Raw genomic sequence first — 64537 nt, forward strand, 5'->3', positions numbered from 1 at the left:
ATTAATGAACTGGTATTTTTTAACTGATTTGATGGTAAAGTTAACTGAGTGATGAGTGTGATATGCTTGGATAGGGGCACAATTTCAGTGCTTGTCATATTTGCTATTTTTCCTAGAAATGCCGCTAATGTGTAATCATACTGACTAAGCAAAACTATACAATATAGTATACATGTTTTGAGGGGGAGGCAGGGTGGGGGGGTTTAAGATGTGTAATGAAATAAAGGTTATTAAATAGTTATTGCAAGGTAGTATTTAAGAAGGATGTAATTCTGCTTCTTGAAAATGAATCTTCCTTCATTTTGATGAATTACTTGAGCAACTTTCCACTTTATACAGTAGTTTTGAGTATATCATTGCTGTGAGAGAATGGTGATCTCTCAGCTGGACTTGTATCCCATGGCTGTGCAATCCTGTGCACTGACCATTGCTATATTGCCTTGTCTCAAGACTCAAGACCTTGTGTCAGTTGTCTACGGATCAGTGTTTGCATTAGCAGTGCAGATATCGTGTGTGGTGACATAAAACGTTTGGTTATTCTAGCAGATGGTAGTTTATACATCTTGCCAGTATAATCGTGGGTGGATTCTGCCACTACAACTAGCTGTCTTGTGTGGCAGATAGTGGAAAAGGTCATGGCTAGATATGACCTTGCTAAAGGGAGCCGGTCGGCCGAGCGGACAGCACGCTGGACTTGTGATCCTGTGGTCCCGGGTTTGATCCCCGGCGCCGGCGAGAAACAATGGGCAGCGTTTCTTTCACCCTATGCCCCTGTTACCTAGCAGTAAAATAGGTACCTGGGTGTTAGTCAGCTGTCACGGGCTGCTTCCTGGGGGGTGGAGGCCTGGTCGAGGACCGGGCCGCGGGGACACTAAAGCCCCGAAATCATCTCAAGATAACCTCAAGAAGAAGATGGTTTTGATAACCCATTCCTCCACCACTACCAGTGATGTCAGAGGAACCTATAGGTTACCTGAGCATATGCTAATGATGGTAGACAGATTTGCATTTCATGGGGAAATGTTCTCCGTGACAAGATATGAGGGTGAATTCAGCCATATTGCTTGAGCTCCATCTCCTAATTCTTGGTGAAACTGTAAAGTGAAAAGCCCCAGGCAACTTCTCATAGAGCTCTGGAGTCCCATTATCCCTCAGAGGTACAAGTAGGGACTCCAGTTCTATGCATCTTGTGAGATGACAACTCTTATTAATCAACAGCTAGCAAGAAGAAGCACACGTATTGAATGTGTGGTGTGTGGCTGTGTCGAGTAAGTACTCTGTAATTAATTGCTTACACTATTGACTGGTGTAAGTGCAACCTACTGCACTTACTAAGTGCCAGCTGTTGTGTATATTTAGAGGGGTGGCATTATTTTCTCAAGTTGGATTTAATAGTTAAAAAACACCATGTATTCTTTTTATTTTTAAATTGCAGTACATAAATATATGCTATTTTTATGACATTTGTATGAATAGTAAATATTACAATAATATCTTTACCAAAAACAAATTACAGTACAGGTGTAGAAGAGAGCTGTACACAGTATATATATACACACACACACACACATGCATATGTGCTTGCATATGCATGCACACACTGAAATGTAGTTTTATCAATTAAGTACTTAATCTAGTATTTTCATATATTTAAAGAAAACAGAACCTTAAAGCAAGAATTCAAAATTTATTTTGGAGTAGAGGGGAAATGACTGATGTCATTAAAGTTGCATTTGCTTGCAGACTGTGGCAGCTTAATGAGATCTGAACAAATTTAATGGAGTGCAGTTCTCTACTATGGATTACATTTGAATGTTGTGACAGATTAGGCTTTATAGTTTTCTAGGTATGATGTGCATTTGTTGATAATTACAGCTCAGTGTTTCTAATACACTTTTTTGATTGCTTCAGCAGAAAATAAATTAGTCATTTGTAATAAGTTGTAAGTCAGGTTTGTATACTGTATCAGGATCACTTATATATTAAGATACAAATTATAAATTTTGAAAATAGATTACCGAGTAGTTTCACTTGACGGCATTAATGTAGCACAAAATATGAATATCAAGTAGTCATTCAACATATTCTGGATATTTAGTGTTTCAGGTTGATTCCCTTTTGTTATACATATACTGTATAAGGTAAATTATTTTACAGTATCGCTGTAAAAGTATTTTGACTTGCTGCTGACTAAACCACTAGTGGTTACATGTTGCATCTGGTATACATGAGAACTATTTGTTAAGGAACTTGATCAGAGCTTCAGCTTACAAATATAGATTTGCAGATTGTCTTGCAAATTTCCAGGTATAAAAACTGATTTAATTCATTTATAACAAGAGATAAATGAGCATGTAATTCTGTTGTATCTTGAATCACCACACTTAACCCTTCCAGGTCTTTGGAAGTGTTAAGTAACTATTTAGTAACTATTGTTACTAAATAGTTAAGTAACTATTTAGTAACTTAACCAGCAGTTACTAAATTTTATTTTATCTAGTAAGAATAAATTTAGTAACCTGCAGGGCCATACAGGGCGCTTCAACTACTGTATATCACAGCAAGTAAAATATTTAATATTGATTATTACTTATGACTGACTATAACAACCTTTGCTCTATTTTTTACAAGTTTTTGTTCTCGTTTTGTAATTAACTCCAACAACATGAGCACACTTAAGCCAGCATATGAGCATTGAATATGTCCACAACACCGCAGTCCCCACAAAATAGAGATATTTGACATCCCACAAGGGTTTGGAAGACTTTTTTTTTTTTTTAACCATGTCTAGGTTTTACTCTCTCAGGCATGGTATACAGTACAGTACTGTGATTTATTACCCCTTATGTAAAACTATCAAATGTTAGTTCATAATCTTGTAAACTATATCAGAATACAAAAACATTAGTATTTTGTTTGATAGTGTGGCCTAGTATTTTCATATTTAAAGATTTAAATCTAACTATAATATTTATGGTAGGTTGTGTTGTGATAATCCAGTTGTGTGTATTTTTGGAAATGAAACATGGGGGGGGGGAGGGGAGGAAAGTTCCACTGAGCCATAAAAATGATTAAGAAAGACTTATAAGGATTAAGTAAAAATTAAGTAAGGCTTAATTAAAACAAATGTTTTTAAGAACTTAAGAAGTTCCCTTAAGTGTCTGTTTTGCTCATGCTAGATCCATACAATCTGAATTCTCGTTCATACTGTAAATATTTCGCCTCATTCCTTGCCTTTACATTTTTACATGACTTCTCTGTTTCTGCACTTGTGATCCTCCAGTTAAAATAAATTAAATTATACTCTTACACATAATAATAATAATGTAAATGAAAGCAATTTACTCCAATAGCAAGCCACAAACATCAACAAATGTAGTAGGTTAATCAGTTGTAGTGGAGTAATCTAGTGTTTTATGAAAACTTTTTAAAGTTTTTTTTTACATTAAAGACAAAAGTGGCTTATTTGCCAATTGGATTATTGTTAACTTTTCGTCTTTAGTATTGGAAGTGAAAGAGTTGCTTTGCAATATACTGTACAAGGAACAACTACTGTATAAGTTTATTTTCAATGCAGCATTATGAATAATTTGTTAAGATAACTTTGTATAAGCAATCCACTTTGGCTTCATGGTTAAATTGTTAATAAGAGATCTGTACTTTGTTTAAGAGATTTAAAGGAAGGAGATAATACTGACTGTCCAGACATGACTAGATTTGGGTAAAATCAGGCATAACCCTTAATATATACACACAAGTGAAATATTGTAAACATCTCTGGCTTATCAGTTAACGTTGTCTTTAAATTCTAAAATAATCATGTACGTTATATTTTTAATAAAAATATTTGCTACAGGCACACTGGTCATGTTGACAATTCACATTCTGAATTCTCATATTGCTTGAAGCAACATGTTTGGTAATTTACACATTATAATAACACTTTCTGGTTTAGATATAGATTGATTAACTATTGTCATGGTTCTGTAGTCATCGGAAGTATTCTTTGATACTATTATATTATCTCTTAACTATTGTCATTTAAGGAAATATTAATTTGCTGATCAAATTAATTTACCTGAACACTAAGTATTGCCTCAGACTACAATGTGACTAGGAAATAAACAACATTAACTGTGGCACTAGATCCCAGCATTCAGTACAAGCTTATATAAATATAAGTATAAGGCACTGAAAACTTGCATATTCGTATTTTTATACATTTATATACAAGCACACACTTCAGATAGATTGCCAAGAAAATTCCTTAATAAATAAGGTAGTGTCCATCTTATGAAATATTGTACATGGTACAAACTAGCATAAATCATTGGTAACTGTTAATTAATGACTAGCACAGTACTTGTTACTGTAGACAGTAGCGTGACGACCTAACTACTTGCAGTTCAGCATTCAATCTTCGAAAGTCCAGGTGGTTGGCCACCATTCCTTTTCTCTGCCCTATCCCAAATCCTTATCTATATATCCCTTCCAGTATAGACGTAATGGCTTAGCGCTTTCTTCTGATGCTTACCTTAATGCAGAGTACTTGTATAACACCAACTGGCAATGCAAATTATTTCTTTTCTTTTTGCAAATTAATATTTAATCTAATGTTACCAGATTCTAAATATTCAGGCATTAAGTTCCTATGTACCTCCAGATGGTTCAATACTATTAATACACATCTACCAGGGGAGCCAAGCCCTGGTGCCTTATAAAAGTATTTGGGGTTCAGTACTGGTATTCAGAAAGAGTTTCAGACGGCCAGAAGGAGTCCCTCAGGTAGTCATGGGAGAGAGTGGGGCCAAGTGCTTGTGGCATGTAGGGATACTCCAGTCCTTCCAGACCGTGCCCTGAGGAGTAGATGGCCAGTGTGGAGGAGTGGCTGCTAGTGGCAACAGACTGCGGGGAGTATATGCGGTGCTGGAGGCGGAGATTTGGCGGCACAGAAGTCACATTGTAGGGCGGAGGGTCAAAATTTGGGTAGATTGTGTCAATTGGCACGGAGAGTGTGTTAACTAGATGTCGGATGTAACGGATGGCCAACCTGAAATTCAAAACTTGGGGTTATGGGTACATATGATTAGATTTGTAATTGTAAGTGCACACTTACACAAAACTAGATGTACTATATCTGTACTGTGCAATGTGTGGATCTTAACTGCCTTATTTATTGCTATATTGGGGTGATAGTAAAATTTTTGGAAAGGATGTATATATATTGATGGAGAGTTATAAATGTTATAAAAATAAATGTATTTTGCAAAATGATACAGTACATGAATTGAAAACAGTAAGTAACCTGACCACAACATTTATATGCTACAATGGAAGCAACAAAGGTTTTTCGTTGATAGCTTTTGCCAGCTTTAGCTAACATCATTACTCCTGAAAGTGCCACCATAAGCAGCTGAAAGTCTTCAAAAATAAACTCTTAACAGGCGGTATATGCACTTGAAGCATGTCTTCTAACACTCCTATATTTTCAGAATGAGGTTTTCATATCGATCTGAGGTATGGGGAGTGGGGGGGGGGGGGGGTAAATGGAGGGGGACATTGGTATAGTTCAAATTGGCGGTGGTTTACCTGGGCAGGTGGGATGACCAGGTGACTCCTGGAGAGGGGTGAGAGGAGAGGAAGGGGGAGGGGAGACAAGGACAAAGACAGATTGAGAGAGAGTAAGTGATGGACATGGACAAAGATAGACACACAGATAAAGATAACCAGATATTGTACCAATATAAATCTACAAAGAACACTAAAAGTCCCCGTGGTTTACCAAACAAGATCCTGATCATAACTATAACTAGGCGTGTAAAAATTAAATCAAATGAGAATCTCTTTCCCGTGAGAACCAATCGGCGGCCGCCCGGCCAGCTCCCGCCCCGCGCTGGCCACGTGTCGCCTCGCCTGCAATTCTCACCCTTGCGGATGTTACAACAAGGAAGATTAATACTTGCTTTAATATGAATACAAAGTTCTTACATTTAATTTGCATGACGACCCGACTTTGGAAATGTATTATATAAGGAATTTATTAAAGTATGAATATCAACGAGGAGAACTAATTAGGTATAATGCAGAACAGAAAATATTAGAAATATTGTAAATATGTATTTAAATGTTACTTAAATAATGAATCTTTTTGCTATTCTATAAAAAGAAAATGATAAAATTATTATAATAAAATATTTTGGGCGACAAGACTGAGAAGCCTATGGCCGCAATGTTGACATATATAGTATCTTCGATCATTGATCACAACCAAAGACCAAAGATCACATTCACGCCACAAAATCTACCACTAACGGGCTACTTATGCCCGTGAAACCTCTTGAGTGGCTTAATCTTCATCAATCACTGATCACTGACAATACCGTGTGCGAGACAGAGACGGTCGCCCCTCAGTCAACACCAGCAACAACACACACAGACAAGGATGACGAAACAATCGAATGCTTGGCTTCAGAAGCCTCAATATAATGAGAGCGTATAGATATTGCAATCCTGAAGTACAGAGCGAGGAGAGCCAAACTAAATTGGATGTAAGACGTAAAACGGCGCTGAAAATATGAAATCAAAACAGAACTCGTAACTGGATCCGAGGACTAAGAGCTCGATCCTGCAAATGCAAATAAGTGAATACACACACACACATGCATTGCTTCCATCGGATATGGAGTACCCATTCTCCACTGGATAAGGGAGTACCTAAGCAACAGAAGACAGCGAGTCACTGTGAGGGGCGAGGTCTCGGAGTGGCGGGGCGTCACCAGTGGAGTCCCACAGGGATCAGTCCTTGGACCTATACTGTTTGTGATATATGTAAATGATCTCCCAGAGGGAATAGACTCGTTCCTCTCAATGTTTACTGATGATGAAAAAATCATGAGGATTATGACAGGAAGATAGTATGAGGCTACTGGATTACCTAGACAAACTGAAGGAATGGTCCAACAAATGGCTACTAAAGTTCAACCCAAGTAAATGTAAGGTAATAAAACTAGGCGGAGGAAATAGAAAGCCAGACACATGATACCGAATGGGAAATAAGTCCTTCATGAAACAGATATAGAGGAAGATCTAGGAGTTGATATCACGCCAAACCTGTCTCCCAAAGCACACATCAAAAGAATAACATCAGCGACATATGCAAGGTTGGCTAACGGAACTGTCTTCAGAAACCTGTGTAAGGAATCCTTCAGAATCTTGTATACCACATATACAAGACCAATCCTGGAGTATGCGGCCCCAACATGGAGCCTGTACCTTGTCACGCACAAGACGAAGCTGGAAAAAGTTCAGTGGTATGCCACTAAGCTAGTTCCAAAACTAAGAGGCATGAGTTACGAGGAAAGGCTGCGTGAACTGCACCTCACGTCGCTAGAAGACAGGAGAGCTCGGGGAGACAAGATCACCACATACAAAATTCTCAGGGAAATTGAACAGGGTAGACCAGGATGGATTATTTAACACGGAAGGTACATGCACAAGGGAACATATTAGGAAAGTGAATACCCATATGAGCCACAGAGACATTAGAAATAACTTTTTCAGTGTCAGGGCAGTTAGTAAATGGAATGCACTAGGAAGTAATGTGGTGGAGGCTGACTCCATACACAGTTTTAAATGTACATGTGATGGGGCTCGAGAAGCTCAGGATTCTGTACACCAATAGATTGACTGTTGAGAGGCGGAGCCAAAGAGTCGAAGTTCAACCTCGCAAGCACAACTATCTTGAGATGATTTCGGGGCTTAGCGTCTCCGCGGCCCGGTCCTCGACCAGGCCTCCTTTTTTGTTACACCCCCCCCCCCAGGAAGCAACCCGACACAGCAGTCTAACTCCCAGGTACCTATTTACTGCTAGGTAACAGGGGCATCAGAGTGAAAGAAACATTTTGCCCATTTGTCTCCGCCTCCACCGGGGATCGAACGCGGAACCTCAGGACTACGAATCCCAAGCGCCTGACAGCTGGGTGGACAGGTGAGTATACACACACACACACACACACACACACACACACACACACACACACACACACACACACACACGCTGGTACAACTAGGTGAGTACACAAACACAAAAGGCACTGTGGCGTAGTGAACCAAGTCGTTGGCTCATACCGAGGTTTGCGGATTAGATCCTTGTGGCAGTACAGAAGCGTTTGGGCAACATGTTCTTTCACCTAATGTCTCTGTTCACCTAGCAGTAAATGTGTACCTGGAATTTAGACAGTTGTCGAGGGCTGCATCCTGGGGATAGTAAGTAGTTAGCCTAGTCGGTACGATAGAGAAAATGGGTCGGGAATCATTACAATAGACAAGACGGTTGGGAAAGCGGGGCCCAAGAGCTAAAAACTCTATCCTGCAGACAGAAATAGGGAAATACAAATAGATGAATATATGCACACACGAATCATATGTAGGCTACTACTGTTTATCATTCACTTCAGTAGTTACTTTAATTCATCCCTTTTATGGGTGGCGTCACCTGCTCCCTAGTCTTGTGCCTCCCCCCACACACGTCAAGCACATGTGTACTTCACATGTATGTATTATCCGCCCTCCAATAAATTCATCTAATTTTTATTTTAGTATACACTAAGTCTTTTAAAAGAGCAGTAAATAAATGAATCGATGTTGACTGTACTGAAAGGCAAGAAAACTCGACGTTTGGAAAAAAAATGTCAATAGCTCTGAAACGTTTTCGTCAACAAGTGCGCGAAACTTTGTCCAATCAATGGCCAATCTTCCAAAAAGGATATTTCTAGATTATTTGTTTGCCTTTCCCTTAACGCATGTATACGACGCTGCGCACTGAGGCTGCGCTTCATAACACAAGTTATAGTAAATGTAAAAAACATATCTTCACCAGTGTGGGCGAAAAGGCGCAATATACTAAAAAAAAAAAATCATATAGGTCCTGACGAGCGTTATGGGGCATGAGCGCGGAAGACGCTACTCTGATCCTTGTGACCGTGGGAACAGGGATCAGATTCACCTGGCGGGCAGACACGTGCCTCACATAAATCCCAAGTCTTGAAAAAGAGTTACCACTTATGTGTATACTGACTGCTAGTTTACCCTTACAGACCTTCTTGTAGGTAAACTATGGGAATATTATTATGGCGATTCAAATATATAAGTATTTAACATTAAAATTGCTATATTTTTTTTTACAATGAATGGGAGAGCGGTGGGAAAAAAATATCGTAATATTCGCACAGGGTAACTGACCACAGGTGTGTGAGGAACACCTGTGGCGGGTGTGACGTGATCAGCTGGTCGCAGCGTTGCCACTCCCGCTACACCCCTGGAGACGCAGGGTTGCCACCGCTGCCCCACTACCGTAATGACAGAAAATTCCGCTAATTATACAAGTTCTTGCCGGACACGTCGTTTTATTGACTTTTTTCACACTATCTACTTTTTAAGCTGGCGTCTGTTAAATATTTTACTTATTTTAAACAACCTTATATTGTGCTAGACCAGAGAACAATCTGGAAATATTTAAGATGCTTTCCCAATCTCATGAGAATGAGAGGAGGTATGATTGGAGAATGAGGAGAGGTATGACTGGAGAATGAAGGGATATATGACTGAGGTGTACAAATTGATGAAGACATCAACAAATGCTATATAAATAGGGAATCGATGACATCAATCAAGACTGAAACGCCTAACAATAGACTGAAATGTACAAATTTGGATTTAATATGGATTTAGAAGTAGAAATCTGGCACGGTTAAAAATACGGCTAAACAGTTAAACAGATAAAACAGTTATGAGATAAAATATAAATTTTGTGTAAATATGGTGGGGGTTTGGGAAAGGCCTAGTGGGGACTTGGGACAGCCCTGAAGGGACTTGAAACATTCCTGGTAGGGCTAGGATATCTATGGGACGGGAACATCTCTGGTGGGACTAACACATTCATCGTGGGGCTGGGACATCCCTGGTAGGGCTGGGGCATCCCTGGTGGGACTGGTACATCCCTGGTGGGGCTGGGACATCCCTAGTGGGGCTGGGACATCCCTAATAGGGCTGGGACATCCCCTGGAGGCAAGCGAGGTGTTTGGTAGGCAGAGCGGAAAACGGCTCCTAGCAAATAAAATAAAAATGGCGCCATGCCGTATATTTTAAAATAATTTAAATTTCCCCTTTAATTTACGAGCCCTAATTAGACGGTATACCGTACTTGGCCACAAAACCAAGCAGTCCTTCCACACAGCAAAATGAGTAATGAGAGTAATAAATTGGTTCACTCAAGCAAGGCAAACAGCCGCAAGCCGCTAGCTGCCTCATATCAATCCCTTGCTTCTAAAAGGAAAGGGGGAGAGGAAAGCAGCTGTTGTGAGGGTAGGGGTAGAAGGTTATGGGGTGGGGGGGGGATGAGGAATGAGGTTGGGAGGAGGGATGGGGGTGGAAGACAAGTTTGAAATGAGGGAAGAGAGGGTGGGGGAGAGTTTAGTAGGAAGGAAGTAAAGAAAGAGAAAGACAGGTGGACGAGCGAATTGATAAAAAACCCAGTAGGAGAAGGTCAGAGAGTGTGTCTACCTAGCCCAACCTCAGCTGTCTCTACCTCGTCCAACCTCAGCTGTCTCTACCTCGCCCAACCTCAGCTGTCTCTACCTCACCCAACCCCAGCTGTCTCTACCTCGTCCAACCTCAGCTGTCTCTACCTCGTCCAACCTCAGTTGTCTCTACCTCGTCCAACCCCAGCTGTCTCTACCTCGCCCAACCTCAGCTGTCTCTACCTCGTCCAACCTCAGCTGTCTCTACCTCACCCAACCCCAGCTGTCTCTACCTCGCCCAACCTCAGCTGTCGTTACCTCGCCCAACCTCAGCTGTCTCTACCTCGCCCAACCTCAGCTGTCGTTACCTCGCCCAACCTCAGCTGTCGTTACCTCGTCCAACCCCAACTGTCTCTACCTCGCCCAACCTCAGCTGTCTCTACCTCGCCCAACCTCAGCTGTCTCTACCTCGTCCAACCTCAGCTGTCTCTACCTCGTCCAACCTAAGCTGTCTCTACCTCGTCCAACCTCAGCTGTCTCTACCTCGCCCAACCTCAGCTGTCTATACCTCGCCCAACCTCAGCTGTCTCTACCTCGCCCAACCCCAGCTGTCTCTACCTCGCCCAACCCAGCTGTCTTTTCCTTGCCCCACCCCAGCTGTCTCTACCTCGCCCAACCTCAGCTGTCTCTACCTCGCCCAACCTCAGCTGTCTCTACCTCGCCCAACCTCAGCTGTCTCTACCTCGCCCAACCCCAGCTGTCTTTTCCTTGCCCCACCCCAGCTGTCTCTACCTCGTCCCACCCCAGCTGTCTCTACCTCGCCCAACCCCAGCTGTCTCTACCTCGCCCAACCCCAGCTGTCTCTACCTCGCCCAACCCCAGCTGTCTCTACCTCGCCCAACCCCAGCTGTCTCTACCTCGCCTAACCCCAGCTGTCTCTACCTCGCCCAACCCCAGCTGTCTCTACCTCGCCCAACCCCAGCTGTCTCTACCTCGCCCAACCCCAGCTGTCTCTTCCCCGCCCAACCCCAGCTGTCTCTACCTAGCCCAACCTCAGCTGTCTCTACCTAGCACAACCTCAGCTGTCTCTACCTCGCCTAACCCCAGCTGTCTCTATCTCGCCCAACCCCAGCTGTCTCTACCTCGCCCAACCCCAGCTGTCTCTACCTAGCCCAACCTTAGCTGTCTCTACCTCGCCCAACCCCAGCTGTCTCTACCTCGCCCAACCCCAGCTGTCTCTACCTCGCCCAACCCCAGCTGTCTCTACCTCACCCAACCTCAGCTGTCTCTACCTAGCACAACCTCAGCTGTCTCTACCTCGCCCAACCCCAGCTGTCTCTACCTCGCCCAACCCCAGCTGTCTCTACCTCGCCCAACCCCAGCTGTCTCTATCTCACCCAACCTCAGCTGTCTCTACCTCGCCCAACCTCAGCTGTCTCTTCCTCGCCCAACCCCAGCTGTCTCTCCCTCGCCCCACCCCAGCTGTCTCTTCCTCGCCCAACCCCAGCTGTCTCTCCCTCGCCCAACCCCAGCTGTCTCTTCCTCGCCTAACCTCAGCTGTCTCTCCCTCGCCCAACCCCAGCTGTCTCTTCCTCGCCTAACCTCAGCTGTCTCTACCTCGCCCATCCCCAGCTGTCTCTTCCTCGCCCAACCTCAGCTGTCACTACCTCGCTCAACCCCAGCTGTCTCTTCCTCGCCTAACCTCAGCTGTCTCTACCTCGCCTAACCCCAGCTGTCTCTACCTCGCCCAACCCCAGCTGTCTCTAACTCGCCCAACCTCAGCTGTCTCTACCTCGCCTAACCTCAGCTGTCTCTATCTCGCCCAACCCCAGCTGTCTCTATCTCGCCCAACCCCAGCTGTCTCTATCTCGCCCAACCCCAGCTCTCTACCTCGCCCAACCCCAGCTGTGTCTGGACACTAGCCAGCTAGTTGTAATCTTGGCACCAGAAAAAAGTACTTTTCAAGGGATTATGTTTTGTTTACCTACGTTTTAAATTGACAACGTTTAACTCGCTTTAACATTTTGATCAAGAACATTACCTCCCGGCGCCTCGTAACGTTTTCTCACCGTCTAAACCCTCCTTTCGGCCAATTGTTACCTTAAAACCAAAACACAAAAGATCTTATATAATTATAAAATACTCTGGTGGTAAAATTAATATATTAACTCACCTCAGCGTCTCCAGCTTGGAGGGAAAGCGGTCTCGTCCGCTGGAAGCAAGAAATACACGATAAATACATTACAAAGGAAACATACGATATTTATCAGCCTTTTACGCCATTTACTCTATAACAAATTTTGGATATTGAAATATAATCTTTATTTTATATGCTGTTACACCTCCACGCTCGTTATTCTCAAGCTTGGAATATGGTAGAGTTCGGTCAAAATCAAGACTATTAAAGGGCGTATTCCAAGTCAATAACACGACGTGATTTCTTACGATGGTGTTAATATTGACAGTAATAATAATAAAAACATATATAACTAATAAAAACATATATAACTAATAAAAACCCAGTAATAATAATAATAATAATAATAATAATAATAATAATAATAATAATAATAATAATAATAATAATAATAATAATAATAACAGTAATAATACTAATAATGTAACACAAGCCTACTGCTCGGCTACAGCTACTACTCCTATTTATAGTTATATATAAATAAACAGTTTTAATATTTATTACTATTTATGTATATATCGAAAAGTTCTCAATATATTTCCTTAACAACGCAAACAGCCTTATAATGGCGTGAAGCACTAAATAAATTCTTAACACGAAAATAAATGTTCACAAACTATGAACATCGCATCATAACTGACGAACAAAAATATATCTTGCACTAAATACACTATGAGCGAAAAGCTATCACGTATTCAAAGCACTATATCCTTAACCCACTAATTAAATTGGTGATTGTACTGTGCTAATTACTGCACAATTGATTCGATTTTGTAAATAGTACAAGTATGATAGAGTAACTAGGCCCAGTGGAGTGATGAGGATCTTACCTCAGACTGTCCATCTTGGAACACTTCTTGCCCGGAGGCTTGCAGAAGGGCAGCCGCTCTCTCAGCAGGTCGAAGGCATTGTTCATGTCCCTCATCCTGGTCCTCTCTCGGTCACACGCTGACTTCTTGTAATCTGCGGAAGACACACCTATGTACGTTTTCAAGAGAATTCCTTAGCGACACAGAGCCCTTGAAGACACCTCACGATACAGTTATGTTAATTAATAAACCAAGGACTAGGCTTTCAAAGATAGGTCATCTGTGGAGGAATATTTTTTTTACCAATAATCATGTTAACTGATAAATTAAAGTATCAATTTAAGTATAAATATAAATTAATTTAAGTACAAATATAAATTAATATTATAATATATTAGCATATTGTGCATATATAGGCATAGGTTAGGAATATCAAATTGCCAACGGAACCTAACCACGTAACCTAATCCAAGTTAAGCCTAACTACTCAACATTAATAATATTCATTTTGAGAAAATATAAATTTTTAATAGGCAGTTCGACGAGGGACAAGTTAATGACTCACAACTGATTACTTTCCATCTTCAACAGTGCGTCGCTCTCATTCTGTGTCACCTCTAAATGTACTGAAAATACAAATAATTGCAAACTGAGCGTAAACACATAACCTAGCCTAGGCCTAATTATACACAGCATTCAAATATATAATATTTGAGAAACTAATGAATTGATGAATGCGTCGCTGGGACGGCCACAACTTGGACGAGGCTAATCTGAGGAAGGGTTGCAGGAGCAGAGGTGTGAACAAGCACTGCGGGGATATTCTTTAACACGTGTAAATACATATGAAGGTACTTGTCAGTGTATGTATTATATAATTAAAATATATAGTAGTACAGTCTGGTTCGTTCTCGACAAACAATCGAGAATTCCGGGCAGGACAGAAATGATTGGGCACATTTCTTTCACCTAATGCTTCTGTTTACCTAGCAGTGAATAGGTACTCAGGAGTTAGTCAGCGTGTTGTGGGGTTACATCCTGGGCGGGGTCATTAATTCGGCCTTGGGTGGGGGGGGGGGGAGACATCGATAAAAGTAAAACGTGTATGAGTACAATCTGGCGTCATGTCCTCCGACTCAGTGAATTATTGTTATTAATTATACACATAGTTAATGATTCAACTAGTACTACTACTACTAGTTGAATCATTAACTCTGCAAGCATGGCTCGTTTGGATGATTATGATTTTTGTTGTATCATGAGGCTGGAGGGGAAAGAGGAGGGAGTAAAGAGGCTACTAAAATATATTGCTGGAATACTATGTTCAAAAAGTAGGACGTACGTACCATACCGTCTAAACGGTATGGTACAAACCATACCGTTTAGACGGTATGGTTTGTTCGTCAGCTATATGCCCACTGGGTTCGCGTTTGTCCAGTTATCCATCAGGCTCCGGAGTGGGGTGTACAGGGACGAGTGAGAAGGCAGAAGCAAGAGAAGGGCATATCGCAAAAGCGAGAACGAGACTGAGAGATAGAGAGGAGATAAAGTCAAGGCGAGAAGGGGAGGGGGGGGGGGGGGTAGAACAATAGATGGAAGAACGAAAATGTAAAACAACTCACGAGTGATATTTAAAAGTGGGAGAGTATGTGAAAATAAGAGCCAGGAGAGGAGAATATGAATGAGAATACGTCAGTCGAGAGAATGTAAGGGGAAAATGAGGAGAGCCGGGGGAACTGGATGAAGGAAAGTCAGGAGAGTCGGATAAACAAGCATGCACATCTGTGTCGCCTTTGACCATCTTTTGGCTCACTCCATTATCTGAGAAAGGAAGGAGACGCACGTCTTCAACCAACTCTTGACACATCCACCAAATACTTAAAAATCCGTTTATTTACCAGAGGTCAAGTGGATGTGACGTCATTGTCTCAAGTTTAGCTGTTTGTCGATTCAGCAGATGTGACGCCGAAACTTTACAATTATACTTGGTTGATCAGATATGATCAGATATGATCAATCAATCATAATTGGTTTATTAGTTATAGGGCGGATTTAGGTTTTACGAATATGGTTTTGTTTACATGATTATAAACAAATACGACATCCCAACCCTATACAATGCAGATCGTTTGATATGTATACATATACCTATAAACAAAGTGATATGAACTGACAAAGAAACATAGCTGCCGGGATACTTGCATTCCAAAAATTCCTCTGATACACAAATATTCAATCATCATGCCTGATGTATAGACAAACGGAGACTCAAGTCAAACGTGCAATAAATAATTTAAGGGTTGGAAGTATCTGCCAAAATGTTTATATTGTATACCTTCTCTGGAGAGCTTCTCGTGGACCCGCTGCGAACGTCCCCTGCCGCCCCTCGACCCTGGGCCTGAACGAGGCTGCAGATCCTCTCCAAGAAGAGTGTTCATACCTGATAAGACAAACACATTCACATCACCGTTTCAGCAACTTATAATTACCAAACTTCAATGCCAATGTGAAGAAATTATTTATATTTACAATTATACTTCGTTTCCTGCTCTCTGGCACTGAAGCGCGCGTCCATTGATAGCAATTACACAATTATAATCCACCGTTATCCGGACGACTTGTGTGAGTGTAGGACTGCTTGTGACTAGCCCGTACAAGGGCAGGACTTTGTGAGCAAAGGAAAGATTGACTTATATAAGGAGGAAATCGACTTGTACAAAGGAAAGGTCGACTTATAAGGGGGAGGTCGACTTGTACAACAAGAAAACTACTTGTGTACAAGGGAAGGGCGACCCGAATCAATTTAGAATAACATGTGATTGGCTTAAAAAATAAGTATAACGACTTATAGCTGATCAATACCTGTGCAGAACAACCTATGTAAAAGGAAGACGTGTAAAATACTTTGAGAATAGGATGCTTGTAAATTACCTGCATATATAGAAAATAACTAGATAGATCTGTGTGAAGAACAATCTGAACAAGTGGAATAACACTGTACGCGTGGAGAATAAAACTGCGCAAGTTATTAACAACCTGTTACTAACATTTATAAGTAAAGAACAATTTATAACACTTGAACAAGTGAATAGCGACCTTGCAGCTATAACCTGATAACGTGAGCAACGAGCTTCAACTGACCTGTACAAGCCGTGGTGACCACAGGGAGGTGAGGCCTGGGAAGAGCGCGCCCCAAGGAGCAGCCCGCCATGCTGGTGTGGGGGTAGCCTAGTGATAGAGCCCCGCTGCCCCCGCCCACACTCACGCCCACACTACTCTGCTCCGCGTACCTGTGGGTGGTAATCACATGCTGATTATTATTATTTTATTATTATGTTCTTAATAATAATATCTGATCGAGTCGGCATCATCTATCATAATTAAATTTTATGTAACTTTAGATCCGCTGTCCTTCAGTGACTTTCGTTTACATTTACGACAGGTATTCAAGCTTTACAGGGTTTCGAGTTAATCTATTGTTTCAATATCTTGAATTTTTTGTCAACAAAAATTAGTTGTGCAATAAGTAGAACCCAAGGATTTTCAATACCATCATTTCCATTAGGCTTGATGGGCACCTATCCCGTCAGAATATAATTGTTGCAATTCCTGTTGCTCACATTCTAGTTGAATATCGGAAATTTTGGTTCCCCCAGTGTTTCAATTTTCCACACATCACTAAAACACTCGACGAACCTGACTTACACATCGCTCAACTTACGCATTTCAGTTCTCATGTCGCCCGCCTGAATGGTATCAAAGAATTATAGAATTGACTGCATAATGATATGCAGTCATTAAGTCTTTTGTGATAATTACTTATTTGGCCAGAACCTAAGCGACTGTGTCAGTGATTCCCAGAACCACTTCTGGATAATGAGCTAAAGGTAATATAGTGCGCACCTGAGGCCGTACTCGGGTGAGTAATTATGTAAGGCCGGCATGATGTGGCTGTGGGCGGAGTCTGTGGATGACATGAGTGACGTAGGCGGGCTGATTGGCTGGTAGGGCCCCAGTCCGCTGACGCTGTCCACGTAGAGCGACTCGTGGGTGTAGGGTATGCTGTTGGGTGGCGAAGGTTGGGTGGTGGGTGGCGGCCCGGGGTACGACGGGGTGTACACTGATGACGTCACCGTTCTGTGGGTGACCAGGGAATAGTGTACGTGAGAGAGAGAGAGAGAGAGAGAGAGAGAGAGAGAGAGAGAGAGAGAGAGAGAGAGAGAGAGAGAGAGAGAGAGAGAGAGAGAGAGAGAGAGAGAGAGAGAGAGAGAGAGAGAGAGAGAGAGAGAGAGAAAGAGAAAGAAAGAGAGAGAGAGAGAGAGAGAGAGAGAGAGAGAGAGAGAGAGAGAGAGAGAGAGAGAGAGAGAGAGAGAGAGAGAGAGAGAGAGAGAGAGAGAGAGAGAGAGAGAGAGAAGCGTAAGGTGAAGTGGGAAGAAGGACAAGTATACTGCAAAGTTGTCAACCACAATATCGTGGAAATAAACATTTAATTCACTTGTGAATGAAATTAATTAAATGTTTATTTCCTCGATAGTGTGGTTGGCCATTTATATGACGTGACAATTCACTAATTCCTATGAATTAGTGCTCCACAATTAGTAGCAGCCAGGGAGACTATAAAATTTCAGTTATTGCCTCTGAAATCTTTCCTATTGCAGCTGTCTCATAGTACAATGATTGAACTTCTGCCTCACGCTCGTGGGGTCGGCGGTTCGAGTTTCCTAGTGCCCAAGTGAATGAAATATACTGCAAAACATATCAAATAATACCAGCAGTGCAGGAGCCGAGTGTTACTGACCTGAGTGTGGTGTAGGAAGGCGGGGGGTCGAAGGAGTGCGCTGCAGGAGGATCAGAGGGGAGCGAAGTGAGGGGATCGGGTCCTCGGAATGCCTCCCCAACTCTACTGAAGGCGCTCTCGATGCTGGGCAACTTGGCAGCGGTGATGGGGCCCATGTCGCTACTGCCAATGGTGTCGTCGCTGCGGAAGAGTTCAGAAGGCGGCAGGCCCAGACTCTCACTACTGCTGCCACCAGAGACATCCAGAACACCAGAATCCACCGACATGTTTCCTGTGGGCGAGGGCGGCGCGACAGGGGCAGTCCTGGTTAGTATCGGATCTCCGCGAGGCCCCCCGGGGCTGAAGTCTACGGGGGCCTCTTGCGGAGCGGTGTTTTTGTAGGAGTAAGAAAGGCCCTGGCTCGTGGCGTCTGCTTTCTCGGTGTCTGAGGACACGACGGGGAGGGAGATGACGCGCCCGTGGTGTCGCAGGTGGATGATGTCGCCTCGCCCAGGGATACGAGTGATATTGCTCTCAGAATCTGGGAAGAAGTGCACCTCAACAGCGTTCTCCGGCAGGATCAGACCCCCAGGTACTTTGTTAATGACATCCCCGACTCCGCTGCTGCAGCTGCCATTGTTGGTGTTACAGCCACTACTGCTGTTACTCTTACTCCCCGTCACCGAAGTGGATACTTTTACCACAGTTCTGCTGCTGGTGGTGCTGCTGGAGTTACTAGAGTTGCTGGTGTTAGCTTTAATGGTGCTGGAGTTAGTTCTAGTGGTGCTGTTGGTGGTTCTGGAGGAGGGAGTGGTGGTGGTGGTGGCGGAGGAGATAATGCGAGTGACAGGACGGGTCTTGTGAGGAACGAGGGGAGAGTCACGCGTCGACGGTCCACCTCCTCCTCCTCCTCCTCCTCCCGATGACTTGACGAACTTTTGGAACTTGGGCATGATGACCCGGCTGGCAGGACTGACCTCCGCCCTCACCTGCAAACACAGAAGGGGGTATAGTGGCTCAGGCCCATCAAACGCATGACTCAATAGCACACACACACACACGTGCACGCATACACACAACACATGGACACACTGTAAACACTCTTTGACTTCTTACCTTGATAACACATTATTTAAAAGTCCGCCTCACGTACGATATATAGATGACATCTAGTTGGAAGCACAGGTGTCTTCCACAGGTGCAATGCTGCAGGTGTTTCATGCACGTAAAGGTATCGCGTGTTTTGCATCAGTCGTCACAATGGAGTACACTAATGTTATTAGTGTTGTGTTCTCACGGGAGTGAGAGTACCCATGTCACCTCAAGAACTGTAAGGAAATCACCCAGGCAGACAGGCGCACACACAGAGGCAAGCCTACACAGGCAAACAAGCACACACAGAGGCAAGCCTACACAGGCAAACAAGCACACACAGAGGCAAGCCTACACAGGCAAACAAGCATACACGGAGGCAATCAGATAGATTGCATAATTGGACTGTAAATAATTTTTCTGGCACAGTAAAATCGAGGTCACTGGCTATGGCAGTCATCAACACATCCTCTGGCCGCGTTCGTTCAAACTCTGGCCGTGTTCGTCCAAACTCTGGCCGTGTTCGTCCAAACTCTGGCCGTGTTCGTCCAAACTCTGGCCGTGTTCGTCCAAACTCTGGCCGTGTTCGTCCAAACTCTGGCCGTGTTCGTCCAAACTCTGGCCGTGTTCGTCCAAACTCTGGCCGTGTTCGTCCAAACTCTGGCCGTGTTCGTCCAAACTCTGGCCGCGTTCGTCCAAACTCTGGCCGTGTTCGTCCAAACTCTGGCCGCGTTCGTCCAAACTCTGGCCGTGTTCGTCCAAACTCTGGCCGCGTTCGTCCAAACTCTGGCCGTGTTCGTCCAAACTCTGGCCGTGTTCGTCCAAACTCTGGCCGCGTTCGTCCAAACTCTGGCCGTGTTCGTCCAAACTCTGGCCGCGTTCGTCCAAACTCTGGCCGTGTTCGTCCAAACTCTGGCCGTGTTCGTCCAAACTCTGGCCGCGTTCGTCCAAACTCTGGCCGTGTTCGTCCAAACTCTGGCCGTGTTCGTCCAAACTCTGGCCGTGTTCGTCCAAACTCTGGCCGTGTTCGTCCAAACTCTGGCCGTGTTCGTCCAAACTCTGGCCGTGTTCGTCCAAACTCTGGCCGTGTTCGTCCAAACTCTGGCCGCGTTCGTCCAAACTCTGGCCGTGTTCGTCCAAACTCTGGCCGCGTTCGTCCAAACTCTGGCCGTGTTCGTCCAAACTCTGGCCGTGTTCGTCCAAACTCTGGCCGCGTTCGTCCAAACTCTGGCCGTGTTCGTCCAAACTCTGGCCGTGTTCGTCCAAACTCTGGCCGTGTTCGTCCAAACTCTGGCCGCGTTCGTCCAAACTCTGGCCGCGTTCGTCCAAACTCTGGCCGTGTTCGTCCAAACTCTGGCCGTGTTCGTCCAAACTCTGGCCGTGTTCGTCCAAACTCTGGCCGTGTTCGTCCAAACTCTGGCCGTGTTCGTCCAAACTCTGGCCGTGTTCGTCCAAACTCTGGCCGCGTTCGTCCAAACTCTGGCCGCGTTCGTCCAAACTCTGGCCGCGTTCGTCCAAACTCTGGCCGTGTTCGTCCAAACTCGGGCCGTGTTCGTCCAAACTCTGGCCGCGTTCGTCCAAACTCTGGCCGTGTTCGTCCAAACTCTGGCCGCGTTCGTCCAAACTCTGGCCGTGTTCGTCCAAACTCTGGCCGTGTTCGTCCAAACTCGGGCCGTGTTCGTCCAAACTCTGGCCGCGTTCGTCCAAACTCTGGCCGTGTTCGTCCAAACTCTGGCCGCGTTCGTCCAAACTCTGGCCGTGTTCGTCCAAACTCGGGCCGTGTTCGTCCAAACTCGGGCCGTGTTCGTCCAAACTCTGGCCGTGTTCAAATATGCATTTGCAAATGTTTCCGTAGTCTATATAATACAAATGTTTCTATACTCTGTATAATACAAATGTTTCTATACTCTGTATAATACAAATGTTTCTATACTCTGTATAATACAAATGTTTCTATACTCTGTATAATACAAATGTTTCTATACTCTGTATAATACAAATGTTTCCGTACTCTGTATAATACAAATGTTTCCGTACTCTGTATAATACAAATGTTTCCGTACTCTGTATAATACAAATGTTTCCGTACTCTCTGTAATACAATATGGTATTTTCTCAAATATAAATTATTTGAAGAGTTACCCGACTACATCCGGGTCTCTTCCTACTCTTTGGCTCACTTCACCCCCTCCTCCCTTCCCCCCTTCCCTCAGTCCCCCCTTTCATCTCTTTCAAGTCGTAAACTCTTTTCATCTCTTTCAAGCACCGAAAGTCGTAAACGACTCCTGGGAAACACAAACAGTATTTCAGACTTGACACCATGAAAATGGCATGGGGAAGGGGGGGGGGCGGTTCTGTAAATGCCAAAGTTTCTTAAAGTATTTCACCTGGGCCAACCCAGACTGGTCTATAGCACTCCCCTACTTCACATGCTTCACGTGTGAAAGTTGGGTGAGGCTAGCCCTAAGCGTTGGCTTAGGATTAATCCCTGTTTTCGGGGACAGGAAGCCTTAGGCATATTGAGATCCCATTAGGCCAACAACTAGTCTTCTCCAGGATGCAGCCCATAACAGTTGCCTAACTCACAAATACCTGTTTACTTTTAGAGGAACAGGTTTATTAGGTGAAAGAAAACGTGCCCAGCCGTTTCCCCCCTCCTCTCTCTCTCTCTCTCCCTCTCCCCTCCTCTCCTTCCCCCCTCTGTCTGTCTCTCTCTCTCTCTCTCCTCTCTCTCTCTCTCTCTCTCTCTCTCTCTCTCTCTCTCTCTCTCTCTCTCTCTCTCTCTCTCTCTCTCTCTCTCTCTCTCTCTCTCCCCTTTCTCTCTGACACACACACACACACACACACACAAACCTAAGTAAGGAGGCATTTAGGGCTCTTTACACTACCTACGTGAGGCCAGTCTTAGAGTATGCCGCCTCATCATGGAGTCCCCATCTGAAGAAGCATATAATGAAACTGGAAAAGGTTCAGAGGTTTGCAACGAGACTCGTCCCAGAGCTACGAGGGATAAGGTATGAGGAGCGCCTGAGGGAACTGTGCCTTACGACACTAGAAAGAAGAAGGGAGAGGAGAGACATGATAGGAACGTATAAAATACTCAGAGGGATTGACAGAGTGGACATAGACGAAATGTTCACACAGAATAGTAACAGAACGAGTTGACATGGATGGAAGCTTGCAACTCAGATGAGTCACAGAGATGTTAGGAAGTTTTCTTTTAGCGTGAGAGTAGTGGGAAAATGGAATGCACTTCAGGAACAGGTTGTGGAAGCAAATACTATTCATAATTTTAAAACCAGGTATAATAGGGAAATGGGACAGGAGTCATTGCTGTAAACAACCGATGCTCGAAAGGCGGGATCCAAGAGTCAATGCTCGATCCTGCAGACACAACTAGGTGAGTACACACGCACACACACACACACACACACACACACACACACACACACACACACACACACACACACACACACACACACACACACACACACACACACACACACACACAGACACACACACACACACACACACACACACACACACACACGCACACACACACACACACACACACACACACACACACACACACACACACACACACACACACACACACACACACACAGGAGGGGGGGGGGGCTGCACAGTGCCTCAGGACGCCCTAGACACAAGAATGGGTGGACAAATGCTGGAGTTTAATACCCACAAATGTAAAGTAATGATATAGGGAAGATGCGAGAGGAAAGCAAGAGGACGGCACGGTTTGCGAGGGCGACAGTTACAGGAGTGAAGAAGTGAACAGGACTTTGGAGTAGATGTAAGTCCAGTCCTAGAGTAGATAGCTCCAGCATGGAACGCACACCTGGTAAACCACAAGACTGCATTTATCACGTCCAAATATTTGCCAAAAGACAAGGGCCAAATACTTACCATTAAAGGAAAAGAGCTATAAGGAGAGGCCCTAGAGCTGCACATCGTTCCCCCATACACACAGCTAGGTAACTACATACTAAGTCACAAGCATACACACACATATATACAAATACACACATGTATACAAATACACACAGGCATACAAATACACATAAAGAAGGACAGTCATTCTATGATCAGTACCAAACGGAGCAAATCTATGACAGGCCATCTGCGGGTCACACAAGAAAATAAACAGTCAAATTATTAGGCAGTTATTATGTGGTAATGGAAGGCAGGTGTGTCGTGCTATCAGATGGAAATTATGTAAACTAATTTGTAATATAGGGCCGTGAGAGAGAGAGAGAGAGAGAGAGAGAGAGAGAGAGAGAGAGAGAGAGAGAGAGAGAGAGAGAGAGAGAGAGAGAGAGAGAGAGAGAGAGAGAGAGAGAGAGAGTATATATTTAAGATCCCTAATGTTAAATATATAACAAAACGGTATAAAAATGCTTACAAAAATCCAGGTTTTTGAGTGATGGCCACATTTTAATTAACACCAATTTTAAGAATCAGATTTGTCGATTTATTTGGTGTTGGGCTTAAGGCATGTCAACCGCGGGAGGTTGACATTAAGTCTACCATAATAAGTCTACCCTAGTCATAATAAGTACCATATTAACTCTACCATAATAGCTTGGTGACCAACCAGCAAGTATACTTGAGGATATAGTTCAGGACAAATGTATACTCAGTGTATATACAACGACAAGTGTAATATATATATATATATATATTGTAAATATTGATTTGGAAATACAGTAGCTAATTTATGGGACAAATTACCGGGTAGGATAACAGACTTGGTATTATCCACAGGAGCCGTAAAGAGGATTCGAACCTATGCGCTCAGATACACGCTCTAGTCCCCATCAACGGCTCCTGCAGAATTTTTCATTGATATATCAATGTTATATCTCTGTGTAGTGTAGACATGGGATTGCTGTATTGTTTCAAGCGAAGATTAGACATAAATATATGAATGTGTTTGGGTGGAAATAATAGAAGCTGCCTCGCATGGGCCAATAGGGCATTTGCAGTTCCCTTATTCTAATGCTTTAATGTTCGTATATATATATATATATATATATATATATATATATATATATATATATATATATATATATATATATATATATTTATATATATATATATATATATATATATATATATATATATATATATATATATATATATATATATATATATATATATATATAATATACTATAAGGAGTACCGTGACCGGCCGTCAGGTATTCATCAGAAATCCTCCTCGGTTTCTCTTCTGATTACTGTCTTAAAGTTATATTTCCATCTCCAGTATATCCGGCCATCCCACCTACAATCTCGGCTTTCTACACCTTCGTTTGTCCATAACACAATCCCATACAATCGTATAAGGTCCTGCATCTAACCCCTTCTCTCCATTTATCACATTACAAGGATTCAGTACTCTTGTAGTTCTGTTTCTGCTCCCTGCCTCCTCTACTCCATCATCCACCGTACCTTAAAACCTGTTCTCGTTATAGCACGTCGTATTTTGACGTAGAGGGGATGTACAAGCAAATGGTGGCGGCTCGCGAAATTGACGTAATGTCTCGTTATCTGTTCGCGGGTCCTCTGGTTGGTTAGGTACGTTAGTACGTTAGTTAGGTACGTTAGTACGTTAGTTAGGTACGTTGGTTAGGCACGTTAGTACGACAGTTTCTTGACGTTGGGAACGCTTGCGAGAACGGGCTGGTCCCTCATGGATGCTATAGCTCTGGTTGGGCACCATTGCTTCCTCTCCGTCCCATCCCAAATCCTTATCTTGACCGATTGATAAAGATTAAGCCACTCAAGAGTTATCCTGACCCCTTCCAGGGGCTATATATAACTGTAATGGCTTGGCACTTTACCCTGATAATTCCATCCCTTCCCTCTTCAGCCCCCAAATCCATTCCTCTTCTTGGTCCCTCCTGCAGTAGACCAGTTTCCCAGGAAACAACCCGTTCTTACATCTTACAACTTCCTTCAAAATCCAACCTTTCAGCCTAACCATAAACGTACCAACCCAAGCAACCCACCTAATCTGACGGGTCCGAGGCATAGAAAGCGTAGATATTTGTGAGCTGTCACTTTCCCTGACATGTTATTTTAATCCACGTTATAAATGTAACTTAAGAAATTGCTACTTATTATTTAAGAGGACGGGCTGGTTAAACATCTTGAGAGCGAGAGCGTGTCACGAAGATGTTCTTGGATTTGTTCTTACTGTCCTCTTGAAGTTAAGTGTGAGTGTGTGTTTACGTAGATTCTCATCTAGATGTACTAGTCTAGATGTAATTGCAGAGTCTAGTAAGGTTATTAAGTTCTTAGTTTCGATCTAATAGCGTGTATTTGGGGGTGTGGGGGGGCAGGAGTCACGTGTACGTTTTTCACATATTTCTTAAAAGTGGTGAGTCACTAAACGATGAGTGTGGTAAGTGTGCTGTGTGGGTGATTTGTGGTGTGGTGAGTGTGTGGTGGTAGTGGTGAGTGTGTGGTGGTAGTGGTGAGTGTGTGGTGGTAGTGGTGAGTGTGTGGTGGTAGGGGTGAGTGTGGTGGTAGTGGTGAGTGTGTGGTGGTAGTGGTGAGTGTGTGGTGGTAGTGGTGAGTGTGTGGTGGTAGTGGTGAGTGTGTGGTGGTAGTGGTGAGTGTGTGGTGGTAGTGGTGAGTGTGTGGTGGTAGTGGTGAGTGTGTAGTGGTAGTGGTGAGTGTGTGGTGGTAGTGGTGAGTGTGTGGTGGTAGTGGTGAGTGTGTGGTGGTAGTGGTGAGTGTGTGGTGGTAGTGGTGTGCGTGTGGTGGTAGTGGTGTGCGTGTGGTGGTAGTGGTGTGCGTGTGGTGGTAGTGGTGTGCGTGTGGTGGTAGTGGTGTGCGTGTGGTGGTAGTGGTGTGCGTGTGGTGGTAGTGGTGTGCGTGTGGTGGTAGTGGTGTGCGTGTGGTGGTAGTGGTGAGTGTGTAGTGGTAGTGGTGAGTGCGTGGGGCTGATGATGTGTTGTGAGGGCGACGAGTGCGTGAAGCGAGGGGGAAGGGTGTGGTAGGTGAGTAGAGTATTGAGAGCAGGTAGCTGGTGGTAGAACTGAGGCAGCAAGTAACACCTGTGTAAGGGGGAGAGGCGGGGGAGGGGTGTTGAGTGGTCAGGGACACATCTCTCTACCAACACCTGTTGAGTAATGCTCGCACACCACCACCACCTCTCCTGCTCCCTTCATCACTAGCAACACTCTCCACGACATAGACGACGCCAGACACAGCTGACACTATTGGTCACGACACAGACGACGCCAGACACAGACGACACTATTGGTCACGACACAGACGACGCCAGAGACAGCTGATACTATTGGTCACGACACAGACGACCCCAGACACAGCTGACACTATTGGTCACGACACAGACGACGCCAGACACAGACGACGCCAGTCACAGCTGACACTATTGGTCACGACACAGACGACGCCAGACACAGACGACGCCAGACACAGCTGACACTATTGGTCACGACACAGACGACGCCAGACACAGACGACGCCAGTCACAGCTGACACTATTGGTCACGAAACAGACGACGCCAGACACAGACGACGCCAGACACAGCTGACACTATTGGTCACGACACAGACGACGCCAGACACAGCTGACACTATTGGTCACGACACAGACGACGCCAGACACAGCTGACACTATTGGTCACGACACAGACGACGCCAGACACAGACGACGCCAGACACAGCTGACACTATTGGTCACGACACAGACGACGCCAGACACAGCTGACACTATTGGCCACGACACAGACGACGCCAGACACAGCTGACACTATTGGTCACGACACAGACTACGCCAGACACAGCTGACACTATTGGTCACGACACAGACGACGCCAGACACAGCTGACACTATTGGTCACGACACAGACGACGCCAGACACAGTTGACACTATTGGCCACGACACAGACGACGCCAGACACAGTTGACACTATTGGTCACGACACAGACGACGCCAGACACAGACGACGCCAGACACAGTTGACACTATTGGTCACGACACAGACGACGCCAGACACAGTTGACACTATTGGTCACGACACAGACGACGCCAGACACAGACGACGCCAGACACAGTTGACACTATTGGTCACGACACAGACGACGCCAGACACAGTTGACACTATTGGTCACGACACAGACGACGCCAGACACAGACGACGCCAGACACAGTTGACTATATTGGTCACGACACAGACGACGCCAGACACAGTTGACACTATTGGTCACGACACAGACGACGCCAGACACAGACGACGCCAGACACAGCTGACACTATTGGTCACGACACAGACGACGCCAGACACAGACGACGCCACAATGCTCCCCATACCCCAAGAATACAGATCCAGATACCATAAAATGCTTTGTTTTGTGAGAGTGAAGCCAATGCTAAATTGAGGGGGCGGATATATATATATATATATATATATATATATATATATATATATATAAACTATACCTATTTCTTGGCATATATGCTCTGGGATTTTAGTTTTTGTATATGTTTAAGACTTTTGCTAATTTTTATCATTTTTGCTGGTTTGTCAGTAGGCTATTGTTGTGGCCTTGTTAACCCGCGACCTCAAAGGGGTTAATAGGCCTTCAGTCCAACACTAACCCAAGGTAGGGAGAGAAGGGGGAGGGAAGGGGGAGGGGGAAGAAATATTAGAGAGATGTGGTGGGAGAGAGACCTTCACTCTGCGTGGGTTGAACCTATGTACATTTTGTACCAGGCTGGCACACTCCTTGCACCAGCATCATATTGGACGTGGGTACCTACTCTAACAAATCGTCCCATCTGAAACCCAAGTGGACCATTTTGGAACCCATCCCATCCATTTTGGAACCATTTAGTATATAGTGTTAAAATTATGTCACCTTTGGCGCTGATGTGCACTAGGATACGACCCACTTCACACAGGTTTCGCTGGTTCAGGTGCGCGAGGCGAGTCAGATTTTTCCTGGTAGCCACTGACGCTGCGTTCTTCGCCGCTACCGACCTGGCTCTGAGCGCGCCTGGGCGAGTGCGCCGCAATGATGACTGACCCAGGGCCATATTCCTTACCTCGACTGTGGGGTGGAAATCTAGTTTATAGTTCTTCTTTCTAGTGCTGATATAGGGAAAGGAATGGAGGAACTAAGGTGTCATTTGTGAAGTCAGCTGCGCCGTTTGTTCAAGAGGCATCAGGATAGTTGGTATGAGGATGTGGGACTAGGGTTGGCGATAGTCATCTATGGCGATGTCATTACGGTAGGTCTTATCTCCAGCCTCAGGAGCGCCACGTCACCTGCGTCGAAAGGGGGTTTCATCCCCCGCCACCTGCGTCGATATAGAATTTCATCGCAAAGATGCTTGGCATCCGCAGCGTTCCCATCTCCGTCTCCTGGAATCTTGAAGGGCGCTCATCGCCCTTGTCCCACGGAGGGTCGTGTCACCGCCCGATGCACACTGTCGACGACTGTGAATGCGACAGACAAGTGTTTACTTGAACAGCAATTCTGGCCAGGTGATGTTGGATAAACAGGTGGGAAGGAAGAGCACCGGTGGTCCAGACACTTGCACTCCACACAGATGCTGCCCACACATGTGTACACGTGTTCTTGCCCCGAGGATCACTAACACCCCCCCCCCTCCCTCCTCATTCCGTCACTACACACCTCGCCTTGAACATTTGCGGTCTCCTTCAGGTAGTGTCGAGTCCTACCTGTGTGGCGCGTGGTGGTGGTGGCAGTACGGCTGCAGGTGTGAGTTGGGCGGCTGCGGAAACACATGTGCCGACGCCAGCTCTCCGTCGCCACCCCCGACTCTCACCACACTCCTCTCTCCACCCCATCCCCCCCTTCCCACACACTCCTCCCCCTACCCCACACACTTCCCCCCCCCCTCCATACCCATCCCCTCACATAACCCCCACTCCCACACTATTCACTCCCACACACACACACACTCCTCCCCAACATACCTCTTCCTCCACACCCCACTCCCACACCATTCTTTCCCACACACTCCTCCCCCATAGAAACTTCCCCCCACACATGCCTCCCCCCACACACGCCTCCCCCCACACACTCTTCCCCCACACACACTCTTCCCCCACACACACACTCTTCCCCCACACACACTCTTCCCTCACACACACTCTTCCCCCACACACACTCTTCTCCCACACACATTCTTCCCCCCCCCACACACACTCTTCCCCCCCCACACACTCTTCCCCCCCCCCACACACACTCTTCCCCCCCCACACACACTCCCCCCCCCCCACACACACTCTTCCTCCCCCCCACACACCCCTCCTCAATATCCACGACCTGAGAAGTAGGGGGGAAGGGGATGAGTGTGAAGCCAGGAGAGACATCGAGGGGAGGGAGCATCAATCGCGCATTTTGACCCAAGAACTTTTCACAAATTGGTTTTGATAAGTTGACAATGTGGACACATCTGTGGTGACGTGTTTAAACACGTGTGTATTCCACAGTGCGGACGTCTTAATAATATCTCGAGCCATTAATTCACTGCTGGATGTTCACGTCTCGGGAGTCCTCGCCCCAAACACCATTTGTGTATCATGTCTAAGAACATTAATGATTAGAAGGACTTGTTAAAGGTTTAAAATTTTTTTCTCACTGTGACTTGTATAATGAAGAATCTGAGTGTGTGTAATGAGGAATCTGAGTATATGTAATGAGGATCTGAGTGTATGTAATGAGGATCTGAGTGTATGTAATGAAGGATCTGAGTGTATGTAATGAAGGATCTGAGTGTATGTAATGAAGGATCTGAGTGTATGTAATGAAGGATCTGAGTGTATGTAATGAAGGATCTGAGTGTATGTAATGAAGGATCTGAGTGTGTGTAATGAAGGATCTGAGTGTGTGTAATGAAGGATCTGAGTGTATGTAATGAAGGATCTGAGTGTATGTAATGAAGGATCTGAGTATGTGTAATGAAGGATCTGAGTGTATGTAATGAAGGATCTGAGTGTATGTAATGAAGGATCTGAGTGTATGTAATGAAGGATCTGAGTGTATGTAATGAAGGATCTGAGTGTATGTAATGAAGGATCTGAGTGTATGTAATGAAGGATCTGAGTGTGTGTAATGAAGGATCTGAGTGTATGTAATGAAGGATCTGAGTGTATGTAATGAAGGATCTGAGTGTGTGTAATGAAGGATCTGAGTGTATGTAATGAAGGATCTGAGTGTGTATAATGAAGGATCTGAGTGTATGTAATGAAGGATCTGAGTGTATGTAATGAAGGATCTGAGTATGTGTAATGAAGGATCTGAGTGTATGTAATGAAGGATCTGAGTGTGTATAATGAAGGATCTGAGTGTATGTAATGAAGGATCTGAGTGTATGTAATGAAGGATCTGAGTGTATGTAATGAAGGATCTGAGTGTATGTAATGAAGGATCTGAGTATGTGTAATGAAGGATCTGAGTGTATGTAATGAAGGATCTGAGTGTGTATAATGAAGGATCTGAGTGTATGTAATGAAGGATCTGAGTGTATGTAATGAAGGATCTGAGTGTATGTAATGAAGGATCTGAGTGTGTGTAATGAAGGATCTGAGTGTATGTAATGAAGGATCTGAGTGTGTATAATGAAGGATCTGAGTGTATGTAATGAAGGATCTGAGTGTATGTAATGAAGGATCTGAGTGTATGTAATGAAGGATCTGAGTGTATGTAATGAAGGATCTGAGTATGTGTAATGAAGGATCTGAGTGTATGTAATGAAGGATCTGAGTGTGTATAATGAAGGATCTGAGTGTATGTAATGAAGGATCTGAGTGTATGTAATGAAGGATCTGAGTGTATGTAATGAAGGATCTGAGTGTGTGTAATGAAGGATCTGAGTGTATGTAATGAAGGATCTGAGTGTGTATAATGAAGGATCTGAGTGTATGTAATGAAGGATCTGAGTGTATGTAATGAAGGATCTGAGTGTATGTAATGAAGGATCTGAGTGTATGTAATGAAGGACCTGGATATATGTAATGAAGAATCTGAGTGTATAGTGAAGGATTTGAATGCTTTATGAAGGACATGAATGCACCTATTTTTCATCCATAGCATTGTAAACCCATGGAACCGCCTACCCGCCAAAGCCGTAAGTGCCAAGACATTACTGCAGTTCAAAATCGAGTTGGAAATAATTCTCAGGCCAAATAGGTGGAGGGGGGGGGGGATCTTTGACAAGCCATCGGATTCCTGTCCCCATCGAAGCCACTAAATATATGGTGGCCTTCAGATAGTTAATGGCTTCCCTTATCCCTTCCCTCCGGCGCGGAAAGATACGACTCTCCGTCACTTATTGGCGTATAAAGGCTTTATACTGTTGTTGTTGTTATAGATTCAGCTACTAGGAACAAGTTCCAAGTAGCACGGGCTATGGTGAGCCCGTAGTGGACTTACCTGGCACAGGAGAGGTGCTGAATGGCTTTATACTCAAGAGCTGGTCTAATATAGGTTTGATTTACTGGGATTTACAATGGGGTGGGGGGTGGGGGAACCATCTCTCTAGTGGCCACGACAGGGGCAGGAACCTTTTTTTTGAGATATATACAAGAGTTGAATTGAAATAAGTTTATTGAGGTAAAATACACACAAAGGGATGAGGTAGCTCAAGCTGTTCTCACCCCGTTATACAAGAGTTGTTACATTCTTGTACAGCCACTAGTACGCGTAGCGTTTCGGGCAGGTCCCTGGAATACGATCCCCGCCGCAAAGAATCGTTGTTACAACTAAGTACCCATTTTACTGTTGAGTTAAACAGAGGCTACAGTTAAGGATTTGCGCCCAGTAAATCCTCCCCGGCCAGGATACGAACCCATGACAAAGCGCTCGCGGAACGTCAGGCGAATGTCTTACCACTACACCACGGAGACTGGAGCTGTCGGCTTATCAAAGTCTCCCCCCCGCCCTCAATTTGTCCTGAGATTTTTTCAACTGTATTTTGAACTGCAGTTTGCAAATAAAGTTTATGGAGTGTCATGGTTTAATGCAGTTTATTCAGGTAAAACTTTTGGTTACCGTGCTAAAATATTTTGAAGTTTACCTTAATGACATGGTTTCGTTTTCTTTATAGACGCTATAAAAAAAAGAGAACAAATTGAAGGGAGTAACTATATTAAATTTGTTAGCACTAGTATTTCTTGATCGGGTAAGGGGGACCTACGACTAAAATATTATGCATAATTATATATCAGTGTGAGGAGTTGGGACATAGTTATACTCTGGAAGGTGAGTAAAACCAGATTTGAAAGACACTACATCCTCAGTGGGACTCGAACGCGTGAAACTTTGCGGAACTGCAGTCCCCGTGGTGTAGTGGTAAGACACTCGCCTGGCGTTCCGCGAGCGCTATGTCATGGGTTCGTATCCTGGCCGGGGAGGATTTACTGGGCGCAATTCCTTAACTGTAGCCTCTGTTTAACGCAACAGTAAAAAAAAAATGTGTACTTGGATGAAAAAACGATTCTTCGCGGCAGGGGATCGTATTCCAGGGACCATAGGATTAAGGACTTGCCCGAAACGCTACGCGTAATAGTGGCTGTACAAGAATGTAACAACTCTTGTATATATCTCAAAAAAAAAAAAAAAAAAAAAAAACTGCCACTACGCCGGAACTGAACCATCAGTTCAGGATCTGAGTGAACCTATAAGTCTATACCGTTGGGTCAGGGAGGGAAATGAAACACAAAGCAATGCATTAAAATATCTATTTAATATATTTCGTAGGATAGGAATGTGTGTGCAAAAGTGTGCATTGTGTTTTCATTGTTACTCTTCATATATATGGCATATTTTGTTGATCATATGACAACGCCAGCAGCGGTAACCCAGACCAAAACATACACATGTATTCCATCATTAGCGATGGCGGCCGCAGTGGCTAGGTCAACACAACCTATACAGAGTGCGCCCATCCCGAGCCGCGTAGGGAGAGATTACCTTCAAGAGGAGTATTTCCCTTGAAAGAAAAATAATTCTAGTTAATAAATATAGTTAACTAGTAATACAGAAGATGTGTTATTTGCGCTAGCCAAAGTCACGCTAGTTGAGGACAGGCGCTTGCACTTCATTTTGTATTTTCAAATAAGTTCACAACCAATATCTGCAGGAAAGTCATATACTTGAGAAGGACGATGCTTAGAATAATACTTGGAACTCTGAACCCGTCTTACCCAGACACTGTGTTTGTTAGGACAAGACCTGACTCCTAATTGTGACCAGACCATTCCTGCGGACCTGACTGACCAGCGGGCTGAGCAGGTCACACACCCGGGCAAGAGAACGTAATCACTACTCAAAAGGTACTAAGGGGAAAAATGTGTTCACGATAAAAAAATCTGCATTTCAGCCACATGTAACTTTGTAAACAATATAATTTTTGTTTACATCTTGCTGAAGTACAATATATAATATTAAATGCACCAAAATTTATCTCACAAGAAAGAGTTAGAAGGTGTAGGCAACACCCATCAAACTCTAAGTTACGAGATCGCGTTAGACTTTTGTGAATTGACCAGAGCGTCTAAGACAACTAAGCGCTTAATTAATGCAGAATTAAATTAATGCCACAAGGCCAAAATTAAATTTAAATACACTTATTAATTAAGACCTATGACATATTTCTCAGAATCTGAGATTAAATATGAAGACGCTAATAGGGAAAATGGTCTTATAAACTGTTCCAGTTTTGTTAATGGGGGGCCACGGAGGACGATGGTTGGGGGGGGGAGGGGGGAGTGGGGTGAGGGTGTCACAGTGGAAGAGTGCCATTGGTCAAGTGGTCTTTGAGTGTCTTGAGACACGGGAAGACCTCCCCAGCGTCCCGGAAACGACGGGCGCTGATCAGGTCCAAAAGAACACCTAAAACAGAACTAACACCTGTAAAAAGTTCAAAAGTGTTTCAAGGGCATCATCCCCCTAGAATGTGTACAAATGCAACGTGTGGGTGACACAACCACCACCAATTACAGCTCAGTGACTCCCACCTGACCCCATTCTCTCACTTGCTCTCTCTGACCTTTTATAAGCAAGTTTTACCGACTTTTAACACTTAACACCAAGAAATGCAAATTACAAAATGTAAGATTTGTCAGATGTGATAAAGATGCAGATAACTTCTGAACTGCCTCTCTTGGTAACCTACCCTCATACTGTTTGTCCAAGCTGGGGCCGACCCCAACCCGTCCTCAGACTATGATTGTCTAAGTTGGGGCCGACCCCAACCCGTCCTCAGACTATGATTGTCCAAGTTGGGGCCGACCCCAACCCGTCCTCAGACTATGATTGTCCAAGTTGGGGCCGACCCCAACCCGTCCTCAGACTATGATTGTCCAAGTTGGGGCCGACCCCAACCCGTCCTCAGACTATGATTGTCCAAGTTGGGGCCGACCCCAACCCGTCCTCAGACTATGATTGTCCAAGTTGGGGCCGACCCCAACCCGTCCTCAGACTATGATTGTCCAAGTTGGGGCCGACCCCAACCCGTCCTCAGACTATGATTGTCCAAGTTGGGGCCGACCCCAACCCGTCCTCAGACTATGATTGTCCAAGTTGGGGCCGACCCCAACCCGTCCTCAGACTATGATTGTCCAAGCTGGGGCCGACCCCAACCCGTCCTCAGACTATGATTGTCCAAGTTGGGGCCGACCCCAACCCGTCCTCAGACTATGATTGTCCAAGCTGGGGCCGACCCCAACCCGTCCTCAGACTATGATTGTCCAAGCTGGGGCCGACCCCAACCCGTCCTCAGACTGTCCAAGCTGGGGCAGACCCCAACCCGTCCTCAGACTGTCCAAGCTGGGGCCGACCCCAACCCGTCTTCAGACTGTCCAAGCTGGGGCAGACCCCAACCCGTCCTCAGACTGTCCAAGCTGGGGCAGACCCCAACCCGTCCTCAGACTGTCCAAGCTGGGGCCGACCTCAACCCGTCCTCAGACTGTCCAAGCTGGGGCCGACCCCAACCCGTCTTCAGACTGTCCAAGCTGGGGCCGACCCCAACCCGTCTTCAACTGTCCAAGCTGGGGCCGACCCCAACCCGTCCTCAGACTGTCCAAGCTGGGGCCGACCCCAACCCGTCCTCAGACTGTCCAAGCTGGGGCCGACCCCAACCCGTCTTCAGACTGTCCAAGCTGGGGCATACCCCAACCCGTCCTCAGACTGTCCAAGCTGGGGCAGACCCCAACCCGTCCTCAGACTGTCCAAGCTGGGGCCGACCCCAACCCGTCTTCAGACTGTCCAAGCTGGGGCCGACCCCAACCCGTCTTCAGACTGTCCAAGCTGGGGCCGACCCCAAAGACCCATTTTAACGTACTGTGTAGCCAAAAACAATACAGCATATTAAAGTTTAGATTAATAATAATTGTATAATTTAACTTCGGATAGCTTAGATGTTTCTGGGTCTGTTGGCAATTATTTAAATTTGCAGTAGGTTATCAGTTTAGTGATCATTCTAGTGTAAAGTGACTTCATGAGCATTTGGCCATTGTTTATGAGGACGGGCTGCTCTTGGCTAGTTATGCTAGCAATGGTTCAGAAGTGTTATTTTACAGCATAAATAAAGTAAGACAATTTTCACGCTACAAAGGAACGTATGTTTTACCTGCTCAAACGCAGAATAAACTCTTCAAGAAACATTGTAACCAGTCTTGCACAAGATACAAGTTAATTAAACCAATTTAATTGCTTTTACAGAATACAGTAAAATTAGAAAAACAAAAGTTTCTTCTCGTATAGTGAAGTGGAAAGCACAGTTCAGTGATGCATCAAATGGACTAGTCCTGTGTACAGACGCTGGTGATAAGGAGCACCGAAGCCTACACCAGCTGATCATAATAATCACTTGAGACGTGGATGTCCTGCCACTGTAGGGAGTTGTGGAGTTCACGCTCTTCTGGTGCACAATCTGTTTTGCATCAGTGTTCGATTTGAAAGTATTTGGCATGCGCCGTCTGCGCGCTGCTTGCGTTGATTGCGCGCTGCTTGCGTCGTCTGCGCGCTGCTTGCGTCGTCTGCGCGCTGCTTGCGTTGTTTGCGTGCTGCTTGCGTCGTCTACGCGCTGCTTGCGTCGTCTGCGCGCTGCTTGCGTTGTTTGCGTGCTGCTTGCGTCGTCTGCGCGCTGCTTGCGTTGTTTGCGTGCTGCTTGCGTCGTCTACGCGCTGCTTGCGTCGTCTACGCGCTGCTTGCGTCGTCTGCGCGCTGCTTGCGTCGTTTGATATGGATAGTCGTTTATACGAGATGAATAGTTTACTAATAATATTTAAATAACATGCACATACGAGGGCGTCAACAGTGACTCTGAGAAGTGACAAACTCGTTACAAGTTTGGTTACTGCTAGGCAAATCCTGCTAGGCTGTTACACCCTCCCCCAAGCCGAGGTATTTTATGTTTAATCGCGTATATTCGAACATTCTGTGGTAGAATATTGAGGCCTATGGTAATCTTTATGCCCAGTAATGCAATACTTAGCCAATAATATCAAAATTTACACTTTTGTAATGACAACGTCCTTGGGCATAGAGTTCGGGGTGTAAATGTGTAAACAAAGCCTGGGTACTGCACTGGGCTCGTCACCGACCCCAGGGGCTCACCCTGCTCCTTGGTCCAACACTATTCATTGGTCTTCATTGCCCCTGAGCCTCACCCTGATTCTTGGCCCAATACTTCCCCACACTGCCCCTGGGCTCCACATTGTTCCTGGGCTTCACATTGTCCCTGGGCTTCACATTGTCCCTGGGCTTCACATTGTCCCTGGGCTTCACATTGTCCCTGGGCTTCACATTGTCCCTGGGCTTCACATTGTCCCTGGGCTTCACATTGTCCCTGGGCTCCACATTGTCCCTGGGCTCTCATTTCCCCAGGGGTTCCACAAGCCTCACTCGAAGGACGCTAGTAGCGCTGGTCTGTCGAACCTCTTCTGCTGCGTTATGAAGTCTTGACAACTATGTATATATACATGTAAAGTTATCTAAATCGAAAGGCCGAGTAACAGTAAATCAAATGATACTGAGGTTTATGACATATTAGCAAAGGGAGATGAATAACACTGAGGTGGTCCCAATCCAGCAGACGAGGTTGTGTTTCATTAAGATCGCTAAGTTGGGGATATGGTTGGGGGGGGGGGGGGAGGGGGGGATGGGGGTGGGGGGGGGAAGAGAACACGTGTTTGCAAAATGTTATGAGTTATTTGGTTCAAGATCGTTGAGGCGTGTGGCATGTTTCCTGTACTAGTTGTGGTGCTCGAGCTGGGGTTGGGAAGTATTGCTGTGTGTGGCGTGTGTGTGTGATGGCGTGTGTGTGTGATGGCGTGTGTGTAGTGGCGAGGTGCTTGAATATGTACAGGCGGTCTGGGGGGTACACGATGGCTGGGGTACTTCAGGCACGGTGCTCGTACCTCACACGAACGCAACAAGACTTAGCAGACAACCACAACTTTGTGGCTTTAGTCTCGACCTCACGCGAGCATTTTGCTGTCGTGTCGAACTACATTCCTCGGGTTAAAAGGTGTCAACCGCCGAGAGTACTATGTACACAGCGCAGGATCCGGGCTAGTGAGTGGCTGGGGGATGCAAGTACTGGACAGTTGGTGCCCGAGGTAGTCTTGTCAGGGCGTCGCCAATACCTAGTTATGTGAGCTAGGCTTAAATTTCCACTGCTTTCTGAACTTAAGGCTTAAACTGAACTTATGGCTCTCCACTGGCTTAAATTTACACTTGTTTTGAATATATAGAATCACCACATGAAACATTTACAGCTTCCAATCCCAGCAATATTTACACACACACAGTTTTAGATTAATAGATTAATGCTTCGTTATAAGTTGTAAAAAATGTTGTGATTCGAAGCTTCGTAGAGGTTACATATGAACACACTATATAATTTGGGAGAAAGGCCTAATATTTTGTAACGATGCCTTAAGCAGATTCAAAAGCAAGAGTAAATCCCTGACAAGAAGCATCTGCTCGGGAGGGAAACTCTCCAGGACTTTGCTTGTCAGCACCCGAGTGTCGCGTCTTGGCGCTTCCCTCTGGAGAGACCAGGAGGGTTGATACTTAATCTATTACACACTTACACAGAATGAAAATAATTCTTGGTCATGGAAATATAAATATTCAACTTTAACCTTACATTTTCGTATCTCATGAATAAGATGGAACTAATACTTTGCTAGAAAATACAAATGTGTCAGAAGTGAAATGCCAGCAACTCTTTACACACTGCTTGAGGTGATAGTATACTACACTATATACCTATATAAACTACCATTAGGAAGTTATATTCATAAAGACAAACTTGAGCCCGTACACTAATCACGTACTCGGAAGTGCTCACTCAAACATAGATACAATTATTGTGGTACATAATATTACTATTGAATTTAGAATATTTGAATGGGTCACTGAAGACGTACAGACCCGCCCAATATTGCTTGAAGGAGCTAGAGAGTTGCATAAACCTACATGCTACAAGATCAAATACTGAATGGTGAGCCTGATTTTAGGTTTTACTATTTTGAGCCAGGGAGAGTATGTAAGCATGAGTGAATATTGGTCGAGGGCCTCCTGGGAGCAGATCTCGTGAGTGTGTCGCAAGGCTCTACATTCTCCTTTACCGAAGCTGTCTCTTTGAAAATATTTAATATTCGCTTTTAGTCGGCTGTACATGACGAGCTTCAATTTACAGTCCTTTTCATTCTCTAATCTCTTGATAAAATGTATAAACTACAACTCTAAAGACCTTAAGAACTATTGGAAACATGTGATTACACGATTCTTGTAATTACAGTGTTGATGAGGACTCTGGTAGCAAAATATGCGAAATACGCACATGTATTAGACTTCAAAAAAGGCTACGTTATCACCACAGTCTTCAGCATATGCCAAACCCTCTACTTTCGACGACTACAACGAAGTCGGCCACGAAAGAGAGATTAAGAAATTCTCCGAGGCCGCTGATGTCAGTTGTAACGAAAGACTTGAGGGATGTCACGCTGAAGGAATGATGTCCAGAAGTCACGAAGATTAACAGGTAAGTATCAATTGAAGGCCACTAAGGGTAGACGCCAAGGAGTGAATGCCTTGGGCCACTATAGGGAAGCTTGGGTTTCCTATGTCACTGTGGCAATGAAAGACAAAGATAATTAGATAAATAGAGAGAGAGGGAGAGATACTGAAATAAGGAAGAGAACAAGAATGAGAGAGAGAACACGAATAAGACAAAAGAGAGAGGTTCCAGGGCCCCACAAAAGACATAGGAAGGTACAGCCGAGGACTGTGTGTGTCGGCTAACTCATTTAGTCGAGTGTCTCTGCGAGTCGACCAGAAGACATCGTCGAGCGTCCTTCTGCTTCTTGGTCGACCAGGAAGTTAGGTCGTGTGTGGTATTGACTGCTGTTCAACCAGATAGCATGAGACAAACAGAAGACACGGTCGATCTAACTTCTGGCCGTGGGTCGACCAGACGAAAATGTTTTCCCTGGCCGTAGGATGTCCTAGGGAACAATGTCGAGTCTGCCTACAGGTCGACTAAGAGAGAGGGTCGCATGTCCTAGGAGAGGCGAGCAATTCTCTCTTTCTGCTTCTTGACGAAATCCGTCGCCATCTTCTCGTTGGTCCTCGTCTCGAGCACCTTAAGGATGATGTTGTCTATCAAGAAGAGACGAGCAACATATAAGTGTACAACCATGAAAGATTCTGAGTTAATTCGAAAATCTCGTTTGTAAGAGTTTACCAAACACTTCTGAGAAATGTTTTGCTTATTCAAGCATTCATTTATTATTCATATATCATCAGTTCATTTTCCACTTTGGTGAAGTAGGAAGTATAACGAGTAACGTGGAGAAGATATTGAGGCTGTAAGGTGGGATCGAACCTGCGTCATTGAACTCTCCAGGCAGACACATTACCGATTGAGCCACGATGGTCTTAAACTATTATTATCAGAAGTACTTCATGACTGACTTGGAGTTTAGAAATTAGTCGGGTAGTACTTTTGGTTGAGATAGTTCAAGCTCATCATAGTCCACTGTGCCTCGGGTGCCCAAGGGTGCAGGTTCAATCCCATTGCATGACTTCAATATTTTATCAAAGGTACATCATATCCTTGTGATATTATTATACATCAAGTAACGTTTAAAGTAACACATTCACAGAAAGAGTGAAGAATTTTATTTGACTTGTGGTGGTAATTGAAACAAATAACTACAAAGTGCTGGGATACGTAACTCTCCTGTTTTAATACATTTTAAGACCAACGAACTTTCGCTGGCCGAGGAACAGACCTGGATCCTTCTGGAACATGAGGTTGAGTTCGATGGGCTTGAGTCCGTGGAAGTTGTCGACGGAGGCTGAGGAGGGGACGACGCCGGGGATGGTGTTGAGGGAGAGGAACGCCTCCCCGCCGAAGTCATTGCAGGTGATGACGTCATGGTCCATCACCGTAAAGAGGATCATGGCGCCTTCTGATTGGCAGCTCTCCAGTGTGGCCGGGCTGCAACACAAGAGCTCTACTAGAGCATTGCTTGTGGGCACAAGAGCTCTATAACATCACCTCATGTGCAGCAAAGCTCTGAGCACATCTACAAGCTCACTTTAAACACGACTATTAGTTGGGTATTTGCAGGTCACGCGTTTCAAAGCAAGACACGGGTCTAAGAGCTTTCAGAAAAGTAATGTTGCATAAAACTTACCTGTAGATTAACTTAGTTTAAATATATTCAAATATTCAATATATTCAAAATATATATCAAATATATTCGGAAAATATTCTGTTATATATATTTATACATATCATATACAATTTATATTAATATAGAATATTAAATGCAATAAGTTATAGGACGCCCAATTAACACGTATCAAATGCCAAAATAGACATGTCACAAATTAGCGGAAGCTGTCACGCCTGGCCAGTGACAGTAACATGGCCGGGGCCGTATTGTCCCCAAGCAGACGCCTGGCCAGTGACAGTAACATGGCCGGGGCCGTATTGTCACCAAGCAGAAACAAAACATTCGTCACCCAAACAGAGTTCAACATTTTATAAATCACAATGATTTAAATTGTTTTAATTATATAGGGGAGTGTATTAGTTTAAGGATTATTTACAAAGCCATAGTGTGCATCGGACACTTTGTGAGTAGACTTTTATTTTTAGGCACCAAATGCCCGTGGTACCTGATGCCCGTGGTACCTGATGCCCGTGGTACCTGATGCCCGTGGTACCTGATGCCCGTGGTACCTGATGCCCGTGGTACCTGATGCCCGTGGTACCTGATGCCCGTGGTACCTGATGCCCGTGGTACCTGATGCCCGTGGTACCTGATACCCGTGGTACCTGATACCCGTGGTACCTGATGCCCGTGGTACCTGATACCCGTGGTACCTGATGCCCGTGGTACCTGATGCCCGTGGTACCTGATGTCCGTGGTACCTGATGCCCGTGGTACCTGATGCCCGTGGTACCAGCTGCTAGAGACATGTATTTACCCACACAGGTTGGGAGATAAACAGGAGAAGGGTCTACGTACAACTCAAAGCACTCGTCGAAGAGCGGGTGAAGGGTCTTCTTGTGGACGTTGGTCTGTTGAGGCACCGAACCGGGAAAGAGTCGGCGAGGCAGCATCTCAATTACAACGAAGGGGTCGCTGAAGCCTGGCGCGAGAATGCAGGGAAACATGTGTTAATGATACAGACCACATTATCTATGATAATTTGCCATGAAAACAAACGTAGGGTGATACATACTCTGATTCTGTATCGTGCTTCAATGGCATCACCAAATATGACCAGCATCACGACCACAACCTCCACCACCACTACAACTAGCACCAGTCTCAACAATGACAAATCAGTACCACTGCTAACACCCTCTGTTAGTACCACCACAATCACCATAATTAGTAAAATACTTCAAATTTGATTATGACCGACACTTTTGACGTCCCATGTCTTGCCACGTAGTTCCACGTACCACTAAGAACAAGAACCACAACTACCACCTCTCACGTACCATTAGGATCAAGAGGGATGAGGTTCCTGGCCTGGAGGACCTCGACGCAGAGAGAGTCGTGGTTAAAGTACACCCGGACGAAGAGGGAACCGTATTCTTGAAGTTCAGTTCTCTCTTGCACCACAAGACGCTCCAGGTGGTACGCTTCTATCAGCGCTTCTGTCGTCGTCTTGTGCAGCTGTAGGGGAGGGTTGAGGAGGTTTACAGAGAAACAAAGAGGGGAAATCATCTGAGAAATTTCTCCCGCATGAGGAGGGGAACGGTTCTTCAGGTGACCCGGGGTGGATATGTTTTTCTTAAAAAATGCAATGTATTTGGAAATATTTGTACTGAGAGATTGTACATGGAGGATATACATATGAATCATCGCGAGTGTCATACATAATGGGAATTATCACTGAATGCTCAGTTTTGTATTACCAATGCTTCCAGACTAAGCTGTAGCATACACAATTTTTTTTAGCCAATAAATAGTATTTTATACTGATCATTAGAGCCATGGAGGGCGAGCCACCCACCCTGAGCTGTCTCTCTAGGGCGATGTACTCTGGCCCCATCAGTGTGTTGGCGTCCAGGCCTCTCCCGTGGGCGTGGAAGAAGGTTCGCAGCAGATCCAGAGCTTCGTAGAGCCTCACAAAGAACGCCTCCTGCTTCTCCTGTCGGGTGAAGAGCGAGACAGCAAGCTGGGTTAGGACTCCAAGTATAAGACAAACAAATACTCTACAACTTGACGGTCATATATTTTTCTTCAATAAAGGAAAGTTTTTAGACTAGCAGTGGTTCTAGCGCTGTAAATAAAATATAATGGAGTGTGTCTTGTCTGAATGTTGACAGGCTGGTCGTGTAGCGTTGTTTCCTCATTGTTTTGCACGTCATGCTCTTGTTCGCATCAAATAAGAAAAGCAAGTTACAATGTACACTGACAGGTCTTGGTCACCTATTTGTGTACAGCGACGCGCCAGGCCTGGATTCTGATATATATTTTGTACATACTTGGATACATCTACATTTATGCAGCTTTGCCTAAACTTTATGAAGGGTTACATCGTGTGTGTGTCAAGAGCCAGCCATGTGATGCTAAACAGCCTCTATCTCGCAGGATGGTTAGTTATACAGGGCCATGTGATCAGTAGCCAACACTAGCTTTGGATGCATTATGAGTATATCATCAAGAACACGAGAGTGATAAAGTGGCATTGATACTAAAAAGTCTCTGATTACGAAGAATGAACATACTTCAGGGACCAATGGGAAGTTTTGATTCTGCGGACAAGGGCTGCCAATGTAGGACGAGGACTGTCAACACTGAACAGTGACTACCGACATAGGACAACGGCTGCCAATGTAGTACAAGATGACGCGTTGGTCGGCAAGAGTGTAACAAAGTATACAGAAGACACGCCAGACCCACACACATTGACGGGCGATATATTCCTCCCTCTGCATTTCTCATCACACCATTTAAATTAACCACGAACATGCATTCCTCCGTGTCTAAATGCGCTATTCATCACCCACCACTGCCACTACGCTTCCTGGCAGACAGAAGTGGAGGACTTAAAGCAGCACCCACCTCGGAGTCCTTGCCGATCTGGTCGTGCAGGGCGTTGAGGACGGCAAGCCACAAGAGGTGGAGCAAGCGGTCGAGGTTGTTCTTGAGGAGTGCTGCCGAGTAGGTGGAGAGGGAGGCGTAGAGCCGCTCCAGCAGGGGTCTCACCGCCTCCTCTGCCGGCAGGGAGTCTGGGGACCACGCCAGGTGGAACACATCCTTCTGTAGCTCCGCCCGCAGCTGCAGCAACCAGGAAGAGGGATAGGAGTCAGGCGCAGATCCTCATATTCACGCTCTCTCTCCTTCTATCAAGCTCTCCCTCCCTCTATCAAACTCTCCCTCACGCTCCTAACTGTCTGTTGTCTTCCGAAAGGCATTGCACATTAATCACTTGGCAACACTCACAGGAAATAGCCACTGGGCTTACCAGCTTCTGGCTGTTTGTCAGAAAATCTCACACTCGACACACAAAAGCTCTACTACCTTTTATTTAGAAGCAAACCATCGAACCAAACATTTCTGTACACTGATAACGGACTCTGGGATACTCTCAGAAATGAGTTATTATGTCCATTACTTGGTCCCCCTCTCATTATATTCCTCACTTATATATTACCTCATATACTCTTCTTAATTGTGTATTGGTTTCCACCACCAATACCTCAATCCACTCTACCATTCCTTGTACACTGTATCACCCTACTGTACCATTCCCTGTACACTGTATTACTCTACTGTACCATTCCCTGCATACTGTATCACTACTGTACTACATGTACAAGGAATACATGTTCCCTGTACATGTATTCTATAGTATTTCCCTCCTCGCCCTTCTCCTACTCTCCATAACAGGCAATAACTGCAGTGTAAACAACATATTCCTTGTAACTTGTTGAGGCTTAGTCCACTCTTTATTATCATCTCTGTTGCTCCACTCCCACCTTCACTGACCTGTGTCTCCCCCCCCCCCACATTTACTGACCAGGTCAGCCTATAAGGTTTGATATTTATTAACCAAAAATATATGATATAAAACATTTGGTAATAAATTTAAAATATAATCTTAACTAGAGGTCATTGCAAATATATGTTTTAAGCATAAATATTCAACATAGGTGCGTGTATGCAGTGGTAACATTACAAACCCTAAATGGCGGATTTAATAAGTTGTCCCCTGAGGGGACATGGAAGAGAGGGGGGGGGGAGGGGGTTTCAGTTGTGTTCTCAGATTGCCAATTCCCCTTCGCTCCCAATTATATTTTCCCCCTTCCCTTCGGAGCAGTTTTATTCAGTTTCCCTTTGACGCGTCTTCGATGAGGTTGGCGTATTTTATGGTGCGTTAAAAAGGTGTCTCGTCTGAATAGGTGGACGTTCCCCTTTGTCACGTTAGCTCTGGAGGCGGTTTTGGTGAAGGTGGGTTGTCTTCTCTCCTCCGCCACCATCTCTTGGCTTCTCTAACTCCCTCTCACTTCTACTGCCTCATCTCCCTCACCTCACAGTCCCTCACTAAAATTCCTTTTTTTCCGCGCCCTATCATCCTTTGTCGCTTATTCTATTTTCTTGGTTCGTTCCCTCCCTTCTAACGTCCGTATTTCTCTTATTGGAATTTATATCAGAGTTGCAATATTATTTTCGTGTTTACTGTTGAAATATTACCAAGGTTTCTCTCGTTTATGATTGCATACCCTAACACTCACCCAGTTACTGGGTGACGTCTCTGTGTTTGAATTATATTCACTCTGGTAGGTCTAAGAGCAACGCTCAGCCGGCTATCCGTCCCCCCTTTTACACAGTCTTCTCGCACCCTTACTGTAGGCACTCATTCCTCTCTTCCACCTCTCTATTTCAAATTCTCTCACTATATACGCAATATATGTATATATATATACATATATTTTATTATATACATATATAATATATGTATATATATATATATATATATATATATATATATATATATATATATATATATATATATATATATATATATATATAATAATAATAATAATAATAATTGTTTACCGTTCTGTTTTATTGGTCTTTTTCACGTTATTTGACTTTTTTAATTTAAAAGTAATTACTGTAATCATCTCTTTGTATCTTTTCCACCCTTGTCACCTCTCCTGTACACACTTGCCACCCCCCCCATCCACACACGTAGCCACCCCAGCTCCAAACACCGTGAACACCTCCCCCCTCCCCTGAACACACCTTCTCAGCCACCGGGGACATGGAGTCTGCGATCTTTGAGTCGAGGTTGTGGAGGGCGGCGAGGAGGAGGCTGTTGACGTGGTCCGTGTAGGTGGTGCCGTTGCGGGGATCCTGAGCGTCCAAAATTTGCGTCAGCTGCTCGATCTGAAACACAGGAAGCCCGCGTTCAATTCATCACCCAACATAGGATAATTGAGCGCTTTCGTGAATCATCACATTCATCACAACACCCCACACCTGAGTAGATTAAGAAATCCAAATATAATATCGAATAATAGAAATGGCGTGATTGAGGATAGGCCATCCCTTAATTCATGGAATATCAGAGCCAAATTAATGTCGGGATGGGCTTGCGAGAGCGAGAAGGCGAAAGACTGACCTGAAGTTCCTCCTGCAGGAGCGTGAGGGAGTTGCGGACGTGTTCCATGTTGTTGACGGTGATGCAGAGCTGTTGCGCCCGCTCCTGCTCCGCCGAGTCTGTGGCCAGGGTGTGGAGGCGCTGCTGCAGCAGGTGTACGTAGTAGTCTGCCGAGCCTGACATTGTCTGCCGGCACACTTTGGTTCTCAGCTCCACACACTTTGGTTCTCAGCTCCACACACTTTGGTTCTCAGCTCCACGCACTTGCTCTCAGCTCCACACACTTTTGTTCTCAGTTCCACACACTTGCTCTCAGCTCCACACACTCTTCCTCTCGGCTCGACACATTCTTGCTCTCAGCTCGACATACACACCTTCTCTTACAGCTCGACACATTTATCTCAGTTATAGCTGGACACTATAGTGTCTAGTCTCATCACTCTCATAGCTAGACACACATAAATATACAAATAAACTTTAAAAAACAATAATAAGCCTTAATTTTAAATACATTTAAATGATGGACTGAATAAAGGAACGCTTTAAGAAATCCATTTCGAGTACATATGAATATTTAATTAACCAGAAATATCAGCAGGTATCATCACCAGGACTTTGTGGCGTTGAACCGACCTCGATCATCTTGACGACGAGGGAGTAGGAGGAGCACGGGTCGGGCCAGGCTAGGTGTCTCCAGAAGGTCTTGACGTGGTAGAAACACGACGTGGTGTCCACGGCCGACGTGGTGTACTGTGGAGGTAAGGAGAAGAACATTTACATGTGATGCAATGGGGTCAATACACACCCGCCTATGTTGGTGATTTCCCTCTCACCAGTTAGCCTGCAAAGTTGGGTGAGAACCTCTGCCCCCGTGATGTAAAGCCGAGTGCTGTACCACTGTACCATCACGCTACAAGAGCATGGGAGAGTCTTTTGGAACTCATTCAACCCCATCCCCGAGTGCATTCGGGTTATGTGGTCAACTATTTCATCTGGTCCAGGTTTAAGTCACAGAACATGAAATATCAAATGATAAACCTGATTGGTACACAGGCTTCACTTTAAATACAGTGATATTTAAAGTGAGGCCTGTGTACCAATCAGGTTTATCATATATATATATATATATATATATATATATATATATATATATATATATATATATATATATATATATATATATATATGTCGTACCTAGTAGCCAGAACGCACTTCTCAGCCTACTATGCAAGGCCCGATTTTGCTAATAAGCCAAGTTTTCCTGAATAAATATATTTTCTCTAATTTTTTTCTTATGAAATGATAAAGCTATCCATTTCATTATGTATGAAGTCAATTTTTTTTTATTGGAGTTAAAATTAACGTAGATATATGACCGAACCTAACCAACCCTACCTAACCTAACCTAACCTATCTTTATAGGTTAGGTTAGGTTAGGTAGCCGAAAACGTTAGGTTAGGTTAGGTTAGGTAGGTTAGGTAGTCGAAAAAACATTAATTCGTGAAAACTTGGCTTATTAGGCAAATCGGGCCTTGCATAGTAGGCTGAGAAGTGCGTTCTGGCTACTAGGTACGACATATATATATATATATATATATATATATATATATATATATATATATATATATATATATATATATATATATATATATGTCGTACCTAGTAGCCATAACTCACTTTTTGGCCTACTATGCAAGGCCCGATTTGCCTAATAAGCCAAGTTTTCCTGAATTAATATATTTTTTCTAATTTTTTTCTTATGAAATGATAAAGCTACCCATTTCATTATGTATGAGGTCAATTTTTTTTTATTGGAGTTAAAATTAACGTAGATATATGACCGAACCTAACCAACCCTACCTAACCCAACCTAACCTATCTTTATCGGTTAGGTTTGGTTAGGTAGCCGAAAAAGTTAGGTTAGGTTAGGTTAGGTAGGTTAGGTAGTCGAAAAACAATTAGTTCATGAAAACTTGGCTTATTAGGCAAATCGGGCCTTGCATAGTAGGCTGAGAAGTGCGTTCTGGCTACTAGGTACGACATATATATATATATATATATATATATATATATATATATATATATATATATATATATATATATATATATATATATATATATATATATATATATATATATATATATATATATGTCGTACCTAGTAGCCAGAACGCACTTCTCAGCCTACTATGCAAGGCCCAATTTGCCTAATAAGCCAAGTTTTCATGAATTAGTCGTTTTTCGACTACCTAACCTAACCTAACTAAACTTTTTCGGCTACCTAACCCAACTTAACCTATAAAGATAGGTTAGGTTAGGTTAGGTAGGGTTGGTTAGGTTCGGTCATATATCTACGTTAATTTTAACTCCAATAAAAAAAAAATTACCTCATACATAATGAAATGGGTAGCTTTATCATTTCATAAGAAAAAAATTAGAGAAAATATATTAATTCAGGAAAACTTGGCTTATTAGGCAAATCGGGCCTTGCATAGTAGGCTGAGAAGTGCGTTCTGGCTACTAGGTACGACACACACACACATATATATATATATATATATATATATATATATATATATATATATGTCGTACCTAGTAGCCAGAACTCACTTCTATGCCTACTATGCAAGGCCAGATTTGCCTAATAAGCCAAGTTTTCATGATTTATTTGTTTTTCGTCTACCTAACCTACCTAACCTAACCTAACCTAACTTTTTCGGCTACCTAACCAAACCTAACCTATAAAGATAGGTTAGGTTAGGTTAGGTAGGGTTGGTTAGGTTCGGTCATATATCTACGTTAATTTTAACTCCAATAAAAAAAATGACCTCATTCGTAATGTAATGGGTAGCTTTATCATTTCATAAGAAAAAAGTTAGAGAAAATATATTAATTCAGGAAAACTTGGCTTATTAGGCAAATCAGGCCTTGCATAGTAGGCCGAGAAGTGCGTTCTGGCTATTAGGTACGACATATATATATATATATATATATATATATATATATATATATATATATATATATATATATATATATATATATATATATATATGTATATATATATAATATAATAAAAATAATTATAATGTAATATATAATATGTAAGATATATAATGCTGTTTATATTTTTGTAATTTGTTTTGCATCATGCTAATTAGTCTAACAAACTAAACGTGAGAAAACTAATGGAGCAAAATGTAGTTGGAAAAACCATTGAAGGTACAGCAAAATGGAGTTACAAGACGACCCCACCTAGGTACAAGGACCCATAGTTGTGAAGGGGACCAGTAGACCCCACCTGTCTACAAGGCCCCATAGTTGTGAAGGGGACCAGTAGACCCCACCTGTCTACAAGGACCATAGTTGTGAAGGGGACCAGTAGACCCCACCTGTCTACAAGGACCCATAGTTGTGAAGGGGACCAGTAGACCCCACCTGTCTACAAGGCCCCATAGTTGTGAAGGGGACCAGTAGACCCCCCTGTCTACAAGGACCATAGTTGTGAAGGGGACCAGTAGACCCCACCTGTCTACAAGGACCCATAGTTGTGAAGGGGACCAGTAGACCCCACCTGTCTACAAGGACCATAGTTGTGAAGGGGACCAGTAGACCCCACCTGTCTACAAGGACCATAGTTGTGAAGGGGACCAGTAGACCCCACCTGTCTACAAGGAACATAGTTGTGAAGGGGACCAGTAGACCCCACCTGTCTACAAGGACCATAGTTGTGAAGGGGACCAGTAGACCCCACCTGTCTACAAGGACCATAGTTGTGAAGGGGACCAGTAGACCCCACCTGTCTACAAGGCCCCATAGTTGTGAAGGGGACCAGTAGACTCCACCTGTCTACAAGGACCATAGTTGTGAAGGGGACCAGTAGACCCCACCTGTCTACAAGGAACATAGTTGTGAAGGGGACCAGTAGACCCCACCTGTCTACAAGGCCCCATAGTTGTGAAGGGACCAGTAGACCCCACCTGTCTACAAGGACCATAGTTGTGAAGGGGACCAGTAGACTCCACCTGTCTACAAGGACCATAGTTGTGAAGGGGACCAGTAGACCCCACCTGTCTACAAGGAACATAGTTGTGAAGGGGACCAGTAGACCCCACCTGTCTACAAGGCCCCATAGTTGTGAAGGGGACCAGTAGACCCCACCTGTCTACAAGGACCATAGTTGTGAAGGGGACCAGTAGACCCCACCTGTCTACAAGGACCCATAGTTGTGAAGGGGACCAGTAGACCCCACCTGTCTACAAGGACCATAGTTGTGAAGGGGACCAGTAGACCCCACCTGTCTACAAGGACCATAGTTGTGAAGGGGACCAGTAGACCCCACCTGTCTACAAGGAACATAGTTGTGAAGGGGACCAGTAGACCCCACCTGTCTACAAGGCCCCATAGTTGTGAAGGGGACCAGTAGACCCCACCTGTCTACAAGGCCCCATAGTTGTGAAGGGGACCAGTAGACCCCACCTGTCTACAAGGAACATAGTTGTGAAGGGGACCAGTAGACCCCACCTGTCTACAAGGCCCCATAGTTGTGAAGGGGACCAGTAGACCCCACCTGTCTACAAGGCCCCATAGTTGTGAAGGGGACCAGTAGACCCCACCTGTCTACAAGGAACATAGTTGTGAAGGGGACCAGTAGACCCCACCTGTCTACAAGGAACATAGTTGTGAAGGGGACCAGTAGACCCCACCTGTCTACAAGGCCCCATAGCTATGAAGGGGACCAAGCAATAGACGTCACCTGGACGGGTTCTCCGGTGTTGGCGACACGGTCGGTGAGAATAGCGGTGCGTATGCGACAGAGGACGCGGTAGGCGGTGACGTCGACCCACCGGCTGACGGAAGGCAGGAAGTGTCGCCACACCGTCCCCAGCACCAGGGCACGACGATCTGACGCCGCCACCTGCTCCTGGAACCTGCAAGGTAATATTGAGCCAGTAGACGGCGAGGCGACTCGCTTGGTGGCATGGACCAAGGTGACACTAATAGTCAGGATAGATAAATCATTTGTTGATGGGCGGAAACAAAATAAAAAATGAGAACATTGTGCAAGAATAACATAAGATGGATGAAATGGGCAGGAGTGGTGATAGTATGATGCCAAAGGCACGGAGGATGGACAAGGTCACGGTGAATTGACAAGAGTCACGAGGAATAAGCCAGAGGAGCCAGGCTCCTACACACACACCTGGAGAACTCTGCGAGAGCGAGGTAGAGGAGGAAGGGGCTGGTGGAGCAGTGAGGGTAGTAGTGTGGCGTCTCTTTGCTGAGCTCCAGGTCTCGCAGCAACCCACACATCTGCCACACCTCGTTCTCTATATCCTCGTCCACCTGCGGGTCACCAGGGGGTCAGGTAAGGGCTCTCCTTTGTGCTGGAATCATGAGAATCCTCGAGGAAGGTCTGATTAAGAGAGCAATTCGTGATAGAATGTCCTCCAACACCTGGTCAATAGACTGTAAGGTCATAATTGTGGGGTTGGTATACATGAACATCATTTATACCAACCTACATTATCCAGGTAATTATAATCTACTCTATTATAGAATTACGTGTCTACATTTATACATGTATGTATGGACCACGGGCACCCATAATAGTTAGATTGGAAGCTACACCTCGTAGCCCAGGCAACCTACACCTCGTAGCCCAGCAACCTACACCTCGTAGCCCAGGCAACCTACACCTCGTAGCCCAGCAACCTACACCTCGTAGCCCAGCAACCTACACCTCGTAACCCAGCAACCTACACCTCGTAGCCCAGCAACCTACACCTCGTAGGCCAGCAACCTACACCTCGTAGCTCAGCAACCTACACCTCGTAGCCCAGCAACCTACACCTCGTAGCCCAGCAACCTATTCCTTGTAGCCCAGCAACCTACACCTCGTAGCCCAGCAACCTACACCTCGTAGCCCAGCAACCTATTCCTTGTAGCCCAGCAACCTACACCTCGTAGCTCAGCAACCTACACCTCGTAGCCCAGCAACCTATTCCTTGTAGCTCAGCAACCTACACCTCGTAGCCCAGCAACCTACACCTCGTAGCCCAGCAACCTACACCTCGTAGCCCAGGCAACATACACCTCGTAGCCCAGCAACCTACACCTTGTAGCCCAGCAACCTACACCTTGTAGCCCAGCAACCTACACCTCGTAGCCCAGCAACCTACACCTTGTAGCCCAGTTAATCTACACCTCGTAGCCCAGTAACTTACACCTCGTAGCCCAGCATCCTACCCCTCGTAGCCCAGCAACCTACACCTCGTAGCCCAGCAACCTACACCTCGTAGCCAGCAACCTATTCCTTGTAGCCCAGCAACCTACACCTCGTAGCTCAGCAACCTACACCTCGTAGCCCAGCAACCTATTCCTTGTAGCTCAGCAACCTACACCTCGTAGCCCAGCAACCTACACCTCGTAGCCCAGCAACCTACACCTCGTAGCCCAGGCAACCTACACCTCGTAGCCCAGCAACCTACACCTTGTAGCCCAACAATCTACACCTTGTAGCCCAGCAACCTACACCTCGTAGCTCAGCAACCTACACCTCGTAGCCCAGCAACCTATTCCTTGTAGCTCAGCAACCTACACCTCGTAGCCCAGCAACCTACACCTCGTAGCCCAGCAACCTACACCTCGTAGCCCAGGCAACCTACACCTCGTAGCCCAGCAACCTACACCTTGTAGCCCAGCAACCTACACCTTGTAGCCCAGCAACCTACACCTCGTAGCCCAGCAACCTACACCTCGTAGCCCAGCAACCTTCACCTCGTAGCCCAGGCAACCTACACCTCGTAGCCCAGCAACCTACACCTCGTAGCCCAGCATCCTACCCCTCGTAGCCCAGCAACCTACACCTCGTAGCCCAGCATCCTACCCCTCGTAGCCCAGCATCCTACCCCTCGTTGCCCAGCAACCTACACCTCGTAGCCCAGCAACCTACACCTCGTAGCCCAGCAACCTACACCTCGTAGCCCAGCAACCTACACCTCGTAGCCCAGCAACCTACACCTCGTAGCCCAGTCAACCTACACCTTGTAGCCCAGCAACCTACACCTTGTAGCCCAGTCAACCTACACCTTGTAGCCCAGTCAACCTACACCTTGCCGGGAAGCAGCTAAAGTGACAACCTATGACTAAAAACGTCCCCACGTTCAAGTTGTGGTGAAGCTGAGGGTCAGTGATCAGAGCATATGACCATGCGCATGCAAAAGTTGCCACTTGCGTATATTTCAACCACCTGGCGAGTCAGGGAGGCGAACTCTCGCCCTAAGAGTACCTACCCTTTCAGGCCTTCCCGGATCTTAAAGATAAATGCCTACCACCGTCATCCTTCTTATAGGCTCCTTGGAGCAGTTGTTAGAGCGTTTGCTTGGCACTTTCTGGGGCCCAGTTCGATTCCCTAACACCTAACTATGCTCTGAGTGCCAACAATATTCACTTTATATACTATTAATTTTGCAAAAAGCACGGAAACATAACTCAAAAGCGAACCTTAAACATAAACATTCTTAGGCCTAGTATAACACACGTAATGTGCTTTACATTATATTTTAGGTCTAATACACACATTTTAGCCCTAAAATAGGGTATTTGACCCCTAGAATTGCTTAGAGAGGTAAGGTTAGGTTAAATTATTGAGTATTTTATTTGTAGAATTCCATTTGGGCTAATTACGCAATAAAAAAAACAGTGATTTTTGGAGGGTCAAGCAGTCCATATTTGTACGTTTGAGTAAATAGTTGCTATAAGTACTGTCGTTTTTGGTGGATGGGTTGGTGACGTGCCCATCGTCCACTGCGCCCAGCCAGGTGTAAATAATACGCTGCAGGTGTATATAGTGACTGCTAGTGTAAATAATTAGTAGCTAGGTGTAAATAAGTTACCAATTGTAAGTAATAAGTTGCGAATTGTAAGTAATTAGTTGCCAGTTGTTACCTTGCGATGATTTCGGGGCTTAGCGTCCCCGCGGCCTCCTCAGGTGTTACCAGGTGTAAATAATTAGCTCCCAGAAGTAAATTACTAGTTGTCAGAAGTAATTAGTTGTCAGGGATAAATAACTAGACACCAAAGGGTGGATTGAGCAGCTGGAGACTTACCTGTATTGCAGTCAGCACTTTTAAGGTATCTTCAGATAACTGGAAAACGAAAAAAATATGTATTAGCGAACCCTGCCATGATGTTGCATTAGCGAACCTTACAATGATGTTGCATTAGCGAACCTTACAATGATGTTGCATTAGCGAACCTTACAATGATGTTGCATTAGCGAACCTTACAATGATGTTGCATTAGCGAACCTTACAATGATGTTGCATTAGCGAACCTTACAATGATGTTGCATTAGCGAACCTTACAATGATGTTGCATTAGCGAACCCTGTAATAATATATTAGCGAACCCTGCAATGATATCTTGAGGTTATCTTGAGATGATTTCGGGGCTTTTTAGTGTCCCCGCGGCCCGGTCCTCGACCAGGCCTCCACCCCCAGGAAGCAGCCCGTGACAGCTGGCTAACACCCAGGTACCTATTTTACTGCTAGGTAACAGGGGCATAGGGTGAAAGAAACTCTGCCCATTGTTTCTCGCCGGCGCCTGGGATCGAACCCAGGACCACTGGATCACAAACCCAGCGTGCTGTCCGCTCGGCCGACCGGCGCCCCGCCGGTCATTATGTCATGATGTTGTATTAACGATCTCTGCAACGTAACTGCAACTTACATTCCAGGGTTCTACGTTGCATTAGCGAGCCCCTGACTGGTATTGCACTAGTGAGCCCCTGACTGGTATTGCACTAGTGAGCCCCTGACTGGTATTGCACTAGCGAGCCCCTGACTGGTATTGCACTAGTGAGCCCCTGACTGGTATTGCACTAGTGAGCCCCTGACTGGTATTGCACTAGCGAGCCCCTGACTGGTATTGCACTAGTGAGCCCCTGACTGGTATTGCACTAGTGAGCCCCTGACTGGTATTGCACTAGCGAGCCCCTGACTGGTATTGCACTAGTGAGCCCCTGACTGGTATTGCACTAGCGAGCCCCTGACTGGTATTGCACTAGTGAGCCCCTGACTGGTATTGCACTAGTGAGCCCCTGACTGGTATTGCACTAGTGAGCCCCTGACTGGTATTGCACTAGCGAGCCCCTGACTGGTATTGCACTAGCGAGCCCCTGACTGGTATTGCACTAGTGAGCCCCTGACTGGTATTGCACTAGCGAGCCCCTGACTGGTATTGCACTAGTGAGCCCCTGACTGGTATTGCACTAGTGAGCCCCTGACTGGTATTGCACTAGCGAGCCCCTGACTGGTATTGCACTAGTGAGCCCCTGACTGGTATTGCACTAGTGAGCCCCTGACTGGTATTGCACTAGCGAGCCCCTGACTGGTATTGCACTAGCGAGCCCCTGACTGGTATTGCACTAGCGAGCCCCTGACTGGTATTGCACTAGTGAGCCCCTGACTGGTATTGCACTAGCGAGCCCCTGACTGGTATTGCACTAGTGAGCCCCTGACTGGTATTGCACTAGCGAGCCCCTGACTGGTATTGCACTAGTGAGCCCCTGACTGGTATTGCACTAGTGAGCCCCTGACTGGTATTGCACTAGCGAGCCCCTGACTGGTATTGCACTAGCGAGCCCCTGACTGGTATTGCACTAGCGAGCCCCTGACTGGTATTGCACTAGTGAGCCCCTGACTGGTATTGCACTAGCGAGCCCCTGACTGGTATTGCACTAGTGAGCCCCTGACTGGTATTGCACTAGCGAGCCCCTGACTGGTATTGCACTAGTGAGCCCCTGACTGGTATTGCACTAGCGAGCCCCTGACTGGTATTGCACTAGTGAGCCCCTGACTGGTATTGCACTAGCGAGCCCCTGACTGGTATTGCACTAGTGAGCCCCTGACTGGTATTGCACTAGCGAGCCCCTGACTGGTATTGCACTAGTGAGCCCCTGACTGGTATTGCACTAGCGAGCCCCTGACTGGTATTGCACTAGTGAGCCCCTGACTGGTATTGCACTAGTGAGCCCCTGACTGGTATTGCACTAGTGAGCCCCTGACTGGTATTGCACTAGTGAGCCCCTGACTGGTATTGCACTAGCGAGCCCCTGACTGGTATTGCACTAGCGAGCCCCTGACTGGTATTGCACTAGCGAGCCCCTGACTGGTATTGCACTAGTGAGCCCCTGACTGGTATTGCACTAGTGAGCCCCTGAGCCAGCATTTGGTAATCCCTGACTGACGTAGAATTAAACAAATACTGATGATGCCATAGGAAACATGTCATGCCATGTGTATACATGCTAACGCAATATTGATATTGCATTATATATCACTTTATACAGCAACATCATCTAACGGAAGGCACCGTAATCACTTGCTTCTCTTAACGAACAGTGTAATGAGTTTGACTTTATACATTAACGAAAACAATTACATTAGCGAACGTCATAATGCAGCTACCTCAGATTAGAAGCATCTCGTTACCATTAGGTCACTTAATGGAAGATTTAAAAACCATTGCTTAGCAACAACGGAATTACAATGGCATTCTTTCGCTTTGCTGAACGCCTCGTTCGAATTGCATTAGGAGAAGTTTTGATGTCATTATTTCAGATTAGCGAACACTTCGCTGCCACTAGTCCCCATTAACGTAAGTCTAGCTGTCATTATTCCAAATTAACGAACACTCAATCTTAATTTTTTTCCAATTAGCGAACAACATATTGAAAAAATATTTGAGTTTAATTGGCACTTGTTGTGTTGAAGCAACAGGGCAACATGCCAGATCGTGAACCCTCTTTTGGTATATAAATATCTGCTCTACAATATTGAAATTTAATTAGTACACGTGAAGCATATATATATATATATATATATATATATATATATATATATATATATATATATATATATATATACGGAGCAACTAGTCAGGTGCTCTGGGATTATTATTATTATTATTATTATTATTATTGAGGAAATCGGTAGGAGCCGTGAAAAGGGTTCGAACCCTGATCACTGTTCCTACCGATTTTCTCATTGATGCAGTCACGTTAGTGTGATTCCTCTGTATATTATTATTATTATTATTATTAATATTAGTTTTATTATCATCATTATTACTCACAAGGAAATCACAATAGCATGATATATCTATAAGAAAATCATGGGACCCAGAGGGGGGCATTGAACCAGCGTCCGGTGGGCACCCAGGACACTGCCTCAATACCCGTCCTGCTGTTGTTGTTGTTAAAGACCTGCTACCTGGAACAAAGTTCCAAGCAGCACGGACTATGGCGAGCCCGCAGTTCGGTCCGTCCTGCTACAAAATACTTCTCATTAATAATAACAATTATTATTATTATTTTACATTTTAACTAAATGTTTTATTTTATTTTAGAGAGAGAAATTACACTGCGACATTCGCGAATGAAATATCTTAATAACATGTCAGAGAATTCTTGATATTCTGAGGCGACGAGAAAATTGGAGCTCTCGTCTCCTTGAGCAACTCAATGGTAAAGGAATATTGTAAATAGAATAATTAGATAAATTGGAAGACAAGAATTATAATGCTTGTTTATGACTCCAAATTGAAAGTGCTGTTTTAATTTTAGAAGGCAGCATAACGTAAACTAGTGAAGACAGTGTAAACTAGTGAAGACAATACAGTGTAAACTAGTGAAGACAATACAGTGTAAACTAGTGAAGACAATACAGCGTAAACTATTGAAGGCAATACAGTGTAAACTAAAGAAGACAATACAGTGTAAACTAGTGAAGACAATACCGTGTAAACTAATGAAGACAATAAAGTATAACTAATGACAATAATACAATATAAACTAATGAAAACAATACAATATAAACTAATGAAAACAATACAATATAAACTAATGAAGACAACACAGTGTACACCATCGAAGACAATGCCGTGTAAACTAATGTCAATGCACGGCAAAAAAAAAGAAAAAAATGTAAAAAAATCGTAAATGCAAACTAAGCTCCCTAAAAAGAAAACATAAAGGTATAACGCAGCAGTGACAAGTGAGGTGAGACAAGATGGAGAGGAGATACGCACCAGTTTCTCAAAGATTCTGTAGTTGAGTGACACGTAGCTTATCTTCAAGGCCGTTCTGAAACCAGTAAGATCAGGAATCTTCAGTGGGACAGTTGTGGGGTTGGGGATCAACAATATAACAAGGGGTGGGGGGTGGGGAGGGTTATTTTGGGGTAACATCCAGGGGGAGGGGTCTACGTAACTCTTACACCCAGGAGGGGGGGAAGTGGGGGGGGGGGGAAAGGGGGGGAAGGGGGGGGGGAAGGGGGGGGGGAGGGATATGTGAGGAATGGGGAAGATATGGGGATTGGCATGTGGTGAGGTGACGTGGATAGGTAGGGAATGGATGGGAATTAAAAAGTATGTTTTCACCTTGGCTCTTGTGCTGCTTTCATGCTACCATATGGGGGTTGATGCTTCGCTCGTCACACACTAGCTTATACTACTGTGTGTCTTTATGTGGTCTCTGTGGTTTGCTTATCTTTGCTCTCGCTCTCTCTCTCTCTCTCTCTCTCTCTCTCTCTCTCTCTGCTTCCCTGTCCATTACTGTCACCACACCCGTCAACATCACAACCTGAATCACTGTCTTCACTTCTGTCACCACCACCAACACAAATCCTATTACTACTAATTAAAACATTCATCTCCACAGGTTTTTTATCCGTCATCATCTTCACCACCACAGTCACCACCACCACAGCTACCACTGTCACTACCACAGAGTGGTAGGGACCACATGTGATGGGTTGTGGTAGGTGATGCTGCTTGTAAGGGCACCCAGCACTGAGTGCAGCCACAGGACACATTAATTACACACAAGATAAACAATGCCTTACACAGTGCAACAGAGTATGTGAGGTTCGCACAATGAGCCAACAGCCCTTAGAATTAACGTAGGATATCCGTGTCTTCACAGCCAGACTCCTCATCACCGATGAGGAGTCATCAGTGATGAGGAGACTACCTGTGCCTCACACCGACCAAGAATAATTGTCAATATATCGTAGTCGGAATGCTTGTTTATATGGACGATGGGTCACAATAACGTGGCTGATTAAATAATGACCAAACCACAACTCAAGCAACGACCTTTTGGTTGTTGTTGTTATAGATTCAGCTACTCGAAACAAGTTCCAAGTAGCACGGGCTATGGTGAGCCCGTAGTGGACTTACCTGGCACAGGGCGGTGACCTATCGGTCCGTCCTGGACCATTATATCCCTGGAAACACAAACCGAAACTGTCTCTATTTTCTGCTTGTTACAACTTGTAATAAAGTTATTACATCTTGGCTTAACGTCTTTATGACGTATTAGAACGTTGTTACAACTTGCTATATTGGTTGTTATAACTAGTTAGGAGGTGTTAAAACTTGTTCGAACGTTGTTACAACTTGCTATATTGGTTGTTATAACTGGTTAGGAGGTGTTAAAACTTGTTCGAACGTTGTTACAACTTGCTATATTGGTTGTTATAACTGGTTAGGAGGTGTTAAAACTTGTTCGAACGTTGTACCAACGTCGTAGTTTCGGTGTGTGTTTGGCGGGTATTAAGTCGTGTGATAATTTATAATTTATAAGTCGATTAGTTTATATTTCAAGTGCAATGTTGATGGCGTTGTTACTGTAGTGAACCTTATCTTGGGTAGTGAACCTTATCTTGGGTAATTCTGTGACGTCAGCTTAAGTGTAGTATATGTCCGCTCCTGTGCTGAACATGATGCGTTCACTGCGTAGTGAACAGGATTTGTTCACTGCAAATAATCGCCTTCGGAACACGAACTAACAGTGTCCCGTAGCACAGAGGGCTACGTCCTCGGCTCACAATTGACCGTGGCTCAATCCCCAGGCGGGACAAAAACGGTTGGGCATGCTTCCTTTTACCTAATGTCTCTGATCACCTAGCACTAAAATAGGTATCTGAGAGTCAGGTAACCCTTGTAGGTACCGTTAGGTAACCCTTGCATCATGGGAAGATCAGTAATTGGCCTAGCGCAGTCGGTGGAAGGGGGGGGGGGGAACGGAACCTGAGGCCTGTGAAAGCAATTTAAATGAATGAAACTTTATCTGTAAGTATATTTGTAACATGAGTTTATACAGCGTAAGATACAGTGCTTGGCTTTATGAAATCTCGCTCAGTAACATTTGGTTTTCGGAAGGTTCCCACCCCTGGCCGAGGTGAACCTCGATAAGCTTAAGTACAAGCTTCCCGTCCCTGATAATAGGAATTGCTCCAATTCTCCGTCAACTACCGTCACAAGACAGATAATCTTACCCCTGAAAAACATGCAGTGTTGAACGATTACTGTTTTCTATCATTTAATGACGAGAGTTCGTTGATCATTCACTGGTTGTTGCTTAATGATCGATGATCGCTGTAAACACTTGATATAAAGAGACAATTATAAGTAATTTCTCAGTAAATATAGCCGGCGTCACCCAGGCCATTGTGGTGGTATCTCTAAACAGTGTTGCATTGTGATAATGTATTATTGTGGAGGACGGTACATGAATTATCTAATACAAGCTGCGGAGATTTTGATAAACAGATGTCTAGTTACATGCCATGTTTGTTTACGGCTTCGGTTGGCTGGTACGATTTGGCAACCTCGCATGGACTCAACACATGCGAGTCTAACAACCTCGTAACACAGTTAAAGTGCTTGATATATGTTGTTAAATCTTCTACGATGAAGAAACTCTGATGAGTCTTGGAGATATACAAATATACTCCTTTAACGTAAGTGTGTAGCTGAAAAATGGCATTGACTGAAACAAGACTGGATAGATAATTAAGACATACTGGTCGGGAGTCATTAGGCGATCAGTGGCTGAAAAGGCGGGACCCATGAGCTGAAATTCAACCCTGTTAAAATGTTGTTGTTGTTGTTATAGATTCAGCTACTCGGAACAACTTCCAAGTAGCACGGGCTATGGTGAGCCCGTAACTTACCTGGCACAGGAGCGGGACAAGTAGCACGGGCTATGGTGAGCCCGTCACTTACCTGGCACAGGAGCGGGACAAGTAGAACGGGCTATGGTGAGCCCGTCACATACCTGGCACAGGAGCGGGACAAGTAGCACGGGCTATGGTGAGCCCGTAACTTACCTGGCACAGGAGCGGTGCGCCTGTTAAAAAAATAAGCCTATACAAATAGTGAAGCGCGCACAGAGGAGTGTGCGCGCCTGAACATGATGGGTGGTAGGGTGTACGCACGAGGAGAAGGCGTGCTCGTAGTAGTCGAAGCCTGCCTGCAGGTCCAGGGTGAGGTGGAGAGCCAGCCGCGCCAGGGACTCGAGGGCCGCGTCGCCTCCTGTAGATAAACTCGACTCTCTGTGGCGATCGTACCTGTGGGAGTAGACCAGGGGGGGTGAACCTGGGGTGGGGAGGTGAGGGGGGGGGAGAGGAGAGAGGCGCACATTATATGTATTTACGTCATAGGAACTTTACAAGTATATATATTAAGGAAATAGCTGAGTGTGGTTTGTACTTGGATGGGTGACCGTGCCGACGCTTCTCTTCCGGTGCCGACACTCCGTGGTGCTCCGGTGTCTATAATCCTCCACTTGCAGACGTATCGCATGCTTAAGCTGCACCAGCAGCAGCAGCAACAGCAGCAACAGTAGTTGTAGTTGTAGAAGCAGTAGAGGCAGCATGAATATTACCACTAGTAATATCAGTAGACGTCAGTTGTAGTAAGAGCAACAGTTGTGGTAGGAGATGTAGTAATACTAATAACAGCAGTGTTTATACTAGTAGTAGACAGTGATATACTAACATGTATCACAGTGTAGGGTACTGTTGCTACACGTCACCAAGCATGCCCACCACCACCCCGCGGCCCTCCACAACACCTGGGTATAACACTTGGGGGCATCATGCCCTATCATTAACTATCTTTACAAGTCCCCCCTCCCCCCCCATCCTCATGATTTAAATACAGCAGATTGGTTTCGCTGGTGTGTATTTACTAGTTGTGCCTGCAGAATCGAGCTATTAGCTCTTGGACCCCGCCTTTCTTTCCAATTTATTTTTCCTGTATTATGGCTACTACATATATTTCTCTCTAACACACGCACATACACACACACGCATCCCCGGGAAGCAGCCCGTAGCAACTGTCTAACTCTCGGGTACCTGTTTATTGCTAGCTGAACAGGGGCATAAGGGTGAAAAAACTCTGCCCATTTGTTTCTGTCTCGGCCGAGAATCGAACCCAGACGCTTACGACTTGGACCCTCGAGCGCTGTCCACTCAGCCGCAAGCCCACTGTAAGTGTGTGTATTCACCTAGTTGTATTCACCTAATTGTGCTTGCGGGGGTTGAGCTCTGCTCTTTTGGCCCGCCTCTCAACTGTCAATCAATCAACTGTTACTACTACTTTTTTTTTTCCTCCACACACACCTACACCCCCAGAAAGCAGCCCGTGGCAGCTGTCTAACTCCCAGGTACCTATTTACTGCTAGGTAACAAGGAACATTAGGGTTAAGGAAACTCTGCCCATCTGCCTCCGCCGGGTGCGGGGATCGAACCCCGGTCCCTAGGTCCACGAGTCTAGAGCGCTGTTCTCTCGGCCACTCAGCCCCAGCCCTGTGTGTGTATGTGTGTGTGTGTGTGTGTGTGTGGGTTGGTTGCTCATAAACAATGTCCTGAAATATTTAATTAAAATCCAACAGAGGCCCACTAATGAAGTTGGATAACTTAGGTGATAAATTCTTGGTAAGTTACCACGCCAAATATCGGATTTTGTGGGTTAGTTTTAACATTATATTGACAAAATAATTACTTTCGCTACAAGGGCCAGCCTCAACAAATATACTACCAAACGACAGGGGCTATTTAGTGAGAGATAAATATTAATTTTCCACGGCTTTTCCCTCGTTCCCTGAACCCCTCTCACTTGCTCTCTCCTCCCCTTCGTTCCCTACATCCTCTCACCTGTTCTCACTTTCTCTTCCCTCGGTTTCCCTGCTCCCCTTCCATCCCTTCCATCTTCATTTCGTCCCCTCAACCCACCCCGAACTCTTGAGAAAAATACCGACCTAATTAAAGATGAGTGATGGGGGGAGAACAAATATATAACCCCGGAAATGAAGACGAATAAAAGTCCATGGCTGGTGACTTGGGCGCTCAGGGGGCCTCAGATATTCTGATTGAAGCTTCAAGGCTCAGGTAAGATACGCTGGCGAGGCTTCGAAGCTAAAGCTGGAAGCGCTGTTGAGGCTTCGAAGTCCAGTTAAGATACGCTGGCTAGGCTTCGAAGCTAAAGCTGGAAGCGCTTTTTTGGGCTTCGAAGTCTAGTTAAGATACGCTGGCGAGGCTTCGAAGCGAAAGCTGGAAGGGCTGTTGAGGCTTCGAAGTCCAGTTAAGATACGCTGGCGAGGCTTCGAAGTCCAGTTAAGATACGCTGGCGAGGCTTCGAAGCTAAAGTTGGAAGGGCTGTTGAGGCTTCGAAGTCCAGTTAAGATACGCTGGCGAAGGCTTCGAAGCTTTAGAAAGATACGCTGATGAGGCTTCCAATCTCGTAAGACGTAAGATGTGCTGACGTGTCTTCGAATCTCTCGTAAGATGCGCTGATGAAGCTTGGAAGCTCACGCTCCACCAGACAGCCATACCATCACCATCAACTACTTCAGGCAGAGGACATGTAAACCCTCTGTTTACATGTCTTAAAAAGTAGACTAAAAAAAGAAGAAATTATCACATAAATAAGATATGAAATGGCACAGTCATAATTGTTTTCTTATCAGTCCACTTGATGCCTGGTCCGGACTCCAGCTCCTCGGACCCGGCCCTCGTGAACATAACAGACCCCTTCAACGGCCCCCCCCCCCTAGAATCCCCTCTGCCTCCGCCCACCCCAAGGACCTAACCCATGAGCAGGAC

At 45.0% G+C, this 64537-nt stretch overlaps 3 protein-coding genes across 5 annotated transcripts; 1 reads left to right on the forward strand and 2 right to left on the reverse strand.

Moving 5' to 3' along the window:
- Positions 1-1403: 1403 nt before the first annotated feature.
- Positions 1404-29193, reverse strand: LOC123748232 (uncharacterized). Of its 3 annotated transcripts, none has more exons than XM_045730424.2 (8): positions 29141-29193; positions 18322-19289; positions 17427-17660; positions 16665-16813; positions 15859-15963; positions 13545-13692; positions 12691-12729; positions 1404-5050 (listed from the first exon to the last, which is right to left on the reverse strand). In XM_045730424.2, exons 2-8 carry the CDS (start codon positions 19251-19253, stop codon positions 4735-4737), a joined length of 1923 nt encoding a protein of 640 aa, XP_045586380.1. In that variant the 5' UTR covers positions 19254-19289; positions 29141-29193; the 3' UTR covers positions 1404-4734. The 3 variants fall into 3 exon arrangements, with proteins under 3 accessions (XP_045586380.1, XP_069177742.1, XP_069177741.1); XM_069321641.1 differs by lacking the exon at positions 29141-29193 and adding an exon at positions 28314-28897 and having other exon boundaries at positions 13545-13677; XM_069321640.1 differs by lacking the exon at positions 29141-29193 and adding an exon at positions 28314-28897.
- Positions 19842-21308, forward strand: LOC138363143 (SUMO-interacting motif-containing protein 1-like). The gene has a single exon (XM_069322134.1). It carries the CDS (start codon positions 19842-19844, stop codon positions 21306-21308), a length of 1467 nt encoding a protein of 488 aa, XP_069178235.1.
- Positions 29194-38566: 9373 nt separating the features above from the next.
- On the reverse strand, positions 38567-62012 carry LOC123747001 (BAI1-associated protein 3). Its single transcript, XM_045728927.2, has 14 exons — positions 61868-62012; positions 58674-58728; positions 54692-54730; positions 51784-51926; positions 51337-51511; positions 47217-47333; positions 46605-46769; positions 46226-46369; positions 44039-44254; positions 42984-43121; positions 42466-42643; positions 41984-42107; positions 40736-40944; positions 38567-40100 (listed from the first exon to the last, which is right to left on the reverse strand). Exons 4-14 carry the CDS (start codon positions 51891-51893, stop codon positions 40003-40005), a joined length of 1674 nt encoding a protein of 557 aa, XP_045584883.2. The 5' UTR covers positions 51894-51926; positions 54692-54730; positions 58674-58728; positions 61868-62012; the 3' UTR covers positions 38567-40002.
- Positions 62013-64537: the final 2525 nt, after the last annotated feature.

Source organism: Procambarus clarkii, chromosome 10, assembly GCF_040958095.1.
Source record: "Procambarus clarkii isolate CNS0578487 chromosome 10, FALCON_Pclarkii_2.0, whole genome shotgun sequence".
NCBI lineage: Eukaryota > Metazoa > Arthropoda > Malacostraca > Decapoda > Cambaridae > Procambarus > Procambarus clarkii.

Bases quoted from the DNA above. Each gene is read 5' to 3' on its own strand.
- LOC123748232 (XM_045730424.2), bottom strand. From the start codon at position 19,253: ATGCCCAAGTTCCAAAAGTTCGTCAAGTCATCGGGAGGAGGAGGAGGA. The intron at 12,730-13,544 runs GTAAGATCCTCA...TCTTGCTTCCAG, and splicing joins TCCAAGATGGACAGTCTGAG to CGGACGAGACCGCTTTCCCT. The intron at 5,051-12,690 runs GTGAGTTAATAT...TTTGAATTTCAG, and splicing joins TCCAAGCTGGAGACGCTGAG to GTTGGCCATCCGTTACATCC.
- LOC138363143 (XM_069322134.1), top strand. From the start codon at position 19,842: ATGGCAGTCATCAACACATCCTCTGGCCGCGTTCGTTCAAACTCTGGC.
- LOC123747001 (XM_045728927.2), bottom strand. From the start codon at position 51,893: ATGTGTGGGTTGCTGCGAGACCTGGAGCTCAGCAAAGAGACGCCACAC. The intron at 42,644-42,983 runs GTGGGTGGCTCG...CCTCCCCTACAG, and splicing joins CCCTAGAGAGACAGCTCAGG to CTGCACAAGACGACGACAGA. The intron at 40,945-41,983 runs GTACGTAGACCC...CTTGTGTTGCAG, and splicing joins TTCGACGAGTGCTTTGAGTT to CCCGGCCACACTGGAGAGCT.